Below are 67601 nucleotides of genomic sequence, written 5' to 3' on the forward strand. Positions count from 1 at the left end.
GAGTGGTTCAGCAATTACCTCTGCCAGCTTTCTCAGCACACGTGGGTGCATCCCATTGGGGCCCATGGGTTTGCGTGCAGTGGGGGCTCTCACCAGAGAATGAACAAACAGCTATTTCTGGTCTGGGAAAAGGTGGCTCAACACCAGCAGGGCTGTTCTGTGTTAAATAAAGAGTAGTAAACATTAAGATTCAGTTGGGACCCAACACTCATCCTGAGGTACTGAAAGACACGGCTCTTTCTGGGAGAAGGAACCACATAGCATCACCCAAAACCTTTCTCAGCCTGCTCCTGTAACACATGCACCTCTGCAAACGTTAAACTAGTGGCGTCATCGCTGTTCTTATTGGTGCTTTTAAGCAAAGAAAAAGCCACATTTGTAGCACATCCTATATTAGTTGAAATAGTAATTAGTATTCTAGTTTTTGATGTATATCTGTATATTATAATAGAATTATTCATAGAATTATTTGAGTTTAAAGGGACCCTTAAAGGCCATCTGGTCCCACTCCCTGCACTGAGCAGGGACATTACAGCTCCATCAGCTGCCCAGAGCCCCATCCAACCCGAGAGAAGAATGAAGAACTTGTGTGGCTTTAACGTTTACATCGCTTTATCTGTTGCACACGTAAGTATGCACTAAGGATCTGCCCTCTGGGACTATTTCTTCACCTGCAGGCAGTTTCTGTCAACAGTTCACGTGCCTTGCTCAATTTTCAGCAAGAACAACCTCGGGGGTCTCTGGAAGGAAGGGCCGCATTCTCCAGCAGAGCGATACTCAGCTGATTGAAGCACAGGAACCGGTTTGCACAGGGATGCTGCTGCAGGCTGTCCTCGGGGCACTCCGAAACTCCCACCCGCAGAGCTCCTGCACAATCACGTGAGGATTCTCAGCCCCTTGCCCAGCTGCAAACAGGTTCGTTGCTTTACACCCCTGCATTTTCTCCGTGCACCTGTGCACGGGGCTAAGTGGGGTTCCTGGCCCACCTGGGGCCTCGATGAATTGCACTGTGTGTATGCAGGGACAGCCCCAATCCTCAGCTACACCACAGCTGTAACTAAAAGACAAACCTGCATTTACATCTATACCCCACTGTTGCCCAGGTTATTTTCTGTCTCCCTTCCACTTTTCAGTTGTTATTAAAGCAAGAGAACCAGGACACACAACCACTGAATCCAAATTTATTTCTTCCCATGCCATTAGCTTTCCCAGGGATCAGAATGAGAGGACTCATCTCTGAAATCCTTTCATGTGCAGCCCTCCTTGCTCTGCCTTCTGCACCTAGACGTGTTCTTGGCCTTTGCAGTAACTGCGTGTCCTGTGAGAGGCTTTTTCCAGCACGCCAACCATGTCAAACCAGCTGAATATCGTTACAGGTGTTTCATGGAATCACAGCGCGGCAGAGAAGAGGGACGGAGCCGTGCGTGGGACGGTGCCGCTCAGCGCCCGCACGTTGTTACTGAACTTTGCTGACCGGGCCGAGCTTTTTCCCCCCGTCCTTCTGCTCAAACGCTGCCGAAGCAAAGGGAGCCGCAGAAACCATGCAGCGGGCTCGGAGCTCGGGTGTCCCCGCTCGAATTTCCAAGCAGAAGAATTCGTGCCCGAGGCCGGAGCAGAGGAGGAAGCGGGTCCGCCCCCGGCACCGCCCCGACCGGCGGGCACGGCCCGGGCAAACGCGGCGGCAGCGGTCGGAGCAGCACGGCAGGTGAGTTCGTGCCGCCCGAGCGGCGCTCTGCGTTCCCTCGCGGACACCATCTCCCGTCGCGGCTCGGAGCTGGGACAGCTGCGGCTTGCCGGTGGTGGCACGGTCCCGGTACCCACTGCCTGGTCCTGGTACTGCCCGGCTCTGGTTCTGCCCGGTTCTAGTACTGCTGCCCCAGCCTTGGTACTGATCCATTCTGGTACTGCCTGGTCCTCGTGCTGCCAGGCCCTGGTGCTACTGCCTGGGTCTGGTACTGCTGCCCAGCCCCAGTACTATCTGATTCTGGTGCCGCCTGGCCCTGGTACTACTCAGTCCTGGTACTGCCTGGTTCTGGTTCTCCTGCCCAGCCGTGGTGCTGCTGCCGCCCAGCACTGGGCTCAGGCAGAGCTGGTGCCTCTTGTTTCTGTACATCAAACCTTCTATTTAGAACCAGAGATGCAAATAACTTCACTCCTTCCTATGTAGTCGCTGCTGGCTCAGTAGTTTTCCTTATTACGTGACCCTTTCATGGTTTTTGTGCTATTTTTCGTTTCATTTGACTCTAAAGTGGCATTGTTGAGGTTGGGAGCGCTGCATATGAGAAACTGTGATTGTGGAGGAGAATCAGTCTGTCTGGTCATCAGTCCAAAGGAACGAAGCTCTCCACGGGATTGTGCAGGGAGTTCAGCTCCCTGCTGCTCCTCCAAGGACCGCTGGTCTGGGTATCTCCACTGGCGCAGCAGAGAACTGCTCTTCTTGCTGTGGCCTCCGAAGTCAATGTGGGGCAGTGCATCTCGGGTGGCTGCGACTGAAGGAAGCGCCGTGAGTTAAGCTGGCGAGCTTTTCTTGCCCATTCATCAGCTGAAAAGTATTGCATTATATAGTGCTCTTATTGTGAAAAGTAACTGGACAAAAATGGAACTTCCTTGCATATTGGGTGCTCCCGGTGCCCATTTGGTATTTACTATCTGCGCCGTGTGGTCACAGGAAGGCAGCCTTTGTTTCACTCTCTAACGCGTAGCTGGAAGTTCAAAAAGAGACTGTGGGTCCAGGTCTGCCTGGTATTCTCTCACCAAGGGGAGAGCTCAGGGCTGAGCGTCTCTGCAGTGGAAGTGATGTTAGAGCCTTTGTTAGCAGGATAATGGGAGCGCTGCACTGCTCGGCCTGTCATGAGCTGAGCTGCAGAGCTGGCAGGCAGGAAGAGGATCTTCTTACTTGTAAATTGAGAGACATTTGAAGTCCAAAAGGGACAATAAACAAGGCCCGCACAGTGTCACTGCGTTTGCTGAGAGCAGCTGAACCAAACGCAGCTCCAGAAGGGATGCTGCAAGGAAGCAGCGTGCAGGAGCGTTACCAATCCTGCTTTGAATCCTAGGAACCGGTGCACCCAGAGGTTTGTTAGTGTGCAGGATGCTCGCAGGCCGCAGGCAGATGGTGCTGGGGGCATTTTGCTGATTCACATGGACAGAAAAGAGGTGTTCTTACAACCTCCTGGGGGACAGAAGGATCATTATCGGGCAGGAGGCAGGAGCTGGGCTCCCAGCTGCAGCACAGCCCCCTGAAGCCGAGCCCATGGAGATGGGAGATACCCAGCTCTGCGTGTGCTGGATACAGAAGCTGGAGGTGGGGTAAAGCCAAAGAGCGAAGCACAGGAGATGCTCATGCCACATGAAACACAAAGGCCAGGTCTGCCAGACCCAGCTTGACTGTGTACACAGCATGTGGACGTTCTGTCTTTGCTCGTTAAGCACTTCTCGATCTGGAGTGCCACCAAGCAGCTCTGTTGTTTCTCTGTGTTCTGTCATTAGCTGTCTCCTCTCTTTTGCTCAAGCTCATGGTTTGCTGGTGCAGATGTGATTTGTTCTTTTGTCAGCGGTGATTTGGAACACTGAACTCCAGGCCAGGCTGGATGTGGCTCTGGGCAGCCTGGTCTGGTGGTTGGCAACCCTGCACTTAGCAGGGGGGTTGAAACTCGATGATCTTTGAGGTCCTCTTCAACCCAGGCCATTCTATGATTCTGTGATTCTATGAACTCACCCAGTGAGGCACACTGGAGTTTAATTTTCCCTTTTGTGTGTTCTGCTTCTACAACAAAGTGCCGTAAGTCTTACTGCGGTGATAAACCAGCAGTCCTTCACTCACCCTTGACTAAATGCTCACCACTTCCCGAGGCTGCAGGTGGATTTGCTGCTGAGCTTGTTGTCCCCTCAGGCAAGTCACATACTTCTCATACCATCGTTTCACAAAGGCCATGTCTGGGAGGCACAGCCTTAGACCACGCGGCGGTGTGACAACCTGAGATCCAGAAGATGACAGTGCTCAGTAGCGCTGTGCTGAGGGCCAGGCTACTCTGTGATAGTCCTGGCCTATTGGGGGATAAAGGCAACATGTTTTATTACCTTCTTCAAAAGGTTGGAGCACATAGGCTATTTTTTATAATTGTAGTGTTAGAATAAAACATCCAAATAGAGCAGAGCAGAGAAACACAACACAAAGACTGGACCTTGCCACCTGGGGACATCAGGTTGGATATAGGAAAAATTTCTTCTCCAAAGGAGAGGTCAGGTTCTGGAATGGGCTGCGCAGGGAGTGGTGGAGTCACCATCCCTGGAGGTGTTCAAGAAACGCTTAGATGCTGTACTGAGGGACATGGTTTAGTGGGGATGTGTTGGTGGTAGGTGGATGGTTGGACTGGATGATCTCAGAGGTCTTTTCCAACCTTGGTGGTTCTATGATTCTATGATTGGGGTTTTCTAGCATTTGTTATCTGCTGCAGACTAAATTAAATTGACTACTGAAGACACATTGAGCGCTGTTTCTTCCCTGTGCTTCTTTTCCTGATTCTTTGTCAAGGCCAGAGGCTTGGCTCCCCTCGTGGTGAAGGGGTGCTGCTGCAGGCTGCTCTCTGGTAGACAGCATCAGAGAAAGATGGGGAGCAGGAGGGAGCCTGGGGCAAAGCAGTGTGAGGTACACGAGTGAGCATTCCTGTTCTGAAGGGGAGAGACTAAGTGTAGAGCTGGAGGAGGAAAGACCTGAGGAGGCAGGTGAAAGGCAGCAGGAGCAACCAAAGAGATGTCAGTCCCTGCGGCAGCGATAGCCGTCAGCACAGTGGGAGGTCACCATCACGTTTCTACCTCGGGTGCTTTCATGTTTTGCAAGAGCTGATGTTAGGGAGTTTGACCAATGAGAAGGAATTCTGCCAAACAGCTCACAGTGCATACTCTGACAAAAGTCCATAAATGCGTGCTATCTTATCAACATTCCCACCACACACTCACAATCCTCTGAGAGTTTGCGCTCTTCTGCCCCTCAAAAACAAAATCTTTGCTGATCTGTTTTTATGCAGTGATGCTGTTGAACACACACAGCTCCTTGCTGCTCCTCTCCTTTATGTATTTATAGACGATCCTTATCTTGTGGCAGAAAAAAATGTCCACCCTCTGCTATGCTCTTGCAAGATGGACCTTCTGTTTACAAGTCTTCATCATCTCATCTTTTTATCTCTTCTGGCTTATATTGTTGATGGGGAATGTAGGTTACGAGAACCAAATATACTCTGAGATTCCACCTCATCTTTGTTCGTTAGTGCTTTCCTATTTATTGGAAAAATACTCTACCAAAAGCAGAAGTTAAACCCTGAGGGGGAAAAAAAAGCATGTGATAATTAAAAATAACAAATTCAGATGTCAGAGAAACAATCAGCAACGTTTCCTTCTCTTTGGACAAAGGGAATTTTGGCCTATTGGCTCAATGCCTTTCCTTGTGTGCTGTGCCAGCCCCACTTTCAGATGAGGAATTACCTACAGGAGTACCACTGCTACACTGCTTCCCTCCCTGTAAGCCTTCCGAAGCATCAGGAATGACTGAATCATACAAAGATTCAGGATAGAGATGCAGAATAATTATTGCTGTGTATCAGAGATACATAGAATCAACAAGGACACCATACAAAAGAGAAACATTGGCTTTCTACAGCATGGTCCTTTTAAACCAAGGGTGTTCAAAAGCCCCTGGAGAGCCCTGGGAGCACTGCTGATGCTGATTCCTGCACGTGTCTCCCTTCTGATTCACCAGTAGCTTCTCTTGAAGATTAGTTTCAGCCAAAGGACAAACTGGTAAGCTGAACCTCCTCTGAACATCCCCCTTGCTGGCCAGCACTGGGCTTTTTCTTTATCCTAGAAAACCATGTGAGGGCAAGGGCAAGGGCACAGAGGTGCTGCATTTTGGCATGTCATCTTCAAATACACCACCTCAGCCTTCCTTTGGCTTTCAAACCATCTCTTCCACATCATCAGAGGTGATGGAGGTGCATTGGCATCCTCACACAGCTCTGTGTATACGCTGTTTTCTCAAGGAGGCACAGCAGAGGAGGACACCAACAAGACACGTGGGTAAGCACGGCGCTGGAGGAGCCAGGTAGGAAGGCAGATCCATGGTGTCACACGCCTCATGATAGTCTTTTTCTGAGATTTTGTTCATCCTGCTAAGTTGTACGGCGAGAATTTCTGCCAACAGTTAATTTGGGAAAGCTCAGTAACATCTGGCTTTAATTGTCTGCGGCAATTAATTCTCTTAGGAGTGTGAGTATTAGAACGCCTGCAGCCCTAGCTTGATAGCTATGAGCTGGTCCACAAAAGGCAGAAACACAGCTGGAGAACTCGTGTGCCAAAATGAACCAACCCTTTGATTGTCATTCCCCCAGGCTATATACATGTGGGTTATGCTGCTGTTCCTATGCTAACATCAAGCACTGGCATGGGCTGGGCTGCCCAGGGAGGTGGTGCAGGAGCATATGGACACGTGGACATGGCAGTGAGGGACGTGGGTTAGTGATGAGGCTTGGTAGCTCAGGCTGATGGTTGGAATTAATGATCTTTGAGGTCTTTTCCAACCTAGCTGATTGTGTGGTTCCAAACCACAAGGCCAAAGCGGACATGTGGTCTCACTGGCTGCACACCTAATTCTACTCCAGGGATCATCTGCCCGAGGAGCAGAACATGTCCAGCATAGCACCCTAGGCGAAGTGAGGTGGATTTGGGGAGATTTGTTCTTGCTGAGTTAGTCAGCACACCTGGAGCATCAGCAGGGAGGCTGTGCTGGGAAAAGCTGCAGCCAGGTGGGTCCAGGCTCTCATGAGCTGTCGGCACTCTGCTCACTGTTCTGTGATGTTCAGCTTCCATCCTCCAGGAGCTGCATGGCCGTTCACAGCGCCCGTATGGAATCCAAGGCTGCAGGAAGGAAGGGCATAAAATTCTTTCCATTTTCATTTCACCAGTGGTTCTCTTTTAACTCACACCGCTTGCTGAGAAGAAAAGCGGCTTGCCTTGTGCTAAAAGGGAGAGCAAAGACGACACGTTTTTATTGTTTTGCTAAGCATCTGTGATGCCACTGCCCTACCTCTGAAGGCTGCTGGTGACCTCTCTCGCACTGGTCAGCATATCTGGATTGCATTTTTGAGCTTCCACATTCAGCATAGTGCAAGGCAGGCAGTGACTCCAGAGCCTGTTGAAGGAGTGGAGAAGGGACTGCTCATCTGTATGCATTTAGGTCACAGGGACCACTGGAAAAAATGTCACTTACCTGTTTCCTCTTAGCAAGAGCTGAATTGTCAAATGGAGATATTGTTAACGAAACACAGGGGCCCAAAGCGCCTATCTCTGCCAGGCTCAGTTACAGCTGAAAAAGAATATTTGGAGGTCTGTTAGAAAAAAAAGAGGCATCTTGGATAGGCTCCCTTCCTCTCCCCTTTCTCTGTCTCTTGCCTCACAAAGAAGTGGCCTTTTAAAATCTCTTATCTAGAAGCTTCAGTTTAAAGAGCCGCTGATGCCTCTTGGAAAACACTGAAAAGCCCTTCAGAAACAGTTCTGCTGCTCCCTGTGTCCTGCCTGCCTTTTCCCCCCTTTTTTTCTTTCATTTTGAGACAGATTTACATTAGAAAAGGCTGTTCCTTAGCAGCTTCCCGCTCTCAGCCTGATTTATAGCAGCTTGCTGTTGCAGCATTCGGGCCAGTCTGCACACAGCACCTTCTGGACCAGTAGGGAATGGCTAGAGCCGAGCTGGCTGGGTGAGCCTTCCTTGGCACGCCAGAATGTGGGAGCAGGGAGGGAAAAGTCCTTGAAATTGTCAGGATTTGCCTTACCAAGCCTTTCTGTACATCTGGCATTTCCCGGAAGCCAGAGGTTGTGTCCTTAAAAAAAAAACAAAACAAAAGAGAACAAACCACCACCACCACCAAAAGAACCGCTCCAAAGCCAACAAACATTGGGCGAGAAGACCAGCGTTCCATGTATTTCCAAGACTTCCATGTATTTCGACTGAGCCAACCCAAACTGTCCTGGACTTTGTGTGCCAGTCTGCAAGGAAGGGATGTGTGTCTTCCTCTCTGTGGCAGAAGTTCAGCTGTGGTAAGGGGAGATACCCCAGGCTGATTCACAGTGCTAGCTGGTTGCTGGTGCCCAGCCGTAGGCTGGAGTGCTGACAGAAGGGGTAACTGCCCTCTGCAGCTCTGTCATCACATTTGGAGAACCATACACTGAGCACCTTCAGTGCATGAATGGCATTGACACTGACTGATGTCACTGATGTAAATAAAAGAAACGTGCACTCTGCTGGCTTCAGAGAGCTGCTCGGAGGTTCTTCATCATGAGAAGCAGTTCACCCGAGATGCCCTGGAAGACTATCAAGATACAATCTCTGTCTCCACCAGTTTTGAAACTCTTCCTCCTCTGGTCACTCTGCAAGGACAACAGGAATGGGTAAACAACAGTTATTTACGAGTTAATGCACACTCATAGCTTTCACTATAAGCGTGACCGACCACCATGCTCAGTGCCATGTCCCCCAGTGACAGCCTCTGCTTGCTGGGCAGGTGTGAGATGCAGGACGGTCCCTCCCGCAGGTTAGGCTGCAGTTGGACTTGATGATCTTGAAGGTCATTTCCAACCTGAGCAATTCTGTGATTCTGTGATGTCTCTTTGGAGCAGATGGTTGTTGATACCGCTGTGCTACGTGATGGCCAGCAACCAGCAGATGCTGATAGGTGCAGTGGCAACCCTCAGTGAGTACAAATCTAACAGCAAGCCGCAAAGGGGTGACAGTAACCAGTGTGTGATGGGGTCTAATGAATGGGACGAGATGATAATAGTACCGAGGTGATGGTGGTATTCAGTCAATAGTGAGATGATGAACCGGTTGGGGATGGATATTAGTGTCCAAGCTAGGGATGAAAGAGGAGGGGAATACTGTCCATTCATAGTGGGGTCATGATGGTTGGTAACATATTGGGCATGATTATCAGTTCCTGGCAGGTATCAGCAGTTCCTGACCAGTGGTCAGTGGGTGGAGACAGTCAGAAGAGGTGCAGAGAGAAGTCCAGCAGTGAGGGGAGCACTAGCTGGGGAGAAGTGTGTCCCAGTTGATAGCTGTCATTATCACCCAAGAGACAAGATATGAACTCATGCTAAAAGAATGTGAGGAAGTTGCAATGAATCCAGATGTGAGGAATAAGTAAAGGTAATGGATACGTAATTGGCCCAAAGAGAGGCAGAGAGTGGGATGGAGAAAGCTCTGAGCCATGTCAGGGACCTGGCTTTGCCTCCCCTTCTCCAGAAAGCAGTAAATAATATTCTTGCTTGAGGCTTCTCAAGCTTTTCTTGTAAATGTGTGGGATCCCAGTGCTGGTGGTCACCTCATGGCAGGGCAGCAGCTCCCGGCCTGAGGAAGGTGAGTCTCCACCAGAAACCTCCTATCTCCCACCTCTTCCCTGACAGCCTAGCGGGCTAGCCAACCAACTGCAGGAACAAAATGCAGGCAGACACTTCTCCTTCCCTGCCAATCATTCCTATCCTTGACTATGTTCATTTATGGCAGCAGGTATTTCACTCAATATTTCATCAGGTTTTGGAGCTCTTCTGTTTCCCTTTCCTTCCCAATGCGTCTGTATAGGCAAGACCTCCCATGTCCCACTTCCATTGATTTGCGGAATCAAACTCCGTAAGCCGAGATTGGGTTATAAAGCAGGTATGTTTATTACGGTGCTGCGCCCACACCGGATGCGAGGGGGGTCACCGCCCTACCAAACTCGCATCACCATGGGCAGAAATGTTAGATGTTTAAAAGCCAAGCTTATACATATTCAGCAGGTTTCCCGGTGTCCATCTACATATTCATCATTTCCTGGAAATTCCTTTGCATACGGTCCCTCCCCCTGGTGCTTGTGCTGTAGTTCCTCCTGGTGGTCGTTGGATGAAGGCTCGACGTCTTCCTTACTCTGCCCCTTTCACCCCACTGCTGCTTTGCAGAGTTACTCCGTCTTTGGCCGGCCCCTTGTACTGGTCCCTGCTGATAATGGAGTTTTGCCGAATTCTTTTTCTTATCTTGCCTTACATTCTGCTTACCCCAGCTCCATGCAATAGGAGGAGCGTTTCCCACAGTGGCTGTACATCCCAATCCTGCTGGCAGGACTCAGCTCTCTGGCTGCATTACAAGGCAGGCTGCTGTTCCTGACCTACATCATTGCAGGTCCCAAGTGCAAAAGCTGATGGTGCAGGTACTGGGGCGGTCACACACCTTAGAGATGCTAGAAGAGCAAAGTCAGCCTCCACCTAGGAAAAAACAGCAGCCCCAGGCTTGACCAGACCATCTCCCTTCGCGGCTCCCTTGTGATGCTGTCACTTCGCCCAAGCTCTCCTTGCAGACCTGTAACCCAAGCATTCAATGTATGTTTTTCCCTGCACTCCCGACTGCTTGTTCTTTGGCCAGTGGAGTGGCAAGATTCTGCAGGGCTTTGTCACATTGTTTATGGATTCACTGCAATCTAGGAAATCAGAGCTCAAACCCAGTGCTGAGAATTTGAGACTGTACTTCGAGCAAAAGCACATCATTCAGTAAAGGTTGAGCTTAGCTTCCTTTGCTGTTATGATACTTAGAAGAGTTCTGGGCATTTCAGTGATAATAATAATGCCTCTGCAGATTTAGCAACTATGGGGCTTCAGGACTGGGATACACACACTCTCCAAACTACCTGGGGAGCTAATACCTTCCCCAACAGGACAGGAGAGCAGAGGGGAGGAAACAGCCTTCCTTCCCTGGATCCAGGGTTGTCAATTATCCCTGTATGAATATGGCAGCTGCACTGCGTTCTGGCAGCGTTGTGAGAAATTCGTATGGCTGCTGCTTTCAGGCTCGTCTTGCAAAGGGAGCTCTTGCTATGAGCTGGCATCCCCGTTCACCCTGGCACTGTAGGAGCCAGAACCCTGAATCCCTGCTGCTAAATCAGGGCTGGGGACTGTCTGCTGAGTAAAAATCTGATGGCAGCCTGAGGCGCGGCTGGGACGCAGCGAGTTCAGTCCTTTCACCTCCTGTGCTACTGTACTGGTGGGAGCTCGGGGGGGAACCGCAGCTGCTGTCTCACGTTTCATCCCAAACATGTCATTTTCTTCCTCTTCTCTTTAATCGCGGAGATCATCCTCAGAGCCGTTCAGAAGGCATGGACCAAATAAAGCCAGTGCTGGGCAGAAGGGGACCGAGGGCCATCTGCTGGAAGGTGACCATCACTGCCACTGTAGTGGGCAGCGTGACAGCCCTCTACCTGGGGATCCTGCTGGGTGAGTGAGTGGCCGGGCATGTCCTTTCATCTGCTCCAAAAGAATAACGGTCTGTGCAGCTCACAGCAATGCTTCCCAAACCAGAAAGCCTCGAAAGCATCATTCTGAGGACAAAATATCACCAGCTCTCCCCATATGCTCCCCCAAACTGCAGGGGCTGTAGTCGCCTCCTATTTGGAATGACTTCCTTACTGTTGCACATGATTTCTTCCCCTCTCATCCCTCCCAGAGACTCTCAAATCTCTTGGTGCTTCCCCAGCCACCTCCTGCCTCATCCCCTTGCAGCTGCTGATGCTCCCACTCCAGCACATAACCATCTCCTTGTCTCACCCACTGCTCTGGCCACCTCCAGTGCAGTTTGGCCACATCAGGCCAGCACCCCGGTGTGCCCAGCCTCACCTGCCTGGCAGATCCCACCACTGCATCTCTGCTGCGTGGTGCCACTTTCTGAGCTGGCTTTGGGAACGAGCACACCTTTCCCAGTCTGTTGCTGCAAGGATGGGGCCAGCCAGGGATTGCCCTGCCAGGCTGTGACCATCTGTTTGGGAACTGTTGCCTCAGGCTTGATGAAAATGTACGGTTTTAATGTTCAAATTAGCTGTAAGATCAGATTGCTCCTCTTGTCCATGTGTGGAGCTGCCTAGCATGGCCACGTGGCACCTCCAAGGCACTGCAGGGACAGACAAGCAACTGAAACCAGGGGGGTCTTAAGGACACGAGGAAACCCGTGTTCCAAAGCAGAGGAAAGCTGAGCCCAGCCGCAGCCCAGACTTCCACGAGCCCTTTGTGCCTCTGACAGACACCTTCCCTCTCTGGCAGCCTGTCATCCTGCAGCAGAGACCAGCTTTGAGCACACAGTGGAGCTGCGAGGGATCACGTTCAACAGCAGCTTGCAGGCAGAGAACTCGGACTATTACCGGGTGCTGACGCCTGCCCTGGAGAGGCTGGTGAGTTGAGCTGGGCTTGCTGTGCTTGCTGCAGCTCTGCACCCCATGCTTGGGGCAGGGGACTGCTGGGTGTCCTGGGCCCCGTCCCTGCTGAGCAAAGCCTGCAGTGGTTCCCTGAGGCCCAGCTCAGCTGGCCTCACTCAGCAAAATGTGGAGAAAATGCCAAGAGCGGGAGGAACACGAGCATTTCTTAACCTTAAAAGGGTGGGAGCAGGGTGACACATGCTCAGATGAGCTGGACTCGGGTGCTCCTGCTGCCTGCGGAGACAAGAAGATGCTCCAGTTAGCTCCAGCTCCCTGAAAATCCCGGCACTAACCAGCCCCATCTTCCTGGGGTTTTCTGCCCAGTGAGAGTGTGACCATCCTTCTTTGCTTTGCAGTTTCTGTCCAGTTTCCAGGACTCCCAGCTGGAGCGGAGCTGCACTGGTTGCACCATCCTGGGCTACAGGTGAGTGTTCTCAGGGTGTTCTGACGAGCTCCGCTGTGAAGGTGAACACACACCTGTGCTCTTATACAAAACTAGCAAAAAGAGAAATGGCTTTTAAGTTGAGGCTGGAATTTTTTGGGGTTGGGGCGTGGGGATTGCACCAATGTTTTACCTTCTTTAATTTGGAAATGCAGTCAGAAAAGCAAAGGGAAACGGCTTGTTCAACCAAAGCTGAACTCTGGGGCAAAGAAGAAAATGCGAATGATTGTTTTGATCCAAAGCAAACCTTCAGGGACGCCTGAGCCTTAAATGAAGTTAGTTTTGTTTCCCTCAAGCTCCCTGTAGGCAGGTCGCCTAAGAAGCTGTCCCTTCTACCACTGATGGATCCAACGTGCTCAGTAATTCTCTGTCTTCCAGCAGGAGTGGGAACTCGAGTGTGATCGTCCGTTTCCGCCTCCGCTTCGCTCCGCAGGATTCCCAGCCCCTGAGCTCTGCCACGGAGGAGGAAGCTCTCCGACATGGGCTGGCGGCCGCGCTGCAGGAGCAGGGTCTGTCCCTGGCTGCCTTTGGGACCATATCCTCAGCTTCTCTTACAGGTGAGCCCCTCCTGTAACCACTGGGCAGCCAGAGCAATGTGGCTGGTGCTGCTAGCAGCACAGCTCGCACAAGCAAAACCACCGGGGGGGTCTCAAACAGCCGTTCTGGCTCAGGGCTGGACACCCAGTCGAGGCTTCATGCCCAGCAGCAATGTAAATTATTCACCGGACTAGAAATTCTCTTCTCCTTCACTAACTGCAGTCACGTGTGATCGTGGGCCTTTTAAAAGGCATGTGCCTGGGAAGCATGAAGCTGTGGGCTCCCCTTCAGCTCCCTCTGCGTTCACTGCAATGATGGGAGCAGCCCAAATGGAACTGCTCTTTGCAGCTTCCACCTTGGAAGCCGTTCCTGGGATGCACCTTGCTGCTACAGCTGCTGGGAGCTGGTCCCTACACCTGCAATCAGCCCAAAACCCCGCAGGGCCGTAGATAGCTCCTTCCTCCTCGTGCCCTGTGCCCACTGTGGAGCAAAGTGGAGAAGGGCTGTGGGAAGTGAACGGGGGGAGCTCCCTGCAGGGCTCCTGCAGACCATGGGACAGGGAAAGTGATGGCCATGCAGGCTGGAGGTGAAGCAGAGCCTCTGCCAGCACTGCCTGGGAGCAGCAGTGATGAGAGCACACAGCTCCTGTGCCCCCCACCTGGAACACCATCACTGAGCCCCACTTCTTCCATTCTGTTGTTACAGCTCCCAGCAATGTTTCTCCATACAGACCAGGACTGAAATCAGGTAAGAGCCAGGCAGCAGTGCCTTTGTAAGAGCCAGGCAGCAGTGCCTTTGTAAGTGCTCACTGTGCAGCAATGCACCCCAATTCCCCTCCAGCCTCCTCCTCTCCGGCACTCTGCCTGCAGATACAAAATGTGTTTGCACCCCATTTTATTCACCACCTGGTGATCCAGGGCTGTGCTCCCCTGCTCTCCACTGAAGTTCAACAAGAGCTGCAGCTCAGCTGCTGGCTCCATCCCCTGGGGATGCGGGCACTGCTGGCTGAGCGTGGTGGTTGCCTTTGGGGAGGGTCAGGGGGCACCTGCTGGAGGTCTGCAGAAGACAGAAGTGACTCGAGCCTTGCTTTCCCCAGGGAGCTGCCCTGGTGACATGTTCATGTGCCACAACACGCAGTGTGTGTGGAAAGAAAACCCTGAATGTGACAGCCAGAAGGACTGCGCTGACGGCTCTGATGAAAAGGGCTGCGGTGAGTCCCCTGCAGTAGGACTGCTGGGGCTGGGGGATGGGCCCCAACCCACCACTGCAGCCTCTGACCAGTAGACTTCTGGGCAGTAGGTTGCAGCACAGCTTATCAAATAGTAGATGTCTGCACTGGGATAAGGGGAGTTGCACCCTAGAAACATGCTGGTCCCATTACCAACAGCAAAGGGACATGGCAGCGTTGTGGCAGTGAATCCAACGAGCCCAAGCTGCAGCCATTCAGTGGCAGCACCCCGGGGAGCCTAAGCCACACAGGGATGCCCAGCCCCATCTCCACACAACCAGCAGCGTGGAGCTGAGCTATCTTTGGGCCTTCAGGAGCACACCTGACATCTGGTGCAGTCACACACTTCCTTGCCTCAAAGGACAAGGGTAGTGGCAGTGCACAGGGAGAGCCAGGTGTTCTGCAGCCATCTCCCGCAGCCACTGCTGGAGATGGGGAGCCTCTCCCATTCCCCCTGCAATGCTACTGCTCCCCTGTGCACACCCACAATGACCTATAGGTGTTGCAGGTCCAGCAAACAACCCACACCTTCCTGGTCTACAGCGTGCTAGGCAATAATCTCTGCATAACCGTGGACTGCTGGAAGCAGCTCAGCAGTGGCTGAGCTTGTGAAACTAGGACCCTGTGGTGGGTCAGTGCTTGGCAGTGCCCGTCTGCAGGTGAAATCTGGTCTCTTTTGACATCCCTAGCAATGTTTTGGTTCTTGAGTACATGCAGGGAGCGTGCACAAGCGGATTTTCCATCTGCCCCAGGGAGCGCTTTGCCAGGGCACAGCTGGCAGGACCCTGGTGATCCTGATGCTCTCTCGTCTCTTCCAGACTGTGGGAGCCGCCCTGCCATGCAGACTGCCAGCAGGATAGTCGGAGGCACAGAGGCATCCAGAGGGGAGTTCCCCTGGCAAGTCAGCCTGCGAGAGAACAACGAGCACTTCTGCGGTGCCGCAATCCTCACGGAGAAGTGGCTGGTGTCTGCTGCTCACTGCTTTACTGAGTAAGTCCTAGCCGTGATAGCTTGCCCCGTTCTGAAATGTTGTTGTATCTTCTGGCCCGGGGACCACCACGCTGCTCCATCAAGCATCACGCCGCAGGGAGCTCATGTCCCAGAGCAGACAGCAGGCCGTGCACGAGGTGGCACCGCCTGGGTGCGGGGCGATGCTGCAGGGCTGCACAGTCCCAGCTGTCTCTCTTCCAGGTTTCAGGACCCGGCCATGTGGGCAGCTTACGCAGGGACCACCTCCATCAGCGGTGCAGACAGCAGTGCAGTGAAACTGGGCATCGCCCGCATCATCCCGCACCCCTCCTACAACACCGACACGGCCGACTATGACGTGGCCGTGCTGGAGCTGAAGAGACCCGTGACCTTCACTAAGTACATCCAGCCCGTGTGCCTGCCGCACGCTGGGCATCACTTCCCCACCAACAAGAAGTGCCTGATCTCCGGCTGGGGCTACCTCAAGGAGGATTTCTGTAAGCAAAGAGTGGCAGGTGGCAAGGGAGGCACCGGGGAAGGGCACGTAGACAGGGTGGGCTGTCACACAGGGCCCCTGCCAGGCTCCCTGCAGGGAGCTCATAGCTGTGTCTTTCCCATTTAGTGGTGAAACCCGAGTTCCTGCAGAAAGCAACAGTGAAGCTGCTGGACCAGGCGCTGTGCTCCAGCCTCTACAGCCATGCCCTCACAGACAGGATGCTGTGTGCTGGTTACCTGGAGGGGAAAATTGACTCCTGCCAGGTAAGCATTGCCCCGGGAAGGCAGCACACCTCCCTGCGTGACGCTTCTCCTTGCCAGTAAGCACCAAGCAGCACTTCCAGAAGCAGGATTCAACACCATGCTTGCAGCACCCCACCAAGGTTTGAGGCCATGCCTTGGATCCAGCAGTGGATCGTGGACTGCAAAAGAGAAAAACAGGGATATGTTCTGTAGTGCTCGGAGCAGGGCACTGCTGTTCGAGGGGATCCTTCACTATCTAACTACTTTCCTCTGCTTGCTGACTTGGAGGCACCACAGACCAAGTTAAAAAAAAAAAAAACATGCAAAGATTAGCATGGCCTCCCTGGTTTGTGTATCGTGCAATGTCCACCCATCATCTGGCTCTTTAGGGGGGGGTTGGGCTTAGCCTTTAAGAGCAGTGGTTTAACAGCTCACTGAATCAGTAGCCTTAGATGTTATGGAGGATGTCCTTGTGCTCTTCTGGCATGTCAAGGGCATAAGGCTACAGCTTAAGCTGTACAGCAGAGCATACTAAGGGCAGCATGGGAGATCCTTCACCCACCACCAGGCTGAAGCAAATCAGAGGAGGTGAGCAGGGCTGTGCAGAGGCATGCCTCTGCAGAGGCAGAGGATGCAGACTTGGAGGCATGCTGAGGGAGCTAGGAAGCTCAAAGCAAACCCAGGAAGAGTTCACCACCTGGGCTTCTCTTGCAGGGTGACTCTGGTGGGCCGCTGGTTTGCGAGGAATCTTCTGGCAAGTTCTTCCTGGCAGGAATCGTGAGCTGGGGAATTGGATGTGCTGAAGCCAGGCGGCCGGGGGTTTACACACGTGTTACCAAACTGAGAGACTGGATCTTGGATGCTATTTCTCCCTTTCCCACCTCCATAACACGCACTGTCCCACTAATACAGTCCAGTACTAACAGTAACGTTGTCACTGCTGAAGAGCTCAATGCCACCACCAGCACAGCAATCCCCACCTCTACACCGGCCCCAGCTGCCAGCAAACCAGCAACTTCACCCAGACCACAAGGTATGAACACCCACGGGGTGAGTACAACCTCAGGAAGCGGAATGGCTGGCACAGTGCAAGGTCTGTTCTTCCTCTGAGCTGAAATTCCCATTGGACCCAATGACCCACACATCCGTTGTGTGGCACTCGCTGCCTGCACAGCTGAGTGTCATGGGCTCCTTTACCTGTGCAACCAAATTGACAGTTGTGTGCCCAGCACCGGGTTTCAGCATTGTCTGACACTGCATAATGCCTTGATCACTCGCTTCTCTTTGCCACCCATGTATTTCCCATTAGTTCAAAATTGATAGCTGCAACCTAGCAGCAGCCATGCATCTTGTCACTTCGGTTCCCTTTGGGCAGGAAGCATGACTTGTCAGCTCCAAGATGCTCTGCAGGGAGAAACAGACGTAAGCTGTTTTTCCAAATTTAGCATGAAACTCCTATCTGGAATAGCAGGCACAGAACTGCTGGTCACACTGCCTTCGAAAAAGATGCAGGCCTGAGAACTTGCTAAGAACAAGCCATGTATGTGGTGAAAGCCCGCACAGAGCTGTGCACAGCTACCACCAGGGTCCCTGTGGTCAGCAGGCATGGGCAGCTGTCCCCAGCTTCAGCCTTGACCTGTGTCTGCTCAGACTTACCACTTAGAGAGAGCCAAAGCCTCTGCTCACTTCTCTTCTGCTAGGAGTACTCACAGGTCACGTTTTGGCTTTTGTTCAGAGTGCGGAGGACGACCTGGCCTCTCTAAACCCAACAAGATTGTGGGAGGAACTGATGCTTCCAGAGGGGAGATCCCCTGGCAAGTCAGCCTGCAGGAAGACTCGATGCATTTCTGTGGGGCCACGATCATTGGAGACCGCTGGCTGCTGTCAGCTGCGCACTGCTTCAACGAGTGAGTCTGTGCCTGCTGGTGCAGGTACACATAGGAAAAATTGGCTATAGCATAGGAAATAAACACATAGTGAGAGTGGTCAGGCGCTGGAATGGGCTGCCCAGGGAGGGGGTGGGTCACCATCCCAGGAGCTGTTCAAGAAGCGTTCAGATGTTGTACTGAGGGACGTGGTTCAGTGGGCAGTATTGGTGGGCTGGGTGACCTCAGAGGTCTTTTCCAACCTTGGTGATGCTGAGATTCTATAATCAGCTGTTAGAGCAAAGGTGGGCAGTTCACGACTCCGTTGGCTCCGTCACACACATCTATAGATGACCCAGCACGGGGCACGGGTAGCAAGAGCACAATGTTTGCCAACAGCAAAAATCCTGAAAGCAAAAAAGGTGGGGGATCAGCTGGGAGCTCCAGGAGGACCTCGTGTGTTAAACAGCTGGGCAATAAAACAGAAAGTGGAACCCCAAACAGGCAAGTGGGAAGGAGGGCACGGAGCAAATGAACAGCACTGTCTCTCTGCAGCAAACCACTTCTCACGTCGCATGCAGCACTCAGGTAACACCTTGTAAAAAGAGTAACACAGTGCTCTGGAAGCAGAGCAGCACCCAAACCAAGCGTGACAAAATAGGCCAGAACACAGGTGGGGTAAGAGAGCGTTACATAGGGTCTGTGCAGCTGTGGACAGCAGTTAGGGAATGTCTTCTTACTGGCTTTGTAAGATACCACATTAAATTGTGAAAAACAACCAAAAAGAAGCAGCTCTTCATCATTAAACAGTGGACCTTTTCACCGTATGAAGTGATGGATGTTTCAAGTTCACGTGGGGTTAAAAACTGAGAAAACAACTAGAAAAAATTCTAATAAAAGCCATTCATCCAGAGATTCTGAGTATAAACACCATTAGCATGCTGTTGTACTCCTGAAGTCACACTTTCTGGGGGGTTAGGAGAGGATTACCACGCGTTTTCCTGCTCTTCAGCACACATCCAACAGGTGCCACTGCTGGAAGCAGAATTCATAGAATCATAGAATCATAGAATTCTGGGGACACGCTTGTGGGCTTTGCTTTGGTAAAGCAAGGCTTGGATCACTCATCCTTTAATGCTGCCTGCAATTTAAACGGTCTGCCAGCTCAGAATTCACGATAGGTGTACGTGTCCAAGCATGTGTATTCAGGACTGTGTATTTACAGGACAAATCCAGAAGAGATTGAAGCCTACATGGGAACGACATCACTGAACGGAACAGATGGGAGCGCAGTGAAAGTCAATGTAACGCGAGTGATCCCGCATCCTCTCTTCAACCCTCTCCTTCTGGACTTCGATGTAGCTGTACTCGAGCTGGCAAGACCCCTCGTCTTCAACAAATACATCCAGCCCATCTGCCTCCCACTCGCTGTGCAGAAGTTTCCTGTTGGCAAGAAATGCATAATTTCTGGGTGGGGAAACCTCCAAGAAGGGAATGGTAAGCAGTGATGCGTTATCACTTGATTTGCTCTGGAACAGCGACAGATTCAGCAGCAAAGCCTGCGTAACTGTGAACCCACGTGCATACAGGGTAGGGGAGGTCAGGACCAAACTGAAACACGAGTAAGCAAGGAACAGGGCGCACCTTAAATTGCAGTTATTTGGGAGCCACCAGCAAACAAGGTAATGGAGATAGCAGCTTGGCAGGAATCAGGAGAACCCATGTGGCTCCCTCAGTGGTTCTCCCATATTAAGCAAGAGTGAGGCATTGCCTTGGCATCACTTCATGCGCTAAGTTCAATGTCAGCCTCGCTGACGAGGCTCAGATGAAATGATTTTCCAAGCAGTGAGAAAGAGCAAGGATCCCAATTCAGGGGGAAGGCCTTGGGGGGGATACACGTGCTACCAGAGAAGCTCTGCTGTCTCTCTACCAGTTGGCAAGGAGCCCACCAACTGCCAAGACAGCAGAAAATGGCTGCCTGCACCCAGTGGCCAGTATACAGGCCCAAAACTGCACCCTGGGGTGAGCCAGGAGCTTCAGGGGCTTCCTATAGGAGGGTAGTTCATATGGGATGCAGCTCCTGTGTGGGACTGGAGCTTGTTTTTCTGAAGTGATGGAAGCAGTCATAGCTCTTGCTGCACTAATTAATCCCGTGGTCTTCATGCAGTCTCCATGTCTGAGAGCCTGCAGAAAGCCTCTGTGGGCATCATAGACCAGAACACCTGCAACTTCCTCTACAACTTCTCCCTCACTGAGCGGATGATCTGCGCTGGTTTCCTGGAGGGGAAGATAGACTCGTGCCAGGTAAGAGCCTGGGATTTCTCCACTCCTCTGCAGCTTGCTCCAGAAACCTGTGCTAACCCAACAGCCTCAGCATGGCATTGGGAAATATTTACCGAGCTTCCCACGTGTACCTTAGCTCAAAGCACAGCCTACTCTCCTGCAACTTAAAAAAAGCAAACGAGGGTCCATCAAATTAAGCATGGCTTAAACCAGTTCCATCCTGCTGCCCCATCTGGGCTGCCTGCAACCCTGGATGAAGCAGGTTTCCTGTGGCAGCAAAACAAGGAGTGGTTGTGGGTGACTTCCCTCCTCTTGCAGAAAGGTGCTATCAGACGTTAACATGCCAGACAAATGCCGATGTGCAGCCAGGTTGAGCCATCAATACTTTTCAGCCTCTGGGCAGTCATGTCTTGCACACAGTGTGTGGCAGCAGAGCCCCTCAGGGCCAGAAGGAGAATGGGAGGTTAGCTAACTCCTCCTGGTGTGGCTGAGGAGCAGTTCTGTGCAGATCTGTGCTGGGGACGTGGGCTGAGCAGCCATGGCCTTGCTTCTTCCCCAGGGAGATTCAGGTGGACCCCTGGCCTGCGAGGTCACCCCGGGCGTGTTTTATCTGGCCGGCATCGTGAGCTGGGGAATTGGATGTGCCCAGGCCAAGAAACCCGGCGTGTACTCCAGAATTACCAAACTCAACACCTGGATCCTGGATACCATCTCACAGTTCCCCAGTCCCGGCACAGGCACCCCTTCCAGTTCAGCCACCACCAGAACTTCTACTGCAGACCTCGTCACACTCCAACCCAGTACAACAGCTACAAGTCCCATCAACGGAACCACCCTGAGCATGAAGACTACCACAGCCGTGGAAGAAACCTCCACAGCTCTGAAAAGCACTGAGCCTGCCAAGCCCACCCGAGCCCCAGGTAAAAGTCCACTAATGGCAAATTCATTGAGACCTCCAGCCCTGGCGCAGAGGGCGCTGAGCTGGGTTGTTGTCTTCCAGTGGTGCCTTGTACCAGCCTCACCTTCAGGTGTTCCAGCAACATCTGTATTGGAAAAGAAAATCCCGAATGTGATGGAATTGTTGACTGCGGCAACGGCTTTGATGAGAGCAACTGTGGTAAGTGCTGCTTTGCAGCCTCCTGCCCAGACTGCCCCACGAGCTGGCACGCCAGCTCCACTCAGCAGCACAGCCCAGAAGATGGGCTGCCATCCCTGCACTGTTACTTGGGCTGCACGTCCCTTGGCGTGTGACAGCTCGGGTCACACATCCCCATGAGTGATAATGAGCTCCCAGACGTGTCGCACAGCGGGGGCTGGGGAAGGACTATCCCTTACGCTTAGGGTTATTTAAAACCATAGTGCCTCTTTTTCTGTCCCAGACTGCGGCTTAACCACTGCTCTGGCCTTCAGCAAGATCGTGGGTGGGAGCTCTGCAGCTCGAGGAGAATGGCCCTGGCAAGTCAGTCTCTGGCTTCGGCAGAAGGAGCACAAGTGCGGGGCTGTCCTCATTGCTGACAGGTGGCTGCTCTCTGCAGCTCACTGCTTTGATATGTAAGTCTGAGACGGCCCTCGGCCTCCCCCCCCACCTGCTCTTCCCCTTCCTCGTGGTCCAGCATCGTGGTTGGGACGCTGTGCCTCACTGGAAGCACACGCTGCCTGTTAGAGACGTGCCCCTACAGGTAAGCATGAAGAGGAATGAGTGGAAAAAAGCCTGCGTGCATGGCAGTGTGATGGAGACGGGCTGCGGCTTCGCAGCATGTGGCCATGGTGCATCCCAGCCCCACAGGTGCAGGAGCAGCACTCCTTGCTAGCCATGCTCCTAACAGCCAGCTCTGCTGTCTTTCTGCAGTTACAGTGACCCCAAAATGTGGGTGGCCTTTCTAGGAACACCCTTCCTCAATGGCAACGATGGCAAAATGGAGAAAATATTCCGTATCTACAAGCATCCTTTTTACAACGTCTACAGCCTGGACTACGACGTGGCGCTGCTGGAGCTGAACGCGCCCGTCAAGTTCAGCAGCACCATCAAACCCATCTGTCTCCCAGACAATTCACACGTCTTCCAGGAAGGAGCCAGGTGCTTCATCACAGGCTGGGGCTCCACCAAGGAAGGAGGTACTGGCTGGAAGGGCTCCCTCACACCCATGATGGCCACATTAAGCATCACCCACCCTGCAGGCTCAAGCAGCTACACTTCCCATCCTGCCGCCCCAAATATTCCACATAACCCGTACTCTGTAGGGGACACCTCTCCACCCCCACAGACTGTACCCATCCATCTGGTTACACCTCCCAAGCTTTCTAACACCAGCCGTGGTGCTCCCCATCCCTCCCGCTGCTCCAGCCATGCTCCTGCAGCACAAGGACCACTCCAATCCCATTTCTATCTGGTTGACTGAACAGCCTGACAAACGATAGACCAAAGGGACGTTCCTGTGCGTGCTCTGCTGGGGAGGAACCAGGCCTGGGTCACCTTCCCAGTGTGGGTCTCTCCCTCTGGCACACAAGTAAAGCCGCAGAGACCCCGCTCCCACACGTGCTTGTATTTCTCACGTGCTCTGTGCCAAGCTAACAGTGGTACTTGCCTCCCCAGGTCTCATGACAAAGCATTTGCAAAAAGCAGCAGTGAACGTGATTGGTGACCAGGACTGCAAAAAGTTCTATCCTGTCCAGATCAGCAGCAGGATGGTGTGTGCTGGTTTCCCACACGGTACCGTCGACAGTTGCTCAGTGAGTGTGAGAGCAGCAAATGGCACTGCGGGATGGAGCAAACTCAGGCAAAGTCCCCCAGCCACATCCTCCAGGAGGGCCGTGCCCTGCCCCCCAGCTCAGCTGTCCATCCCACCACCACCTCCCCCTGTCACCCCATCCGCGTCCATCCTGCACTCTGTGCTCTGCGTGTCCCACCAACCTGTGACAGGTCCGGGATACGCACAGAGGTGACACCAAACACGGGGCTATGAGGGTACCACAAAGCCCATTTCACAACCCCACTGCATCCCTGGAAATGTCTCAAAGTCCCAATCTCTGTGCACACAAATGCAACACTGAGCAGCCCTCTGCAACAGGACAGCAAACGCTCCTGCATCCCAGACAGCACGACCCTCTGCAGGCTGCGGGCTGGGTTGGCTTGGTTGTCTTCTTGGCTTGGAACAGGACCCTTTTTCTCTCTCTGCAGGGTGATGCAGGTGGGCCCCTGGCCTGTAAAGAACCCTCAGGACGGTGGTTTCTAGCAGGAATCACGAGCTGGGGCTATGGCTGCGCCAGGCCATACTTCCCTGGGGTCTACACCAAAGTCACAGCAGTCCAGGGCTGGATCGCTCAGAACCTCAAGCTCTGAAGCTGAATTTCACCACTCAGGGAAGGCGACGAATGAGAGGAATAATTGCCAGGGGACGCACCGACCTCACCACTACTGTACATTTTTTGGATGCTGCGAAGGGGTGAAGGACGGTCTGCGAGTATGAAGCAAATGCTCGTGTGGTGTCACCCACTGCAGCCGTGACACCGGGTTATTTGATAACTGCTTTGCTTAGAAAGATGCAATTCTAGACTTTTTTTTTTCTATAAATAAATGAGACCTGTCCCATCTTAAGACCTGACCAACATCCTGTGCATTAACACCTGGAGGGCTGCCACAAAACCTGCCAGAGTCACACCACATAGGTAAGCTCTGCCTGCACACTGCCGTCCCAAAGTCAATCCAAGAGACAAACGGGCTCGGCCGCAGCCCTGAGCTATGCCCCTGCGGAGCCTCAGGACCTCGCTGCCGGGATGGTGCCCCTACATTGAGCAGTGGCTTTCAGAAAGGGCACGCTACCATTTGTGATCCATGCCCGGTGTTAGCATATCCAGTGGCTCCCTGTGTGATCCCAAGAGGAGCTAGGAGTGAGACACCTGGAATTCAGCCTGCCCAGGCCCTCACCTGCATTAGTCAGCACAGGCTTCTCACCCCCACCACAGCTCCCTCTGTGTAAGGGAACGACTGATGAAATTGCCAAGGGCTGTGGCACAGATACACGGACCGCTGTTCTGAGGAAGGCAGAGGGGAAGGGCTCGATGTACGCAGGGACAGTCCGGCCCGGCAGAGAGCTGGGGCTGCAGAGCTCCCGAGTCTGACGCAGACCTGGCCGTGCCCGGGCCTGCCCATAACACAGAACAGCACGGGGCTTCGGGGCGCACACAGCGGGAGGTCTCGGTGCTAATAAAAGCCAGAGGAAGCGCAGGGTTCAGCGAGGGTTTATTGCCACCGCCTCCGCGCTCCGTGCCCGTGTCACATGTTGGCCCTCTCCCGCTGCAGCCGGGAGTTGTAGGCGCGAGAAACCGCGTTCCAGGCGTCCATGTAGCGGTCCATGCACATGGCGATGCATTTCTGCGGCACACGGAGCCCTGAGCGGGGGGAGCCCCGGGGGCGGCCGCCCGCACCGCCTCCCCCCGCCCCGCTCACCTGCTCCGAGTTGTCCAGCGCTCCGCCGGGCTTCCCGATGCACTTCCGAAAGCATTTGTCCGTCATACGCTGCGGAGACAGCCGTCAGCAGCCCGGCCCCCCCTCCCCCCCCCCCCCGCCGCGTGGTACCGCGGCTCCGTCCCCCGCCGCCCCCGGAGCGGACCTGCAGCAGCTCCTGCGCGTTGGCCACGGCGATCTGCACCTTCACCTGCTCCATGATGAGCCCCGGGTCCAGCTTGCCCCCCCCGCCGGCCCCGGAGCCGAAATCGGAACCGAAGTCGGAGCCGAAGCCGCTCTCCATGGCGCAGAGTCCCGGCGGGGCCGGCCCGCACGCCGTCTCCGCAATGGCCGCCGAGGAACTACGGCTCCCGGCGCGCCCCGCGCGGCCCCGCACGGAAGCGCGGCTCCGGCGCGCCCCCGCCCGCCAGACCCACAGCCGTGCGCGTCCCCGCGGCGGGAGCGCAGCGCCGAGCGGCACCGCGGGGCGGGGGGGGGGACGTGAGGGGGGGGTCGGGCACCGCGCGTTGTGCGGCCCCGGGCCCGGCCTCACCGGGTGCTGCGTCAGCGCTGCGCGGGACAGCGCACGGAGCAGGGCAGCACGGCTAAACCGGTTTAGCAACGGGGATCAGTGCGTTAGTATAGGGACCAGAATATTCGTTCAGCAAAAGGAATGAGTGAGTGATGGTTCTAAAGCTTTCAACTTTGCCTGGTGCACGAGCAGCCTTGTTTTCTCTTACTTCTGCTTCAGAAGAAGCACTGGAGTCACAGTAACGACCTTTATCTTTGCACCCACCAGGTGCAAGGGCTTCGTGCTCGGACTTCACATCTATTGCTCTGGAAGTTGCTCGCTGTGGCCTAGCAAGCCATGGAAGCTTGCTCGAGTTCGGCCAGAAGTCACTGTGATGGAGCTGATGGTGGAAATGGGGGGAGAAAGGAAGTGGGCATACGACCCCCAAGGGATATTAGCTTATATTAATGAGTACTTGAAAAAGAATGAATATGTATGCCCATGCACTGCATATGGATGTCTTAATGGTTTAAACTTAGAACTTTGAACTCTCAGAGCTCAGGATTGATTTGTCACGTTGCCCGGTGCGCATCGTGAGGAATAAAGGCACGCTGCATTCTAATGGCACACTGGGCTTAGAGTCTTCTTCCTGGATTTTGGATGATGCTGCACGTCGCAGCTCTCAGCAGCTGATGCTGAGGAGGTGGTGGTTGCCCACGGTACAGCCCCGATACAAGAAATGGGTTGTGAAACTGGCAGAGCACACCACTGCTTATCCCAAGTCCAGGCAGTGCCTCCTCAGCTGCCAGAATACAGAGCCCAGCACAGCCAGGAATGCACAGCGCTTCCGTGGGGTGATGATGAACACAGCCCAGCAATGGGTCAGCCCGTGCTGTAACTCTAACAGGTCTGGCAGCGCTCAGTATTTGCTGTTATTCTCAAGCTGAAGTTGGCTGAATGGAAACAGAGGCTTCAGGGCAATGATGAGGAGGGAAGGGGCAGTTCATTTGCCCCTGCTACGCAGGCTCTTGGCAAGCACCTCAGCTGGAAGCAGCACTGCTCACCGCTGAGGACAGAATGTAAAGCAGAGGGTTCATTTCTGTAAAGCAAAACGTAAAGCAGAGGGTTCATTTCTGGAGCCCTCCATGTGATCCCACTGACCCCATCCAGGAGCATGGGCAGCCAGTGATCCTGTCTCAGACAGCACAAGGTCCTGCCCGGGACACAGCAACTCGACAGCCCTCCGTGTCGGTTCAAGGAAAGAAAGAAACAAATAAAATGCAAAACATTTATTTGAGTGTGTTGTACAAAAAGTTTCCAGTCTTAAAATGTATATTACAAATCATTGAAAAAGACAAGACATTTGGCATGCATATTCTAAAAAGAAAAAAAAAAATAAAAATAAAACCACAACATTTTGAAATGGTAAAGTCTAGATCATTGCGCAGTTTTCATGAGCTCCATGGAACACTCCCATCCTTTTGTGTTTGCATTCCAATTTGTGCCTTTTCTCACAATTCCTTCTTTTAAAATAAAACCCGAGCCTTCTGAAAACGGGCTGGCTGCAGGCAGTGACACTGCCCAGCGAGCAGAGCGAGCTGCGATGCAAAACTAAATCCACAATTCAAGGCATCACCATCATCGTTACGAAAAGAGAGTTTAACGAAGAAGGTATCGCTGTGCCCAAATGTAAAGCATTTTGGCCTGACCTTGCTTAAAATAGCTTATTGCTCATGATTTTAGTGTGATGAAGACCTGGGCAGCTGAGATACACAGCAGCATTTACCTTACAAAGGATCATCACTTCGGTAACAGCCAACAGGAAAATTTGTAAGTCCAATAAGAACTTTATTCCTGAACTCCGCGTCCATTTGCTGCTCGTGTGGTTTTGAACGGAGTCTTTTGACATTAAGAGTCCTATTCACTCTCTAGACCTTAGCATTTCAAGAAAGGCATTATGCTTACAAATGATAATTGCATGTAAATATGATTTTGTATAAAAAAAAAACAAACACTTAAATTATTTTAAAGTGGTTTAAAGCTAAGCACATTGAAGGGCAATTAAAAATTCTGTTTCCCAGGCCATTTTAGACATCAGACAAATGACAATCTCTCATTTGTCCTGCCGTTCATCTAAAACAATGATTCAAAAATGCAATCACTATCTCACCTTCCACTCACTGGTTGACAACAAAGCTTTGTCCCCTGCTTGCACAGGGCTCGGGGTTTGGACCCAGCAGTGGCAATGAAAACCCAATGGAATACGGATAAGCCTTTGTTTAGAGATAAGAAATTAAGAAGAAGACAGAGAATGAATGGCTTAAGGAAGGGAGAGAAGTGGCTACAAGGCATGCAAAACAGAGCGCTGGCATACAGCATCAAAATCTTACAGATCAAAATCGTACACACAAAAGATTCTCAAACATTCCAGGGTGTAAAGAGGATTTCTACGAGCCTCTTCCAACCAACCCCTGCTCAGGCTGCAGCTAAAAGGCCTTCACACAGGATTACAAGAAGGAAAAGGGTGTATAAAAAACATGACGATCCCTAAACTGAACATGAGGTGTCCTGTTGCTCGAGGATAAACGTGCACATGAAGGGAATCTCCTTTCACAGTATGGTCTGCTTCGCACTGCAATATGGTTTTTGTGACTAACGTGAGCTGCAGACCAGCTCGTCTGGCTTTTACATTACAGTCCATGGGAAGCAGATGTTTGTTTTCTTCCTGAGGCTATTGGTTCCTGCTACAAACACAAACGATGCCAGCTGGCACCCATCGAACAGCAGAAGGGTGCTGAGGACAAGTGAGCAACGCGTCAACTGCTGGTTTTGTCAGGGCAAACGTGTGGGCCTGAAGCAGCCCACGTGCACAGAGCGCGAGCTAAAGGTGTGCAGCAACAAAGGAATCACAGCCACTCCACTGCTTGGAATAAGTCACTGCAACACAACAGCTAAAGCAACAAAGACAGAAGCGTGGGGGAAGCATAAAGCCCAGAAGCCCCGCAGAGCCCCACCGTGCTCTGCAGGATGCCTTTGTTCCAGCAGGAGCATCTGCAAACTTAGGAGCAGTATTGTATAGAATACGCTCACCATCTACACAATTAAAAGATCGGCTTAACTATTTTTCTGTAGTTATGCCGTTATTCCTTCTCCCTGACCCCCCAGTGTAAGTTATTCAGGACTCATTTGCACTGTTTCACCCAGAATAAAGCTGCTTGTACTTCTGAAGTAAGAACATTCCTATGGGTGGTTACGCTCAAACACTTACTCTGACATGAGCTGCACTGATCAACTTCTCCCACCAGAGAAGCCTTAAAAGCATTCTTCCTGACAAGTCCAATGTACGTCACCTTCAAGCTCCACACCTGGTATCAGACAACGGAGCAGAAATGCTGACTATCCTCCAAATTCCTGAGAGGTGGCTCACCTGCAGGACTACACAGGAAAGGAGAGCAAGGTGACGCTGGATTTTATGTGAACAGAACATTTCAATTGTCCTGAAAATGAAAAGAGGAAATCCTTGATGAAGAGAACAAGCAGCACCAATGCTTTTTGGTTCAGTACAGCAAAAAAGAAAAAAAAAAACACAACTCCCAGTGCAGAGCACCAACTTAAAGTTATGCTGAAGCTCAGCATCAAAAGCAAGAGGAAGGAACTTTGTCTGAAGAAGACAGACACACACAAAGAAAACAAGTGGAATACAGTAGTTTTTCTGTGTCTTGTAGTTTACAGCGAGGAATTCTTTCTCCAACTGTAAGTAGCCTTTTAGAAAGCGCTGTGAATCACCAACACTTAGGCTGCTGAATTCAGCTTCTCCCACATCACTGCTTTCTGTGAGCACCTCCACATGCTGAATAAAGAAAAGCAAGTGTTTCCAAAGCTACGGGAAACGGTTCTAAACCCAAGGAGAAATTCTGCATGCTGTCACTGAGGGGTGTAAGATAAAACACCGGCAAACACCGCTCCTTAAGGCTACGAGGCGACACATTTCCCATACAGTAGGTATTAAGAAATCAGTGGCTCAGGTAGCAAGAGGTTCCCCCTCATTCAAGCTGCCTTTCTGCCAATTCTTTACAGAAAAAAAAGCACATTCATTTCTTTAGTATTTAAGATCACAGAGCAATCATATTTACAGGAAAATCTTCAAGGAGAATAAGGAATCTGAAAACTGGCCAATGTGGAAAAAAAAAAAATAAATAGAGGTCTTAAGGAAAAACTGCAAAAAGCTCTCAAACATGATGTGAGTGTGTGATAGAAGCTGTGGGTCAGAAAGGGAAATGCTGCCCAGTGGTTGGAAGGTGCACTGCGAAAATACTTTTAAACTGATTGCATCCATTTGTATAACAACAAATTTAGAAAAGGCAATTGGTTAACGGTATGTCTGAGAAACATAATTTCATTAGATACACTTTACAGAGAGAGAGAGACATGATTTACTACATATTTCACCTTCTACTCAAGCAGAGTGGGAAAATTACAGTTGAAAAATGGCCAATGATACCCATGGAATGACCCCTTCAGCCCAAACAGCCAAATCTTCCAGCTGCTTTTTGCAACGCAGTGCCTGGCAAACTAATACAAGATTAGAACTACGCTCATTAACTTCAGTAATTAAACCATCCCACCCAAACAGAGAAAAGTAGCATCTTGAATTTATTTTCAGATGGCAAAATACACGCCTAAGCTTCAAAATCTCACTTCTGTTCCCACCCTGCTTGCACTGCAAAGCCATCAGTCAAAGCCACTAAACTGACCTCCTAGGTTATATCTGTCAGTCATAATATTGTTCAGAGAACATAATGTCCAAAAGCCACCGAAAACATCCAAACCTCGCCGCTTGTTTGATGAGTCTAAACTACTCGAATGACAGGATCAGAGCTCAAGAGTGCAGGTAACAACAGCATTCTGTGCTGCCATCAAACAGTATCTAAGAACTAGTGGAAAAAACTATCAGCTTGACAGTAGCCAATACATTCTTTGGAGCAGTCAAGTATTCTTCCTGGCGCTTGACGATGCACTATCTGAATGCTGACCTTCAGAGAGTCACAGCTACCTCCACAGAAGTGCAGCAGAGGAAACCTTAAGCCAAAGGGACGCTGTCAGATACAGAAGTCATCATCCTGAAACAAAAACCATCTGCTACTGATACAAAGCGCTGTTTATATAAAAAAAGATGGTTCACGTCACTCACTGTTACTTCGAGGATCTGAACACTGCCAAGTAATGCTTCTGTCCACATCAACAGCAGCTCCTTGTAACTCTCAAAAATGTCACTCAACTATTTCTGTACTATTCTGCAAACGCTGCTTAATGTATCTGACAATGTCCCTCCGAATATAAGACAAGTATGAACAAGCTGCATTTAGGTCTGATTTAAAAAAAAAAAAATCAACATTTACACAGGATAACCTTTAAAACCCCAAATATTTATCATTGTCAGAAGTAAAAATATTTTCAACATTAAAATCTTAGTCATTCTGTTCAATGCTGAATATGTCAAAATCATTAAATCATGATGCTTAACATCATAAATACTATACATCACAACTTGCATTCACAATTTAACGAGATCTCATTTGTTACAATGTCAAAATCCTTTGAAAACACAATTAGAAGTCTGTTTTTGACACTCCCATACATTAAGATGGTGTCTTCAGACAGCAGAAGCCATCGCTCTCCGTCTTCTGAAATAATGACATGGAGCTGGAGCACTGACAGGATTCAGATGTTCATACACCAGGCTGTCAAATCCTGGAGTAGGACAAAAATCCATGGTCCTGAGCCAAGACCTGTCTAAAATGCAGCTACCTTTAATTACTTCCATTGGTGGAGAAGTATTTCTAATGAATTTGGGGCCTAATTTTTCCAAGCTGGGCGCTCACAAGATACTATCATTTCTTAAAGGATAGAGAAAACACTATCACCAATCTCTCCTGAGGCCCTGCAGATAAACATCCCTTCTTAAACTTGGTTTTGTTTTGTTTTTTTTTTTAATGTTATCCTGCTTATATACGCACAAAGTACAGATTTACCATACACTCAAGGAGTCTTGTCCCATTTTAGCTAAAAATTTCTTTTCTGCTGCAGGTTTGTGCATAAGACTTTAAACTCTGTATAGGGAAAAAAATTATTCCAATACAGTGTTTCAACAAAGAGAGAGAAATTAAGAAATCTATTAAAAATTCTGGCAGTTTTGTTCAGTAAAGGTTTTTTTTTTTAGATTTTTTTTTATATAAAAATGTACCAAGGAGTAATCATCAAAGAAATCAGATGATACGTATAAAAATAGTTTTCAGTGGCTCTGGAGGAAAAAAAAAAATAGCAAAAATAAAAGGAAATAAATGGAAAAAATAGCAAGTAATAGTTTCTTTCTTTTTTTTTTTCTCTTCTTTCTTCACATCACTGAGCATCCTCGAGAAGTTGTTCTGGGATCTCCCTAAAATCAGAAAGACATAGTGTTAACTACTTTATTACTAGCTCTTGGTATTGTTAGACTAGACTGTGGTCATCTCCGTTGTTAAAAGCACCTTCCTCCTAGTTCAGCTGCATTCAGAGGGCACTGCAACTGCAGATGAAGCATATTACACATCAGTCTGTGCACAGGAGTAAGATGCTGCTACTCTGGCTCATGTCCACACTTTCAACACCGACAGAGATGGAAAATGAAAATTTTAACATCACCTGCTTCTTCACAGGAATTCCCTTCCTTATTTCAAGTCTTTCCTTTCAAGATAGATCTATGCTGCAAAGTTGCTTCTTGAGGTGCAAAAATTATTTGTTTCAGTTGCTTTACACCATGAAAATGCTGATAAAAGCAAAAGAAGTTTGCACAACTCAACTTCAAACCTGCACAAAAATAGTTCTTGCAAAGAGCTACTCGTGGCCACTGATCCAAAGAACCAAATGGTCACATTTACAATAAACGATTTCCTAATATCACCTGTATAAAGCATATTTCTCCTTTTCACTCTGCCAACAGCTGGCTAGTTTAGTTACTGTTCAATACTTAAATGAGAGCTATGAGACCACATAGCTCTCATTTAGTGAGACCACAGAGGGGTGGTGTTATAAAGGAAAAACAAGTTTATTTCAAATATGTATACACTACCAGAAAATAAACTGAAACTTGCAACAACATTTCCTGGTTTTTCGTGGTCCTGTTTCCCAATGGTTATGTTCTGTTCACAGCAGAAATGCCACAGACACCTTTCTTTTTCTTTTTTTTCAGAGAAGGCAACGCTGGAATGGGGAATAGCAGTCCAGCAATTACTGACTGCTAAAACTAGTCTTACCAACTCCAAATACAGTTCAAGTCATTGTAGTGCTGTAAATCTGATCTGAAGGATGCTGCCATAGATCCCCTACCATCCCAATCTGATGTGCAGCACTGCTTGAGCTGAACAGTTACTGATTCAAGCAGCAATTCCTGGAACATTCTTTCTGCATGCCGGAGCGATGCTGCATGGCTGCAAGCTGTTCTGACATCATCTTCTGCAAGCACCCAGTGGAAAAAGGACTGAGGAAAAACTCAGAACTGGCAAAAATTGAAGGGAAACCCACTATACCTGGGCTGATAATTCAAACCGACTAAAAACAAATTAAAAATGTGGCCTACACCTTATTACCTGTTGGTTGAAAAGGTCCTCCTCTCCAAAGTCTGCTTCATCCTCTTCCTCTTCGTTCTCCCGCACGACGACTGATTTAGTAACAGTTCTCACCGCAACTTCCTACACAAAAGGAAAGAGAAGATGACCAGTGGTCTACATGCATCTCTTGAGTTTTTGCTGTATCATCAGCATAGCACTCCCATTAATGTTCGGAGGGTTTAAATCAATTTGCCTCACAATCACAGTCAGCTGTATAAGGAAATACTCTTATGGTCCTGCAAACCACAAAAACGTTCCTCGTTCCAGCTATCAAAAGGCATCATTGTGTAACTTAGCTTCAGCTTTCTTTCTTTACTAGGTGTTTGATGAGAAGCAGGTGCTCGATAATTTGATACAAACTCACAGCAGACTGATCCAGGAGCTCTCCAAGCAGTATTATAATGTCAGAATCTGAAGTTTCTCCGTACGATCACACTGTATTAAGAACCCTCATTCTTTCTGCTCAACATTTTACATCTATTGCTTATGTCAATTATCAGGATGATCTTGCAAATCAGGCACTAAAAAGAATTTTAAAACATCAGGAAGCTTTCTTTATTACTAAGCTATTTTTGAACACTTCTTATTAACAAGAAATTCTTCTGTGCACTCGCAGCCTTGAAATCATAGATGCAAATTTCTCCTTGTGGAAGAAGTCTCCTTAAGCAAGGAAACAACAGGTAGCCACAGCAGGAAGGGACATGGATTTGAAATATGCTCAGACAGTATTTTAACTGTTTCTTCTATTTGAATTCTAAGCGTTCTGTTGGTACAAATGACCCTCCTACCTTGTCCTGTGCTGCTGCTCCTGCACAAAGTGCTTCCGCAGAATTGCCAGCAAGAAAGGCAGCATGAAAACGGATACAACTGCAGTCTGGTTCACCTTCCTATTTCTACCGTGCCGCTGGGATAATGGCACATTTATAAGTAACAGCCAAAGCAGGATCCTCCCCTGCATGAGCAGGGATAGTTCTAAAAGAATCAGCTTTGGGCAGATGTAGGACAATGTGGAACACATAGGAACCAAATGGAAACTTCTGCTGTACTTCCAACATTGAAAAGACAATTATCTTCCTACCTCTCCATCAGAGTTCACGAGGTATGTGCGAATATTTCCTCCAGTGCCCCAGCTGCCTTGATTCTTCCACACGAGAACAGAAGGGGGGCTATGAGATACACCTGCATCTGCACCCCAGATCTAGTGAGAAAGACATTCTGTAATCAGCTATTTGTGCATGTTTTATTTTTAAATATCCCGAACCTTCTAAGTCTCCCACTTTCCTCTCCTTATTAGTTTTGTTTCCAAATCCCAGTGGCAGATTTACCCTACATTTACTTACGTCAGTACTTGTGGGAAGACATTCTCAGTCTGCAACAAAAGTTACCGCTAGCCATGGCAAGAGAAGGGAAATAAATCTAGCATTACAGTCATCAATCTGAACGCAATTACTCCTACCACAGCCTCAGTGACTAGAGCAGGGACATAAAACACAGTTTGGAACATATCAATTTCAGCTCTGACACGTATCTGAGCAATTGATTCTAAGGTAGAAATAACTGCAACGGATTAAAAGGAAAGCCATTTTTAAATTCTGCTGCAGACTAAATGTCAAACAATATTGCAAAAAGCAGTTGTTCTACTATAGGTAAGGCTGAGAATGTCAAGTATTAAACTCAGCACAAGTCTACCAGACTAAAGAAATGTTCCTATTTCATGAAGGGGTAGAGCAGGATTAAGTCTTCCAAACCTCAACAAAGGTTGTTTGAATAAATAAACAACAATCTTTGCCTCCTCCCCCCACTCAAAGCTCTTTTTTCAGCTAAATGGCCTTAAACACTGAAGTGCTAATACTCAAGTTCAACTTTTTTTTTTTTTTGGCCTTTCTACAACTGAAATCCTACTTCTCTAAAACAAGATCCACGAGTCCAGAAGTTACACACCTGATCAGGCCTCAGCAAACGTCAGATTTACAGCTGCCACACATCAAATAAAGAACACTGCTGACACACGAAATATGACTTACTGTTACAGTCTGCCCAGCCCTGAGGACATACTTCGGAGTAAATTTGTAAGCAATTTCTTCTCCATCTCCGATTTGTCTTTTCAGTCTCCAGTTGCCCAAAGACTGATCCTAATGAGGAGAGTTGTAAGGTTATTTATTTAGGGTGAGCAAACAGGCATCAAAACTTTTGTGAGGTCTCTTTCTTACATTTATTTATGTGGTTGTTAGACATCTGCAATCTAACTTCAGAATACCTTTCTATACCCAATACTTCTGTTAAGGTCATTCAGCAAAAACTTAAAAAGAGACATCTCACACGAAAAGTTCTGCTAGAGCCAGTGCCTCATTCCCAGAAGCACGGTACCAGTATATGTGATTAGACATTCAGGACTATGTTCTCATCCTGCAACAAACACTGCCCTTGTAGCTAGCACTCTGCAATATTCACCTTTCAAATTCCACTTAATTTTTGCAGGATGACACACCTTGAAATATGCTATTTCTCTCAAGTGACTTGTGTTCAACAGACTGCGCAACATTTCAGTTTAGCTCCTCCTTCTTTTGCAGGAGCTCTGCTGACACTCACCTTCTCTGAGTTGTTCTTCAGTTGAACATATTTGCCCTCCAGGTCTATCTCTTCAATGCTGATACTTCCTGTAGCTGAAGCCTGCTGGGACATTTGGAAGCTACTGCTGCTACTGCTGCCACTGATACTTCCAGTGCCAATTCCACTCGTTCCGCTGCCTGAAAGCTCCTCTGCTTCAATCCGTCGTCTCTTGCCTCGTGAAGAGCGCACAAGTGAAGTACTGCTACTGCTGCTGCTGGAGGTAGCTCGAGAGACAGTAACACGGGACGAGGGGCTTGGAGAGAGCTTCAACCTTAAAACAACCAAGTAAGTATTTTAATCAAATGGAAGAAAATAAAATTTTTTCTAGTTCATCCAGGGAACAACACACAAAGCAATAACAGTACGATATACTCGGTAACTAGACTGTAACATGCCTCACTGTGTTTGTCAACAGGACTGCATGTAAAGGAAGAGGTCAGTCCGGGATGACTGTGTGACATGAAATGCAGTGCTAATGAGAACAGCACAGACCGCTCAATCCTCCGCCCAAGTACTTCTACTACTAAACACACTATTCTTGTGCCTGATCACTTAAAAGCAGGAAAAGACGTACGTGTAAGCACTTAAATAAAAAGAGATGAATGTCAAGCTCAGAATGATACATTCCACTGCACTTTGACACCATTATGAAAAGCAAAACAATATTAGGCAGATGTTCAGATGAGAAGAGTTGCAAGCATTCCATGCGAGTGTTACATGCAGCACATCACTGTGTGAAGACAATGGGACTTCAGTGAAACAAGATCTGGACATTTCTGTTAAAATGGCACAAAAAATAAACATAAGAAATGAAAATAACATTAGTCCTAAGAAACCATGTGGAACTCATACTTACCTTTCCTCTTCTCCTTCCAGGAGTTTTCGGTAAGCACTGATTTCCATGTCCAGTGCTAATTTCACATCAAGCAGTTCCTGGTATTCTGTAAGCTGCAGCTGCATCTGGTCCCTCATTTCTGTCATCTCCCTCTCCTTGGCATCAAGCATCTTCCTAAATTTATCCCGTTCACCAGCCATCATTTCCTCCAACTCACGAATGCGATCTTCTGCTGCACTAGCCTAGGGACAACACAAAACCCAGCTGGTATCCATGTGGATGCAATAAAGAAATCACCTCCCTCCCACCAGAATCACGGAGTGGCTTGGGTTGGAAGGGACTCTAAAGATCACCCAGTTCCAACCCCCTGCCATAGGTTGGTTGACCCCCACCAGACCATCCAGCCTGGCCTTAAGCACCTCCAGGAATGGAACATTCACATCTTCTCTGGGCAGCCTGTGCCAGGGCCTCACTGCCCTCTGAGTGAAAAATTTCCCCCTAACATCTAACCTAAATCTCCCTGCCTTTAGCTTGAAACTGTTTCCCCTTAGTCCTATCACTACCTGCCCATATAAAAAGTCTGTCTTTCACCTTGTTTAGAAGTTCCCTTTAAAAACTGGAAGGCCACAATGTGGTCTCCCCTACGTCTTCTCTTCTCCAGCCTGAACAGGCCCAACTCCCCCGCCTGTCTTTGCATGCCCTTTGTCCAGGTCCCTTTGGATGGCATCCCTTCCTTCTGTCATATCAACTGCACCACTCAGCTTGGTGTCACCAGCAAACTTAGTGAAGTTACACTCAATCCCATTGTCTAGGTCACTGATAAAGATGCTGAAGACCAAGACAGACCTCCTGTGGGACATCACTCATCAGCAGCCCCCATGTGGGCAGAGAGCCACTGACCACAATGCTCTGCCTGCGACCACCTTTATCCATTGAATAGTCAGTCCAACCTTCAAATCCATAGTTCTCCAACTAAGAGATAAGGATGTGGTGCAGGACTGCGTCAAAGGCCTAACACAATTCCAGGCAGTTGACATTTGTTTGTCTTCCCTTATCAACTGATGTCATCACTCCATCATAGAAGGCCACCAGGTTGGTCAGGCACAATCTATCCTTGGTGGAGCCCTGCATACTGTTTCAGTATCAACTCATCTTGCTTGTGTCTTAACATAGCTTCCAGAAGGATTTAATTCCATGATCTTCCCTGGCAGACGTGAGGCTTTTTTAGCCTTCTTAAAAATGAGAGCGATTTCCCTTTTTCCAGTCACCAGGGACTTCACTGAAGAGCCATGATTTTTTGGATACGATAGACAGTGGCTCGGCAACCACATCAGGCAGTTTCTTCAGGATTTGGACTGGATGATCTTGTAGGTCTTTTCCAACCTAGTTAATTCTATGATTCTGAGATACATGTCATTGGGCCCCATAGACTTGTACATGCTCAATTTCATCAGGTGCTCCTGAACTTGTTCTCTGCTTATGGGAGGTGGGATTTTGCTCCCAACTCCCTCCTAAAGGTTCAGGGACACAAGATGTGGGAAGCCTGACTGACAGTGAAGACTGAGGCAAAGAACTGAATATCTCAGTCTGTGGAAGCCAGTTCTCCCTTCTCATTTTTCAGAGAGGGTTCCGCTCTCTTTGGCCTTTCTCTTCTAACCGATGTACCCACAGAACTTCTCGTTACTCTTTGTATCCCTTGCCAAGTCCAGTTTCACCTTGGCTTTCCTGATCCCATCCCTGCATGTCTGGACAGCATCTCTGCACTCTTCCCAGGCCATCCATCCTGAGTACTTCCTTCTTACCCCTCAGTTTGATGAGCATGTCCTAGCTCAGCCATGCCGGTTTCCTGCCTCCCCTGATTTCTTACATGTGCAGATGGAGAACTCTTGCACTCTAACAAATTGGCCTTAAAGATTTACCAGCTCTGTTCTGTTCCTTTTGTCTCTAGGGACAGATTCCAAGGGATCTCTTCCACTAATTCTTTAAACAACTGGAATTTTGCTCTTCTAAAATTCAGGGTCCTGACTTTGCTCTTTGCCAGGCCCATATTCCTCAAGATGGAGGAGTCACTGACCCTGGAGGTGTTCAGGAAGCATTTAGATATTGTACTGAGGATCATGGTTTAGTGGGAAATGCTGGTGACAGGTAGACTGGATTATCTCAGAGGTCTTTTCCAACCGTGGTGATTCTATGATTCTAAGATCAAAAAGACAACAACCACTTCTCTCCATAAAATTCACAAAATATGAGAAGACAGAAATTTGAATACATCCAAACATTACAGTGCTTTATATTAGAAATGAGACGAAATTTAGTGCCTTTTACCTGTTTCTGAAGGCCAGAAAGTTGGTAGCTGAGAGATTCTATTCTCATGCGAGCCTCCTTCAGCTCCTCCCGAGCAGCACCAGCAGCTTTGTCGTTTTGGTCAGAGGCCAGAATGGCATTGTCCAACTGGAAAACAAGTTACATCCATGTCACTTGCACTGAGTTAGACATCTTGTAACTATACTTTCAGTAAGGAATATAAGCTTTCTAATCTTAAATAATTTAAAATGGAAATCCAGTAAGTTTATGAACATCAAGGACATACTCTAAGGAACAAGAAAACATATTTCAGTTCTAAAGCGGTGGGACTGATGGAAATGGTTCTATCTCCCTGACTGGACTTCTGGTCCAACAGAAGGGGAGAGCAGTAGTTACCTTAGCCTGATAGGTCTGCTCTAGCTCCATTTTGTACAGCTTGACTTGCTCATCATGCTGATTTCGCAGATCCTCCAGGGCCTGAGCCATTTTGTTTTCATACTCCTGTTGGCGACTAGTGTCCACTTCGACCAAACGATGCTCATGTCGTTTTCTTGTCTCTCTTATCTCCTACACAAAAAAGGGGACAAAGTCCTACATTGGGGTAAACAGTACAAGCAACTTAGAAAGTATTAATTACTTCAGTACTAATTATTTAGTATTTAGGAACTACAATACTGCAGCCTAAAAGTTACTGCATATATTAAAGATGCGAGTTACCTGTCTCATTCTGCAAGAATGAATTCTAAAAGGTGAGCAAACTTGAAAAGAGGCTTAAAAATATTCATATAGACTTTAAGTAAGGAGCTATTTTGTGCTACAATAACCAAGGCAGGAGTGAGTTTTCTACATAGAAAAGAGATTTTCCATATGCTGCACCACAAACCTTTTCCTTCTCAATATACATGCCTCCAACTGCAAGCAGTCTATAAGGAGTCAGATAAAAATCAACCATTATGTACACTGAAGACAAACATAATGCAGAGAAACTGCATCTTCAAAGTTCACTCTACTAATTAGATTTTGATAACATTAGTAATAAAGAAGCAACCCAAACAAATCCTCTATGCTATTGCCCTGAAAACAATTTTTTTTTCTGGTCAGAATTTGTACAGATAAAATACTCTTTTTTGGTGAATTATGAGATCTCTGTGCCTGTAACACTGGCCCTAAACTACTGAAGTGAGATTTACTCGTGTACTTATTCATGTTGAGCACTGCAGAGACCCACCCAGGCCGAAACTCTCAGTATGAGAAAGAATTCATTTCTGCCTTCAGGGTAAGGCAAACAATATGGGAGCAGCTGTAAACACTGCGAGGAGGCCTGAAAGTAGCAGTGTGGTCATGAGATGGAACAGTGGGCAAGAGAAGTAAGGCTTACTTCCCATGCCTAAACTGAAGTCATAGCAGGCTAAAAAAAAATTCAGGGCCACTTTATATGAGTTGCTTTGCAGAAAGTTGGCAGGGAGCAAGAAATTACTTTAATGCCCTACAACCAAGGAAGGGTTTGTTGCTTACAGTGGCACATAGCAATCCAACTGCTTCATGGCATGAAAGTGACACAATGGTCACAGCTCAGGGTGTCTTGCTTCTCTGCCCTATTCCAGTACCTGTCCTTAGCCACACAGCCTTGCCTAACCCCTTCATCCAGTTTGCACACTCATTTTATTCCACGGTAAAAGATAACTCAGCCATTAAACTGGCAAATATTAAACTCAACTAAGCCAACAAAACATTTTCTCTTTAATCATGCTGAAATGGTTTGGTGCATGGTCAGCCAAACATCACATGGGTGAGACAAAGGGCAGGAGTCTGTGGCAGCTGCTCAGCAGCCACTACTGGAATGTGCTTGTGCTGCTGAAGAATCAAAGGTCAGAGTTGGTTTTCAAGAGATGGAATAAGCTGACCTCACATTTAGTACAGTACAAAAAAGTACACACATTTAGCTAGTACAAAAAATGGCCATGCTTCCCTTTCCCATTCCTCCCATCCCCACTGTTTCCAAAAACTCTGGTCCTTCTGTACCCCCAGCAAAAAGCAGGGCAATGGTACACTGTTCTCACCAATGGAAACAGGTTACAGTCAGGTCTAACAATCATCAAAGCTGGTGCAAACAAGGGGCAGGGCCATGCAGCCTGTGTAAAGAAGGGGAATAAGACTTTCCCTGCATACAGAAAACATTCACAGCAAGGATAGGATAATACTGATTTTCACTACCTGGCCTCGTTAGTAACTGTTTATGGTCAGTCTGAATAAGAACTAGAAGAACTTCAGAATATAATGAGATTACTAGGCTGGTAATACCTCCTCAAACACATTCTTCCTGAAATCCAGATCCTCTTGCAAGCTCTGGCACCGATTCTCCAGGTCCACACGCATGAGTGTCTCCTTCTCCAACTGCTTCTTAGCCACAGCATGACCATCTTCAGCCTGGTAGAGAATTGTAAAGATAGAGATTTAATTTTGACTGGATCCCTTTTTTCCATCCACAAGCTCTTCACAACCTTCAACTGACATCTTTGGACCAATAATACACAACAATAAATCACATCTCAAGCTATTACAAAAGAAAAGAAAAATATAAAAAAGAAAAAGCATGTGTTTGCATGTATAAACGCTTAGAAAAGCTTTCAATATTCTATCCCACCTATAAAAAACAGAGGATTATTTCAATGTAGTTTGATAATGAATCCAAGGATTATTAACTTCTCAAGGACATATTGCATGTTCTTCTTTTTCTTGATCCAGAGGAGCTGTGCTGTCATCATAAATTTAAAATTAAGCAGGATGTTACAAAGGAGAACTTTTAGTAACTAGGAACACAAATCTTTATACTATCAATATTTCTAACACACCTTAATACTTTGGTTGTTTTACAGATTTCATAATTTATTTTCACATCCAAGAGGGGCAGGTAAAGGTTAAGCATATGTGATCTGAAGCAATGATGTTCAGACAAACTAACAGCAAAAAAATCCTAAAAAAATTCACAAAGAATAACCTTGCTAAAGCAAGGAAGCACTCACGGCAATACCTTAGCAAGCTGGGCACGCAGATCAGCCACCTCTGCTTCCAGACTGCGTTTCTCATTCAGGACAGTATTGAGTTCTGCTTCACTTCTATGGAAGAGTACTTCAAGATCCTTAATGCGACCTTGAGCAACAGACAAATCCGCATCTTTCTTTTTGTAGCTGAAACAAACAAAAGTTACCTATATTTACTCATCAGTGCACACACATCTGGAGAATACCTTGGTCACAATTACAGATGTTTGGGTACTGTACAATTACTGCACCAGTAGGTGGCTCCACAGTAATCTGCAACTGCAGCTAATTAAAATAATTATAAACCTGGTACAAGCTGAGCTTTAGAACAATGTGCTATATATCTATTGCCTAATTAGGAGGAACATACATTACTGGATGGCAAGGGAAAAAACAATTCTGCCTGCTGTTCGAGGCATAAAGACCATTTTTTCATTTCATAGAAGAAACATTTGGACTACAGCCCCCAAGGAGCAGAGCACACACATCTCTGACAGGGGCCCATGAGCAAGCGCTTCCTGGCTGGGCCCAGACCAGTGTGCCCCCTTCAGATCCCTCCAAGAACTATGAATCCCTTCATATAGAGGAGAGTCTAACCCAGGAAAGTGCTTTCCTGTGAAAGAGGACAATGACAACAAACCACTTCTCTTCCACAATGGAGAGACGTAGCATTCTGAGTCTAGAGCCATTCCATTACTCGGCTCCCTTTAGGCATCTCGTCTTTGCCACATGCTGACAAAGGGTAGCTCCTGAGTACTAAAATACTCAACGAGTTGTCTTGTGTTCCAGAACCTCCCAAGGCCTGGGAGCTCCCAATTCATCCCACTGGCCTTCCTTTTTCTTCCCAGGCTTTCCTAGCTCCTAAGGTAGATGATCAACAATCACGACATAACTCTAAGCATGTAAAAAGTACCACCCTATCTCGAACTCGGCTGTAAAACAGCAAGGACATTTCATTTCATATTCCAAAGCTTTTTGGAGCTAATTTTTTTTTTGTCTAATGTCTATTTGACAATTGTCTATTGTCTAAACAAAAGCTTGGGATGCTTCTTGTTGTCCAATTATTTGAAGTACTGAAAAAAATCAAGAAAATGTTAGATCAGAATCACACATGGTAGATAAGCAAAAAAAAAAAAAAAACCAACAAAAAAAAACCAACAAAACTATCTGCCAGGGCATCCAAAATCCCAAAAGAATAATCTGTACTCATGGAGAACACTGGGTGACAGTAGCTGTCATCATCTGACCAAGCTGAGCACACATGGCAGAAAGATGTCAGCATCAACACTTGCTCTGAAGCCCTGCACACTGACAGGCAAACCATGATCTCTCCTGCACCATAACCTGTCACAGGCCCCTGAGCACCAGCCAAGGTCTTGCTGCTTCCCAACTCTATAGGAGTTGGGTCTAAGCTGGTGGTGAGCTTGAAAGAGACACTGAAGTAACTGTAGCAAACACAACGTTACATATTGCCCTCCTTTTCCTTTATGCAGGAAGCACTGAACTAGGCTTGGCAGGTGAGCAGGAGACTGGGCAGGGAGGACTTCATCATCAGCTGCATGTCAAGGCACCCTGTGCAAATAGTCTTGTCAAAGTTCTGTTTCCAAGAACTGCACCTAAAATTAGGCCACACGTCCCAGGAATGACTTTCCATACGTACTAGACTAGCCACAGCAAGAGTACTCCAAGTACATCTCAAGAGACTGGAAGCAATCTAGTAAAAGAAACATCCAAGTCAAGAAAGAACTCAATTCTACTATTATGAACTAAGAAGACAGAAAACCTGGCATACTCTTCTCATATTTAGTGCATCTCAGAACACCAAGAACATTTGAAATGGTAATTCTGCTAGCCTTATTCAATTTCCTGAAGTGACTGATAAGGGACACCTCAACCACCCAAAGGCAAGGGAGATGACCCAAGGGAAACAGCAGCAGCAGCACTTCAAGTGCACAACGTTCTATAACAAGGTATTTGTAAAATCTCTCACTATTAGCAAAGGCCTGAAAAACAGAGATCAACTTGCAGTGATTCTCATTAGCTGCAAAGTGAGGATAACTTTTGGCAAGAACACCTTAACCAAAACAGAATCATGCAACTGCAGAACAGGGTACATGAGCCAAATTCCCAGTTACTGCTGCTGATCACTTTTGGAGATTGCTTTAAAACCCAAGCAAGCAGAGTATTTGCTGTCTCCAGGACAACACAGACAACCCTGATGGCTGCCTAACTTCAAGTGCCACACAATACAACCCATTTAATCACACAGCTCTGTGTGCCTATGAGCAGGACAGAAGCAGGCACAACTGACTGTTTTAGCATCTACATGTGTGAACTGCCCATCAACTTACAGTTTATTCATCTTCTATCAACACACAGATCTGTGTATATACTAGCTGTACAGTCTGAGGATTCCCCTCTGACAAGCCTGCATCACTTCCACGAGACATCCCCTAAGGCATTTCAAGAGGCATCAGCAGTGTCATTCACACTGCAGATTAGCAATTTATCACTTAAAGAAGAAAAAATGTAATATACCGTGTAAGATCTTCCTTACCTTTTATTGAACTCCTCGAGTTCAGCCCTCAGTTTTCCTATTTCAATCTGTAACCTTGCCCTCTCTTTGGCGGTTTCATCCAGAACTCTTCGAGCATCAGCCAGTTCAGACTCATAGAGGTTCTTGATGCCACTGACCTAACGGGGAAAAAAAAAGCATTCAGACACAAAAACATTCTCAAGTCTAAACACCAGCAAACTGAGTTTGATGACTTTTGTTGTTTAAGTACATTAAATATTGACCATTTTCAATTACTAGGCACCTATGTGCATATATGCTGTGATCTAGTGTGAGCTAGTCCCAAAGACAACACTGAAGATTTATTCCCAGCAGAACATAACAAAACGTACTACGTTTGAAGCGTGCAAGTCTCCCAAAGAGATAAACTGAAGCAGAGCAGCACACCCTGCCAGCAGACCTTGAACTATTCACTCTCATTTCCAAGACTGGTGCTTTGGGCGGTTTTCTGAAGCAGCAATGTCATTTAAAAACAAACTAGGACAAATATTTTCTGGAATACAAATGGAAGGCCCATTCCATTCTGCTGCTCCTGTACTATAAAGAAAAAAAAAAGAATCTGAAATGAGATGAACTACAGAGATGTTCAGAGACGAGCTTCTACTCCTGTTCTCTACCTCAGACGACAAGGATCTACAGACCTCTCCCTGTCCCAGCTCAGAAAAAAAGATAAGATGATCAACCATTCAAACTGCAACAAGGCACCTCAAAGTCTTCAACACTGCTATTTTTCTTCAGAACACAAGATCATTTGAAAGGTATATTAAGATAGCTAAAATTTGAAGATAAGACGGATGGTACTGCTTCTATCAAATGATATCAGAACAGCTATCATTGATGTAAATTCAGAAACAGAGCAATCACGGTGTGGGAAGAGCAAAAAGCAGAATATACCAAGTTTAGTAAAAGAAATTTCATAACAAAGCATCAACTGTAGACACCAGACAACTGTGCTGTTCCTAGGAGTGCCTACTCCAGCAGTACCAACAACAGACTCGACCATCTGGTCTTCAGAAAGACTGATTAAAGGCAGTCAGAAAATAAATTAAGTTCCTGATAGAGTTTATTTTCATAAAACTTCTGACATGAACTTAGATATGACAGTCTGAGAGCTGACTGCAACTTAAGCCTGCAAGCTCACTACATGCCAAATACTCGGTTGTCAATTCATGCAATCTTACTTCTTTTACTATAGAATTATTCTTTCAAGACTTATTCAATTTTTTTGTTTTGTTTTTTTCCCCTGTTCTTTTTCAACAGCTGATAGCCAGAAGTTCGCTATGGTACAAGCCAGTACAACTCTGCATTACCAGTTACAGCACTCTGAAAGTTCCACACAGATGTGCTGTGACTGCGCTAAGATCCTCCTTACACCACTCCCCCATGCCAAGAAAATAATAGAGATTTTAAGGCTGTAAAGCCTTTCACTAAGTGTAAGCCTTCATGAAAATGCAGTATTTACAAATTACAATACAAAATCACACAAGTGGAATACTATGTTTGAGGGCTACATGCTTTTTAGATGGGACACCCAGGGCAGGAGCAGGGGGGAAAGCAGCATGGTGGGCTGCAAGCAGGGACAGCTTCTTGGTCCAGGTACTGGACAGACCAACCAGAGCTGGAGCATCACTGGAGCTGGTGCTCACTAACGTGGAGGAGATCATTAAAGAGGTGAAGACCAGAGGTGCTGTAGCAGCCATGGCCTGGTTAAGTGAGGACTGCGGGTCTGGCAAAGAGCAGAGTCAGGGACTCGAACTTCAGGAGAACAAAATTCCAGTTGTTTTAAGGAATTATTGGATGGGATTCCCTAGGAAACTGTCCTTAGGGACACAGGAATGGAACAGGGCTGGCGGCTCGTTAAGGATGCCTTCCTGAGAGCACAAGAGCTCAGAGGAGGCAGGAAACAGGCACAACTGGGCAAGGACCTGCTGGTCAGACTGAGGGTAAGAGGACATGCACAGGCTGTGGAAGCAAGGATGGGCGGCCTGGGAAGAATACGGGAATGCTGTCCAAACACGTACAGGTGGGTCAGGAAAGCCAAGGTGCTGATGGAACTGAACATGGCAAGGAATGTGAAAAACAACAAGGGGTTCTACAGGCACACTGCTCAGAAGAGACAGGCCATGGAGAGCAAACCTCCTCTGCTAAATGAGAAGGCAGAAGTGGCTTCAGCAGACATGGAGAAGACTGAGGTACTCAAGTTCCTTGCTTCGTTCTTCACTGCCAGTCAGGCTTCCCACATCTCTCATGTCTTGAACCTCTAGGTGGAAACTGGGGGAGCAAAATCCGACTCCCCGTGAGAGCAGAGCATGTTTGAGACCACATCACAAGACTGAGTGCATACAGTACATGGGGCCAGACGACATGCATTCCAGGGAACTGGAAGGAGCTGGCTGATGTGGTTGCCGAGCCACTCTCCATCATATTCAAAAAAACACAGCTGACTTGTGAAGTCCCCAATGAGTGGAAAAAGGGAACCATCACTCCCATTTTTAAGAAAGGGAGAAAGGAAGATCTCGAATCTACAATCCAGTGAGCCTCACCACTGTGCCTGGGAAGATCATGGAGCAGATCCTCCTGGAAAAGATGTTAAGGCACATGCAAGACAAGGAGCTGATCTGAGACAACCAGTAGATATGCACTGGCTTCACCAAGGGCTGGTTGTGCCCGACCAATCTGGTGGCCCTCTATGAAGGAGTGATGGCATCAGTTGATAGGGGAAGACCAACAAATGCCATCTACCTGGACTTCTGTTAAGCCTTTGACGCAATGCTGCACCACATCCTTATCTCTAAGCTGGAGAGATACAGATTTGAAGGCTGGACTATTCAGAGGTTAAAGAATTGGTTGGAAGGTTGCAGCTAAAGGGCTGTGGTCAATGGCTCTATGTCCAGGAGGAGGTGGCGAGAAGTGGTATCCCCCAGGGGTTCATCCTGGGACCGCTGTTCTTCAATATCTTTATTGATGATCTAAACAGGGGCATCAAGTGCATCCTCAGCAAGTTTGCTGATGACGCCAAGCTGAGTGGTGTAGTTGATACAACAAAAGGACAAATCAATTCTGAGTCCTCCAAGGCATGAACTGGAATTCCATGTATGAAGCAAGAGAGCCTTTTTCCCCTCTATTTTTGTAAACATCACTACAAAAAGGTAATACAAGTATCAACCAACAACAGGTAGTGAATAACTTATGCTTGATATTTAAAGCACTCCGAACAACACACAGCTTAACAACATCAAAAGGACAATATTCTGAACTGCAAACATTTAATGTAATCCCTGTCTTGATAGAAGATAGCTAGGATGAACTAAGCATTGAATGATGAAAGCCATCTCAGAACCTTTTGGTAAAAAGAAAACCAGAGACAATGCTCCTTAATTAAAGAGGTCTGACACACACTCACTGCATAACCTGTTGTGGTAGCTTAGCATGTTTTTTTTTTCCTCCTGTAGCATGTTAAACTTCTGCTCTGGTCCTGTTCCAGAAACATAAACAAGTAAACACAGCTCCAATTCACAGTTTGTTAGCAAGAAAGCCACTTATGGCAGCATTTTAAGCTAACGCACTGAACAGACAGAAGTAACTGAGACACAGGGGCACATCACAGCAACCAGCACTGGGAGGCAGCAGGCAGCTGGGAGCAGTAACACTCTCAAACACTGCAGAAAGACAATATGGGCTCTTGGTAAAGTTGATAAAAGTTTTCAGATGATTGAACTGGTGGACAAAATGCTCCTTCCAGATCATAGAGAACAATATCCTGCTTATTCCCAGCTCTGGCTAACTAGGGATGAGAGAAACCAACACAGCAGCAGGCTCAGAAGAAAGCAAACAGTTCCAGTACAGGTAAACTAGCCTGGTATTATGAGCTTGACAACACTTCTAGTCTGAACTAGCTACTCACTGAAAGCGCCAGGAAAAAACCACAACAGTATTTCCTTCTGCTCTAGCATTGAGAGAAACGCCGGCAAGTATTTCTGTTCCCTGAAACTGCCACCCCTCAAGCTTTGCTCTGGTGGAAGGAACTTAAAACCAAGAGTCTACTGACTTTAAAAACTGCCAGACTACCACAGTCCCAATAGTGCCTCTGTTTAGTGTACACCTCTGGTTTTGCTTTCTTTCAGAACTACAATCCCTCCTTAGCCTCCTCCCTTTTAAAATTACTTTGCAACTGCTGCTCAGTTTGCTCTCCAGTAGTGACACTTCAAGCCCACATTCTTAAAAAGCTGTTATTAATCCAAAAGCAGGGCCTTTTAGGATATACCTCACATATAATTTATGGACAAAAAAAAGAAAAAGAAAAATGGCAGCGGGACCAGCAGTCAGCATCCACAGCAGCAAGGGAAGGGAAATCACTAAGCACCAGAAATGAAGCCCATTTCTGGTGCTTTGCCTCATCACACTTCTCAGCACTGCGCCACCAGACAGCGTCTAAATGTCCCCGAGTGTCCCAGGAATACTGGGAGCACACTTTTCTCAGATTCTACACATTTTTACAAAGGTTTAGAGAATTGCATGCAGCATTCAGAGTATGGAAACAACACTGGTATACGCAGCGCTGATCCATCACTAGCTACAAAGGAAAACAGGAACAACACAGGAGATGAGAGAGGCAGAAAACGCAGTCATTCCAGCAGGTGTCAGTTAGTTCAAGCTGTATTCCAAGAGATGATACCAGAGCTATGTTTGGTCATGTGTCATGGAGTGGTCAATCTGGTAAGCCATGACAGGAAGCAACTCCTCACCCAGCTCTCCGCAGCACGTGGGACCAGATTTGCCATAAAGAACCTTACTAGATTTGCTTTCAGTAGCCTTGCAGAAGCAAGAGAACCAAGAAGTAATTACAACTGTTGCGATTATTACAATATGCCAACTACAGAAAACAGAGGTATTTGTTGGAACAACTCAAAACAAAGACGAAAAGCGGGATATCGTGTAAGGCACACTAAAAACACGGATCACATAAAATATTTTAAGATGATCAAAATGAAACTGGCATGATTACCCACTGGGCAACACAGTATAGCAGGAGGATATGGGACGTGGTGCAGCATTTGTCAAAAAGCTAAGCTCATGCATCAACACCAAATAAAAACTGACAGTGACTTCTGATAAACACATGGCAAGCCAAAAAATTAAGGTCTGAAGAACAACTCATAAATGGCATAGAAAGTAACCACTCCTGCCCCACTTATGAAAAGGTATACATGATAGATCAGTGTAAGCAGAAGTACCATCTCAAAAAGATGAAGTATAAACATAACTTTATTTTTTTTAATTTAACTTACATTCATACTAGAGAAATCTTAAAGAGGTTCCTGCACTTAAGCATGAGTTGAAAGTATCATAGAACAGACCAAGAAATCAAGCAGTAACAAGCCATCAAACTTATAAAGTATTAATAGCTTTCTAAGCCCACTTCTTCAACTTGGTGAATTGCCAACTACAATATTTAATGTTCCAGGAGTTGACTTTGAACTTGACAATTAGAAACGAGTTTGTAAAGAGGAATGACTTGTCACGAAGCTGAAGTCTACAGTGAGACAGCAGACATTAGTGTGAAGAACAGTATTACTGGGCAAGCGTGTCAGAGTCATACAGAGGAAGAATCGGTACCTTCTGCAAAACACAAGATTCACAGCCAAAGGGACTTGTCATGTACATCAGGAAGCAGGTTTTCATGACAGATCCAACAAAAAGAAGTGGGGATTTAGCAGGTACATGAAGAAGGATGTTAGATTGGGAAAAAAAAGTCAACATGCCTTCGTCCATCTCAGAGGAAGCAGTCAGCAAGGACATAGACAAGGATTTGAAAAGTCCACAATGACACAAATCTTATTCTAGGGTCTGAAGGGAGGGTGACTGGCATGTAGTTCCCTGGACTTCCCTTTTTCCCCGTCCTAACTAGGTGTGACATGTGCTTTGTTCCAGCCATCAGACGTGACCTTTCAAAGATCATTTGCAGTGGTCTCACGATGAAACCCACCGGCCCCTCCACCACTCATGGATGCAGTTTGATTAGATGTTCATCGCAGCACTCACTGTGTGAGCGATCCCACTTCATGCCCATGATCCCACTGAGGTTGTAGCACCCACGGTGGCCAATTCCTCCCGGCTGTTATCCACGTTGCTTCATTTGCGCTGCAGGCACTTCAGAAAGGCACCACAACGATTTGTCAGGAAGAGGAGAGCTTTCCCCACCAGGCTGTCCCGTAGGCACTTCTTTGATGATCCCATTTCACTCTTGCTTTGTTGACTGCTGTCTCCTCTGCTCACACAGCCCCCAGCGCTTTGCCTGTCTGACTCCAGCCACCACCTCCTCACCTGGTATTAGATTAACCTTGCTCTCCCCCATCATTTCCAGTCTGAAGTTCTTACTGGGGTGACCAGTCTGTTGGCAAAGATACCTTTGTCCTGTCTAGTCAAGTAGATCCTGTCTCTTCCAAGCGGTCACCAGCCCTGAAAGACAACTCCACAGTTGCCAGCAGCAGTTCTGCAGTCAGCTGGTGCTCTGCAGGATCCGTCCAGCCAACCCCCACCTGAGCACCCCCCACCCAGAAGACAGGTCAGGTCTACAGAAGGAGACCTCCCACGGCAACCACTACGAAGAAGCTGCATGACATCACTCAGCAGACAGAGGGGACATGCTGGACTCTGAGGCTGGACAAATTAGGTGACAAAGCCTTAATTATCTTAATACGCATCAGCGTGCAAAACAAATGCGTTCCCAGCAGGCATGGCTCAATGTGTTCTTGTTCACCCAGTTATGGATTGATGAAGGCTCACGGCCTCTCCAGGAGCATCTGCCAAGGCATATAGCTATTCTTTCTTCTGATGTGGTCCCACGCATCAAGGCTATGGAAATGCCTGCTCAGAACCAGGTAGTCATCAGTATCAACATCAAAGGCAGTTTATCCAAAAATTGTTAACAGTATCACATTCTTTCAAGGAATCTGGTCATCTGCTCATATAGTTAAGAACCAGTTTCTCCACAGAGATACAATTTAAGTGCCACAGCACAACCTTACCGAAACTCCATCCATGAGGTCATGGATCTAAGTTGACCAGGGCTGCCCTTGCCCAAAGACTTCAGCAGGATAGCTAAAATACACTTGCTCCCTCCTTTTTCAGCCAGGCATGGCAGTTTGGCAGGTGTCAAGTCAAGGGGTAGTACAAAGCTATGTCCCCAGCAATTAACAGGGAAACATTTCCCTACAGAGCAGACAGTTGTTTACTACAGCGTTAACTCACTGACAAAGACCACAAGCAGATACTGGAGTTGCTACAGGCCAGGAAGAAGACTGGAGGACTGACCATCTCCTCAAGGAGGAAAAAACAAAAACACTAAGAGGGCAGCATGGAGATAGGAAATAAGCAACCTTCAAAGGACCCAGGTTCTCAAGAGCAACGAAGATATGTGCTGCATATCAGCACCATTACCATCCAGCTGATCTCTCTAGTGCCAGAACACCATTTAACCCTGTGTCTTGCAAGGGTCACTTGACTCAAGTGATGTGCCATCCACAGAAGCACCTGAACATGTTTCACAGATGGCAACTAGGTAGCACCAAGGCCACATATCCTAGTTCAGCCCTAGCTCTGGTTGCTACACATGGGGCAGCAAAGGGCACAGCCGCTGCAGCACCAGCAGGTAAGAAGAGTCCAGGTGAGGCTGCAGTAAAGTTTGAATGGCCCTGACATACAAGACTGCAGCCACCTGCAACAACACCCACGGAGCTTGAGAAGACACAGACAAAGAGGGAAGCCTGTACATACTGCTTCTGTGCAAGTGCAATTGCTGTCAGTGGCTGAGATTTCCCCGTGGATCTTTATTTCCTTTCTCCATCCCACTTTTTTTTTTTCCTCTTGTGGGTGAAGACAATAGGACAGCATAGTAAACTCTCCCTTAAAAATGTCTGTTCTGGAGGACTGCAATCATAAGCACTGCTGGGAATGAAGGTATTATTAGAAAGGAGTCTTCCCACCTTCATCCTTCCAACCACTCCCCCTCCCAACCTCACAGACCAGGTAACAGCAACCCCAGCACAGTGAGAATATCAACCATACACTAGGGAGTAGAAAAACAAAGGGATAAGCTCAATTTCTCTTCTCTCATAGGCTAAGCTACACAAGTGGATTCACACGAGAGCAAACTGAGAATGAGAACAGTTATTGGCTTCCCCAGCTGAAAAGGCAACTTTTATTTCTATTTACCCAAGTGCTTACTGTATATTTTTATTTCTCTAGAGGCCTACTGCATACAAGTAAAGGCAGAACAGCATTGGATAGGTTTGCAAAAGCTTGAGAAAGGAATGTAATTAGCAGAGGGCTGAAGATGCATCTCAACTTCTGTTGAGTTCTTCTTCTCTCACGTTAAGAGGTGGCAGCCCTGCACTCCTCATGAACACCAACAGGAGCTATTTTGTTCCAAGGCCACGATGCAGCTGTAAGCCTGCAGAACTGAGGAGGTGACCCAGCAGCAGTCGAAAGTAGCTGCTTTCTTTCTTTCGCAACCTGACAGTTTAAACAATTAGGAAAAAAAAAAACGCCACGATCAGCTAATGATTGAAGAGCCTGGTGAAACGGTGGCTGCAGACCTTGCCTGAACAGCACCAGTAACAATTCATTCATGTCAAAGTGATTCCACAGAACCAAAGTTCTCAGAACCAGATCAGAAATGCCACCCCTTTGCTCCCATGCATGTAGCAGTCAGATGTCAGTAACGGTCTCACCCCAGCCCCTTACTGAGACATGGACATGTGGGGACACCAGAGTGACAAGCAGCAGCCAAATTCCGCTGTAACACCACCGTGCTCTTGTCTATGTTTTGAGGCAAACGGGACTTGTTAAAGGCTGTTATGGAAAAAGCAGAAGATGTGTCAACTGCTCTCAAGGCAGAAGTTTCAGGTGTTAACACAGAGCCCAGTGAGTGAGCAGTGCTTGTTAACCCACAACGTGTATCGCTGCATCCACTGCATGTTCCTGGCATTAGTCACTGAGGTCCTTCTGAATATCCTCAGCCAATTTAACCTACAACGATCCCCAACAGTTCAGTACCAGCAGCAAGCACTGTCTCCTACTGGCAAGGCAGAAGTTGTTAACAAACCTTCTGGAGCAGAAACAAAAAATTAACCAGGCCTGCTCCCTGGTGGGAAGAAAAAATATTGCTTTTAGATTCAATGCATATTTAAGTGGACAATTAAAATATGGGAATCCCTCCATTTCTACAAGCTGTTGAACTTTTATTCATATCAAAATGCCATCTTTTTTTTTGTGGAAAGGGAACAATCACTTTACTCAAGAGTTACTTGAGATTAATCAGTCTGCCACATGTCACAGTTTAACAAAAATCAGAAGACCCCTTTTAAGCAATGTATTTATCAGGAAGAAGAAAGAGTAGCAGCCCTAATACGTACTGAAATTAAGCAGTCGTAGAATGAAAAAAAAGGCTCCCTCATCTGTGAAAAGGTCAAGATGGTTATTAAAGGCAGAGTAATGAGAGTATCAGCAGAGAGAAAGCACATAACCATGGATAAGACAACGCTACTAGGAATATTAAGCTAAAAAAATAAAAAACCAAAGAAGCTAGAATTTGAACATGGTTGAGGATAATCACCAAGGGGAATTTTCATCATGCAAATGCTGGATAATTAAATAGTCCACTTCAAACACGCAGAGCTAATATAAAGAGATAATGACGCATCCCAAACAGAATGACAATAGACTACACTTAATAGTGCCTCTGCATTGAAGCTACTGTTGTTTTCTTGTATTCTTAATACCTCATTTCATTCTAAGTTTGATTATTTTAGGAATACAAATTCAACAGGGAAACTGAAGCATCAGCAGAAAAACCAGTTTACCAGATTAGTGCCAGAAGGACAGAATTCTCCCATTTCAGTGCACCCAGAACTTGACAGCCATGTGAAGTTTCACTGCTCACACAGCCCTAACTCACCTGCCCACAATCCTGAACTGAAACTTGGTAAGACTGCAAAATCCCGTTCTGGACACACATATAGAAAAAATAAGCTGTTCTAGACACAGCAGGGAAGCGTTTAACACAGAGACCAGGTGAAGGACTCTATGAGCACTGGCTCTAACACAACACAAAAGAATCCCAGAACATCCTGAGTTGGAAGGAATTTACAGCAGAATCTTAGAATTAAGACTTAATAAAAGCAAAGAAAGGAAAACTGAAAGGGAAAAGTAAGTAAAATATTTGTATCAAAACCCTCAAGCTTACCTTCCCCATGTACGGCATCAGAGTATTTTCCAGACTCAGCAACACACAGAACAACTACAATAAGTTGGTTTACATTCACACTACATGTAAGACTAAATGTGTTGTGCCCATCCTGTACTTACTCTCGTTACACGTGTTCTTGTTAATTATATTCTGCTTTACATGTTTAGAGCATTTATTCCCTGTTTTTACGTTCCAGCCTCCAGCAATCTACAACTTCCTAGTGCCCCGAGCCAGCCACAGTTATTCTGTTTATAGCAATCTCATATAGGACAAGAGACATAAGCGTTCCTTAAGATTAGAAACATCTAGTTACTTTGAAAACACATGTTACATTACACCATTAAGAGATACAAATGCATTTCAAGGTACTTTGGTGAACACTGATTGCAGGCAGGCTGACCTCTCCCCAACAAGACATTACCATATTTGGTCTACTTAAACTAAATTGCATGAATTCAAACTTTTCTCCCACTACCATCATCACACCGGACCCTTAAAAGAAGAGGGGGAAAAAAAAAAAAGCCAACACGAGTGGCAGAGCAATCCCTCACATCGCACACCTCACAGCGCGGTTAGCTGCCAGCTTCAGCTCAACCTTGCTTTGGAAGTGGAATACCTTGCCTTGCAGGCTGCCTCCAAGGGATGGAGGTTGGATATGAGGAATAACTTCCTCTTAGAAAGTGTGGTGGAAGCCCAGGGGGTGGTGGGGTCACTGTTCCTGAAGGGGTTGCAGAACAGCAGAGCTGTGGCACATGGGGACACAGCCAGTGGGCACGGTGGGAGTGGGCTGACAGCTGGTGATCTCAGAAGCCTTCTCCAGCATCAGTGATCCATTGAGGAGGGCTCTGAGCTGGCACGGACCAGGTGGGACCAGCATCCATCCTCCACACGGGAAGGAGGGTCCTGGGGGCAGCAGGTACGGGACAAGAGGGAAAAGCAAAAGGTGGCTTCCAAAAAAAAAGGGGGAGGCGAGCTTGCCTGCCAGGTCACAGGAAACAGAACAGGTTACCCATCACGACGGGGACGCGCCACACTCAAGGATTTGGTCCACAGCATTTGTAGGGGTTAAGAAAGATTTTCCCCGGCGAGAAACAAAGTTACCACAACCCTTTCAAATCCTACAGCGCTAGCAGCCGCGCGGTGGGGACCAAAAACCCTCTCCCAGGCTTACATGTGACAGCGGGATGACCCAGAGCCCGCAGCGCCGAGACCCGCAGCGCCCAGACCCGCAGCGCGGCTCGAAGCGCGCTCCTTCCCGCCGGCCCCACCCGGCGCGGCACAGGCCCGACCCGCCACCCCCCCCCGCAGCGCTCCTTCCCGCCTTTCGCTCTCGCTCGGTGACGAGAGCAGCCCGAGCCGCGCTCAGCGTGCCGCCAGCAGCCGCTTCTCCCCGCAGTCCCGCTCACAGCCCCCGGGCCCCTACTCGTACCCCCCCCTTTTCCCCCCACCGAGCTCCCCCCTCCGAGCCCCGCCGCCGCGGGGGAGGGATGGGCCGAGCGCAGGGCCGCCAGCCGCCCTCTCTGGGACGGAGCGGCCCCACCGGCCGCCACCGCCTCGGAAGCCCCGGGTGAAGGCAGCAGGCCATACCTCGCGGGTGGTGACCTCCTCTTTCTCGGAGATCTTCACCAGCAGCCGGTCGTTCTCCAGCTCCAGCGCCCGCACGCGGTCGATGTAGACGGCCAGGCGGTCATTGAGCTGCCGCAGCTCCTCCTTCTCCTGCAGGCGGGAGATGCGGGTCGGCGACAGCGGGGTCCCGCCGGGGGTGCCGCGGATCGGGGTGCCTGACATGGCGCTCAGCTCGCGGGCAGCAAGCTCATTCAATCCGGCCGCACCGGGGGAGGAGGGAGCGGTAAGATGGCGGACATCGCCTGCCCCGCCGCCGCGCCGCATGGGAAATGAAGTCTCGGCGCCAAGATGGCCGCGCGGGGCGCGCCGGGAGGGGCAGTCCGCCCCGCCGCCATTTTGTGGGCTGCCCGCGGGCGCCCGTCTGAGCCCTGCGCTCTGTGCGGTCTCTCGTAAGGCGCGTTACGTAGAGTTAACCCATCGAGACTGTGAATAAAGCACGGGGAGAAAGGTTATTTAATAGCCTTGTATATAACAGCCTTGACTCTGAAGAAAGCCGGTTCTGAAAGCAGAGACCGCTTGCTGGGTTCTGTTTGTTTTTCCCCTCCAAGCGTGGAGGATCGGGGTTCCTTCTCATCATCATGGGTCACAACGGGTGCGCCCCCCCCCCCCCCCGTGCTCCCCAAAAACGGCCTCCTACAAACAAACCCCGTTCCACGCCCTGGGAGGAGGCACGGGTCAGCAGCAAGGCCTGCTGAGGAATTTGCTGTGCTTCCCCGTTAGCATCTATAGGTCAAGGACTGCCGTTTGCTTTTTGGGGTTTCAGTCAACTGCTTCCTAGCAGGGATTTTTAGGACAACTGCTTTGCGAGCGTTATAAATGTCTATGGTGATGCTCAGAAGGTGTGATGCTCCCCAGTCTGGTCAGGCTGCTCAGAAAGTGCCTGAAGTGCTTTTGTTGTCCCAGGGGATACTGCCAGTTCATAATGAAGCCTCCTGGAAGTTATCATTTCCTAAATATTTGGAGTATTATCTTCCGCAAAGCATGTTTTTGCTGAATATACTCCGACTTCTTTAAGTTCTTACACATTTAACCAATATAAAGTGCGTTACCAGTGAATTCCTTATGTCTCCAGACTTGAGACTGAGAAGCACTTAGTGCAGTTTTGCATTTTGACTAGCAGGGAAGGCTGACAAAAGAAAGATTTTCTAGGAAAAATAAGTTTGAAGTTGGTGCTACGACAGCAAAGGAAAAAGGATTATGAGTGTACTGCAAGCCAGTAATAGAAGACATCTAAATAGGAAAACAAGAGAAAGCAAGAAAATCACACAATAGATGGAAAGAAACTCAGGGAGCCAGGCTGAACAAATAGGTGTTTATGATCAAAACAGAAGCGATCTGTTCTCATGTTAAAGGATTTAGGAACCTAAGATCAAGTACTTGTTAAACTGGAAAACCTCAGTACATCACCACTCTGCTGTGGGTAAGCAGTTATAAATCCCTCTTGCAATTGCTGCATATCTTTAGCAGCTGGCCTGTGTAAGCAGTACATTTTCAGGTAAGTATTCATTGCTCCTTCATTTGTGGAGAGCCGAGGGCAGGAGTTTCCACATCGAGACTGTGAAGCTGTGGGTTTCAGTGGGTTACTCAGAGGGAGTTAGCGAGAGATGAAAATAATCATCCTGATCACCACATGTATCATTTCTATAGGCGCGTAGGCATGTCAATATGTAAAGAGCACTGCTGTCAGATCTTAGTCAGTGAGATCTGATGATATGATGTACAACTCAGTGTGAAACGGCTCTCTGAAGGCATTCGTCTTTGCCTTGAAATACATCTGCAAAAGGAAGCAGAAAGGGCAGACTACAAATCCCAGAGCTCTGTGCCTTGTTTTTCAGCACGGAGGTCTGACCCCGCGCTCAGGGCTGGGAGCCACACCAAGGACAGCCCAGGAGCCGGCAGAGCCACCTCCTTCCTCATTGTTTCCAGCCGCCACTCTGGATTTGAAGTACAGTGCGTTTTTTGAATTTCGGCGCCAGTTGCAAACTGTAAACCAACTGCTGCTGGATCTGCTCCAGACCCCAGCCGCGTGCCTCTAGCCGGAGCTGCTGTGAGTCTGCAGCGTATCAGACATTGCTGCCTTCCCCCGCGCAAAGCAAAAAAGATAATAATTAAAAAATAACGCTTCTGAGTGGTGAGTGTCAAGCTGTGCGCTTAGAGTGAACTTGTTCTCACCCAACATGCAGTTTCCAGCACTAAGAAATATGTGGAAAACCAGTAATTAAATTTGGTTATATGAAGCCGAAAAAAAAAAAAAAAGTATTTTAGGAATGCTGAAAGCCTCTGCGTAAACATTTTTTGGGTTAGCTCATTTTTTCTCATGTGATTTGACATGACACTCTGCACATCCATCATAGTTTGGAGATTCTTTTAAAACTTTTGCCTCTTTTTGATTGATAATATAATCCAGATGTAAGTCTGCTTTGTTCATGGACTTTAGTCCAAACTCTTCTGTTATTCTGTCAGATTTTTTTTATCTTATAAACTTTGTATGATTCAAGATAATTTTTTGCCTTTTAATATTACAATTTTTTTTTTCACAGAGATGGTAACACCTCACAGTAAAATCCTTTTATATTTATACTTCCTGAAATATCCTTCACACTTGAGATATAACATCTCCTACAATATTTAGCATGTGCCTTTCTTAAGCGGTAACCAGAACACTTGCAGACTTTCATCCTTGTTATTGGTCTCGCCTCCTTGTTTGCTAAACGTGTTTGTTCACTTTTCCTCACTGTGAACAGAACAGTTTGGGGAGTGGGATGGGAAGATGCCAAGGCTCCTGCCTCACCCGCTCCCCCACACTGACTTTTTGTGGGAAGCGTAGCACAGGTGAAAGCTATGCATGGACAGCTTTCACTCTGATTACAAGTCAGGAGGTTGGAAGCGCTCTGGGCTCTGATGTGGAGTTCCAGCTCGGAGGTACTTGCAACATATTTGGCTATCTGGATAGGTTAAGCATAAATTCTTGAGATGTCAGATAATGCAGACAGCAGTGGCAGGTTCTACCTTGCACCGGGCTGCTTCTTCCCATCCAAGAAATGAAGAGAGTGCTTACAGCAGGGAATCAAGACAAAGGAAAACCTTGCACATCCTTTGATGCCAAGTATCTTTTCAGTTGTTGGCCACTTTCCTGTACAGATCGGTGTGACAAGTTTTCTGATGCTATCTTGGATTTCGTAATGACGCTGGTATTGTCACAAATCTGGGAACACGGCATCTCTGTTGCTGTTTCTTACCTCAGCTGCCTTACTTTCTCAGCAGCTGCTGCCATGTCCTCCATTTTCTCATTCTGCCCTATATTACTTGTACGTCTTTAATAATGAGATTATTTCTGTCTTTCCTGTAGTCATCAAACTTCCCCTCTGCCCCGTGTTCCTTATCTTACTCTGAACCGCCTGTCTGTTTAGTTCATTGTCTCAGACATTTTCATTAATTTCAGGATGGGACATGGATCAAACATACAGCCCAGAACATTTTCCTAGATGTCCAAATTCAGCCCAGCTCAACAGTAATTTAAAAACTGTTAGCAACGACATCAAGTCTGGAAGAAGTGCTCGTACCTTACCACAGATTTTCATCTTTCACTGAATGAAATTGCGTCCGGCAGTGTCAGGACAGAAAGCACCAAAGCAAGTAGAGAAAATTAGTAGTATGCCATGGATGAGATCTTCCTCACCTGCTTATGGAAAGTTTGTTAAGAGACGTGTTAAAAAGAACAAAGAGGAACACAGCGCACAGTTGTGGAATTAAAGCAAACACAGCAGACTTCATATAGAGGAAGGGTTTTTTTCAGGACAAGACACCCCGTCATGAATAGAGGACGTATTTATGTCTAATTCCAGGCAAATAATGTTTGGCAAGAGTGTTGGACAATTATATCCTTCTGCTACAGCATCTGCCTCCCCACTGAGGCAGAATTCAGCCTGGATCGCAGCGGGGGAGGCATTAACCAAAGCTGGGGGAGAGAACTCAGGTCTGTGCTTCTCAGTGTTCACTCCTCTGTGGCAGAAATAGGAGCGACTGTCGTTGTTAAGAGGACCTGGGCAGCCCTGTGGCCTCTTGTGCTGCAACTGGTCTCATGTGACCAGAAATAAGAATTTCTTAAAAAAAATAAATAAATAGAAAAAAATCCTCAATTTTTCCCCATCTCAACAAACAAGAAACAGAGGAATAAGGTGGGGGCTCAGGGTTCCACACCTTAAAACAATCCTGCTTTGTTACTTCTCCTGGTAGTGATTTATCTTACCAGAGCCAAAAAGAGCCACTTCTGTCACACGAGAGCGATAGTGGAGCGTTCCCCAGTCAAACTCAGTCAGAGCCTTTATCAGGGAAAGGAGCATTAGGTACTGAGCTTTCCCTTCACTGGCTCCCCACAGCTCAGGGGTTCTTCCAAAGTAGTAAGAAGACAGATTTCTTGGCAAGAAAAGACTGTGAAAATACAGCTGAAATGAAATGAGGTGGCCAGGTGGGAACAAAATGATCGTTTCTGTCTAGCCTGGCTGCAGGCAGTCCTGGAGCCCGTGGAGACAGAGCCTTCATGGGTTTACCTATTGATGTAGGTGAATAACAACTTAACCAAATGTCAAGATTATCCTTATCACCTTTACTGAAATATCAGGCCAGTAATCAGACGTGGTGAGTTTGGACTTTCACACGCAGCGCTGAGTTTCGTTCCAGTTGACAAATACTCGCCAGCAGGCTGCGAGAGCGGCATCACGCTCTTGGTGCTCCGCGCAGTTCGGATTTCCTCAGGACACAAGCAAGTCCCCGGCCTGCTGGCCGCTGGCAGCTGGGAAGAGCAGTGCAGGAGGGTGGGGGCTGCCGCTGGGCCGCAGTTCCTCTGAGCTCACAAAGCTGGCTTTATCACAAGCAATCCCAGCGCTGCGGGCGCCGAGAATCACTCCGATCATTGCAGCTCTGCTGGAGCCGTGGGAGGGGAGCACGCACTGCTCACACCCGGTGCTGCTGTTATATAAACGCCTGGCACCGTTCTCAAATGTCGATGAAAACAAACCCAGTGTTTGTTTGTTTTGGTCTTTTTTTTTTTTTTTTTTTTTCAAAATAACTATTTGGTGCCTTATTTTGAAATCCGCCGACCAACTGCTGCTGGCTCGCTGCCCATCAGCACAGGGCTATTCCATATTTCCCTGCAGCAGCTCTAGCAACCTGCTGCATAACTCGTGTCTGGCCCCGTGGGCTCAACTTCTGCTGGGGTCTCTTTGGGTCTGAGCTAAGGTTGTGCTCTGTTTAGCAAAGCAAGGTGAAAGCAGAAATCTTTGGCTTCCCCGTGAAATAGAACTGGTACGCATCTGTGCATGGCAGCATGAGAAATGCTCTGCCCATCCAGGTGTGCTGTGGCTCTTTCAGACCTCCTCTGTCAAAGGTGCAGCTCACAGAATAAGGAGGGGGGAGGAAGAAGACACGACTGTGGAGATAAAGAGGTGTGTGCTCAGGGGCACTCTGTTGTGCATGTTAGATGATGAATAAAGGGGATGAAAGGAACGCATTCTGCGCTGCCAAAGCACGCTCTGCCCCAGGACCTCACTGTTTTTTTACAAAGGATAATTTAATGAATGTTATAATGGTCTTGCAACAAAATTAAGATCAGTGTGAAGATTACCTGGTTAACATTTGTAAAATGTCTTGAGCTTCATGGTGGGCCTGGCTGCCAGACTCTACCCGTGCATGGGCTTCACTGGAAATCATTTTTCCAGTCCATGACTGGTGACAACACCAAGGTGCTCAGGCTCAGTCATCACTTCTGTTGGAGCCGCATGTCCTTAATGTGCAGGACAGCTCAGATTAACCACAGCACTACAACAGGAAGCCCTTCACTGCCTTGAGCTTTGCACATGACCATCCAGACCAGGTGAGACTTTCCCTCCCCTGTTCTCTTGCTCTGTACTGAATTTTGAAGGGCAGCATCACCACGTTGCTTGTTTCTCTACCACCCCCTGACTGTGGGTGGTTGTGGATGGATAGGTGCAAGAACCAGATATTTGGAGCAGCCACAAATGGCATGTGCTTTGATGGAGTAAATGAGTGGGAGCTGCAGCAAATGAGGAGAAGCTTTGAATTGACAGAGATGCTTGCAGGCTGCCTCAACTTCTGGATAGCAGAATTTCATAGCTTTGTGGGATTTCGTATGTTTCACAGTGTCTGCAGAAATCTTGTATGTGAAAGGTATCTCAGTGGATGGGGGGGAAGGTGCTGTAGTTTGCTTTTATCTCACTGCTCTATGCTGTTAGTAATAGGCAATAAGTTACATTAACCTCCCTGCGCTGTCCGGTTTGCCCATGACGAGCATTGGTGAGCAATCTCCTTGTCCTTATCTCAGTCCCTGAGCCTTTTTTCATCGTATTTTCTTTTGAGGAGTGGGAGAGAGTGCTGTGCTGGAGCTTAGCTTCCCGTCAGTGTGAAACCCCACACAGTGTAGCCATAGAGTGCTCGTTTTGCCCATCGGAAGGATGGGAGACATCACTCAGAGGGAACTGGAGTCATGGATGTCGCTGCTCAGTGGGTAATAAGGCCAGCAGTGGGCAATTTCACAGCTGGGCCTGCTCTAATTGAAGCCATGAGCTCCCTCGAGTGCAAAAGATTATCACTCTGTGGAATCCCGAGAAACAGCTGGTGAGCTTGAAGTACCAAGCTTCCCAGCCTGCCAACAGCTAATAAATGACACACATTTCCTAGCTGACAGTTCTTCCCATGCCTCAAGCCAGTTCTCCCTCAGTATATCTGGAAGTGCATCTGGAAAGATTGCCAACGGTGCTCACCAGCACAGTGACCACAACCTGAGGCACTCACCTCAGGCATAATGCCCCCGTGGCACACATTGCTCTTGATGCCTGCTCAGGCCTGAGCAGCTGGTCTGCAAGAGTGGTCTACCTGAAAGCCCCCACTCAGCACATGCAACCTCTGCCTGGCTTTTAACTGCAGGATTCATCTGGGGTGCGCTGAACAGTAGAGAAACAGTCGATAGACTTCATCATGCAACTGTTAAAAAAAAAATCACTGTCTACTTACTATACCCTTCCTACTAAGCAAATACACTTTGAGTGATGCAGCACCCGGTGGTTCTGGTTCAGCGGCCACCACACCCAGTTTCCCAGCAATGGGGTCTGCAGAGCTGGAGAGCACCTCTACCTGCCTCTGGCAAGGAGCTGGGACTTCTTCCAGTGCAGTAGATGGGCACCTGCAGAGGTGCTCAGCGAACCTCTGGGCATAGTGGCTGCACAACCAGAAAGCAGAACTTCTAAAAGGAGAAAATCCTGTCTGAAAAGCCTACATTTGTACAGGCCATCTGTGGGCACTGTGACCGCTTACCTGTTTGGTCTGTCCTCGCACAAATCTCTTGAATTCAGTTTGCTTTTTCATTCAGTTTTCTGTACCCTGCACACCTCTCCTTTGATGTTGATGGCTAGCAGCACCCTGCCCATACCAACCACTTCACAACCAACTTTCCTGTTCATTCTTGTCGAAATGCCTTCTTATGTAAAATCAACAGCAAGATTTGCTTTCTGTGGGACTCTCCCATCGGTGTACATACAAGGAAGGACCAAGACCTCCTTGGTGGTTGAATAACCCCATTACTCTTCTCCCTTCTCCTTAAGGCAGGTACAGCCCCAAGTACCACCTTGCAATCCTTAGCTTGTCAGGTGGATCTTCTCCTGTAAGAATTCCCCTTGGGAGTGTATTGCTCTTTGCAGTCTCCTCATTTTACCCATCTCTTGCATCATTATTCCTGCTTTTCTGGCTTCCCTTGACCTGAGGACAAGTGGGAAGCAGTGTTGCACAATCACTGCTGCCTCTGAGGTGGCACAGCACCTCTCCCCCTCTCCACTCCCTTCTCCTTGTCCTCTCACCTCTAAGCCAGCACTTGGTGCTGCTTCCCTGCATTTATCCATCTTTTCCTCACTCCATCTTCCCTGCCTCCTCCATGATGGGTGCCTGCTCCCTGCCCAACACTAGGTCAGAAAGTATGCCTTGGACTCTCAGCTGTCCACAGCCTCCAGGGATACAGTGTGGGCATTCTTCCAAGCAAGGAGTGGGAAATGTTAGAGCTTATAGCTGCCTGGTGGGTACAATGCAAGAAGACAGCACAGCTTTATGCTCCTCTGCAGCAGGGTCGCCAGTGAAATGAAGGGGCACCCTGTGCTGGAGCCCTTCTCACCCTGCCAGAGCTTGCAGGTGGGCAGGAGGCAGCCTGAGGTGTTAGCACACTCTGAGCATTGGGCTGAGCTCAGCTGGCATCCTGAGCTGCCCGAAGGTCAGTGCACCCCTGCTGCCCCACTCTTCTTTGTGCCTGCAGCAATACTTGACCAGCCCTGCACGGAAGGGGTCGTGGGCTCATCCCTGTGCAAGTTATTCATATTTATATGGCATTCAGCCACTACAGAACATTGGACATCTTGTAAAAGTCAACAATGACACAAATGGTTGTTGCATTCTGACCAAAATGGCTAATCCTGAGGGAAATCCCAGGGGCTGGAAATGGCCTTTCCTACCTGATAAGGGTGAAACCTTTCCATCCCCAGCAGCAGAGGTAAAGAGGAAGGTAAGTCACTGTGGCCCCACTGAAAGCTGTGCTGGCTATAGGGGAGAAGCAGCATGTGATCTGCCACTATAGCAGCTGCAGGGGAACTGAGGTCCTCCTCTATGTGATTTCCTACAAGAAGAGAGGATATGTGTTCCACTGAGCAATATTCTTTTACCTAAGCTTAACCTTTTCACTTGGAAGTGAGGAACAGCTTGCAAGGAAAACCAAAACTCAGGCATCTATAATTGCAGAAATGCATCAAAAACAAAGGCATCCCATTCCATGGCAGCAGATTTAACGTGTATTAGCTCAGATTGCAAAAGCCAGTCTCGAAAAGCTCCCGTGCAGCCCTGGAAGGGTTAAGTCATTGCCTCCAGTAGAAACAGCCGCCCGAAATGGCAGCTGCAGATAGCTCCTTTGCTTGGATGGGGCAGCAGTTGTGCTGGCCAGGTGGACAGCAACCATCCCTCAGCAGAAGCTCCAAGGAACAGATAGGGGTTGTTCTGCAGTTTTTCCTGGAGCAGGTGGGCTCAGGAACAGATGCTGGTCTGGGTCAGTTTGGGCAACAGTTCTAGCGCTGTGCTTGTGCTCTGGAAGGCTCTCATGGAAAGAAGCCTTTGTATGAGGCGCAGCACTAGAAATACGCCTAGCCTTCTCCATTCCCTGGTGTTACATGCAGCAACAGGGGAACTGCTACAGGGTCATCTGCCCTTCCTCCCCTTTGGGGGATATTGTCTAGATCTCAGTTTATTTACCAAAACCAGAGTTTTCTTTAATGTCTGTTCAAACCGCTTCAGCTGCAAGAGCCAAAAACCAACATAAAAATTGCCCTATGATATGCAAAGCAGTGTTTTGTATAAAATGTGCTTAAATCTAACTAATAATGCACCACTAAAGAAAGTGTTCAGAGTTACTAATTGGCCCACAGTAGGACAGAGCCTTGCGAGAGGAATAGTGGACAGCTCGGTAACTGCCTGGCAGGAGCCAGCCAGAGGTCAGGCTGGGCTGGGACTGATGCAGCACGTTCCTGTGTGCTGAGGCATGCATAGAAAACACTACGGAGGAGATAGACAAAGTGTCTGAAGACTCTGGAGTTGTTCCAGAACAGGAGGGCTGTTTTTATTAAAGCATGGAGCAGCGCAGCCTCCCAGTGGCCTTCACTCCCAAAGTGCTCAGTGTAGCTGTGATCAGCCCCCCAGCACATCAGGATCCTCTCCACCTTCAGCATCTCACCAAGAGAAGCTGCCCTGACCCCTTCCCCAGCTCTCTCAGAAGAGCACAGCAGAAAACTGGTGGCAGCTGTACAATGTGTTCCAGCAGCGCCAGCACAGTGCGTGCGTGCAGCGGGGGCACAGGCAGAAGTTTCTGTGTCTGACAGCACTGTCACTTGTTAGGGGGCACAGAGAGATGTTATCACTGCTGCTGTCCCCACATCCTCTTTTCAGAGCTTGCTGCGTAGGTGCATCCCTAACTGTGATGATAAATCCTGTGCAGGGATTTTTGCTGGTTACAGCTGTGAGTAATTGTTTCCTGGAAACACTGCAGTTCTGTCACTGGGGGGAACACCCTATGTGAGCATATGAGGTTGAGCTGATGCAACATACCAGCACAGGGCAGACCTCAGTGCAGATCCGAGCCTTGCAGAAGTGAGTGGGGCTCTCAGGCATTTGAGGTCCAGAAGGGATTGCCAGGAGTGCATGGGGGAAGAAGTACTTCCCAAAGAGACCACGGCATTGAGACGACAACAAGGTCTCAGCTCATAGGGGAGGCATCAGGCTGCCTATAGGGATGGTGCTGAAGCTGGCAAACATTCCAGTTTAAGGAGGACATGAAAGAAGACCCTGGTAATTACAGGTCCAACAGTCTCACTTCTTTTCCTGGTAAGATTATGGAGAAAATTTTGCTGGAAGCTACTGAAAAGCACCTGAAGAGCAATGTGGTCATTGGTCCCAGCCAACACAGGTTCATAAGGGGAAGGTCCTGTTTAACTAGCTGAATTTCCTTTTATGACAAGGTCACCCAACTGGTTGACCAAGGGAAGCCAGCTGATGTTAGCTTTTTGGATTTCAGTAAAGCTTTCAATACTGTTTCTCACAGTATCGTTCTGGACAAAATGTCCAGCATACAGCTATACAAAACCACAATGCACGGGTGAGCAATTGGCTGATGGGTCAGGCCCAAAGGGTTATAGTAAAAGTACATCAGGCTGGCATTAGCAGGGTTCCCCAGGGCTCTGTTTTAGGGCTCGTTCTCTTTAAAGTTTTCCCAAACAATTCAGATGTAGGACTCAATGGTGTTTTGATGTTTGCTGATGATACTAAATTGGGAGGAGCTGTTGACTCTGTTGAGGGTAGAGAGGCCTTGCAGAGAGATCCAGAGAAATTAGAGAGGTGGGTGATCACCAACAGCGTGAAGTTAAACAAGAGCAAGGGCCCCTGAGGTGGGGAAGCCCTGGATATACTTACAGACTGGGGGACGAGAGGCTGGAAAGCAGCCCCACTGAAAGGGATTTGGGGTTCCTGGTGGACAGCAAGTTGAAAATGAGTCAACAGTGTGCCCTGGCAGCCAGGAAGGCCAAGCGTACCCTGGGGTGCATCAAACACAGCACTGCCAGGCGAGGGAAGGCTCCAGTCGTCAATGATTTCCATGAGCTTCCAATGACTGGACAGCAGCCTTGCACTGACAGCAGCCATGTATCCTTGCACCACTGGCTGTATCTCATTTGGTCCCATGGAGCTGTCGATGTTTTCTCAAGAACTTCCTGTCTATAGGCACAAAAGCCTGGGAGAACCTATTGGTGTAGACCAAGGCAAGAAAGGCACTGAGTCAGCCTCATCCATATTAGCCCTATTCAGCAGGGAGCCCACATTTTCCTTCCTTATTCTCTGAAATGCCTGAG

At 48.1% G+C, this 67601-nt stretch overlaps 3 protein-coding genes across 6 annotated transcripts; 1 reads left to right on the forward strand and 2 right to left on the reverse strand.

The window, feature by feature from the left end:
* TMPRSS9 (transmembrane protease, serine 9) lies at nt 1200–24418 on the forward strand. Of its 4 annotated transcripts, none has more exons than XM_021378426.1 (19): nt 1200–1705; nt 11143–11286; nt 12106–12233; nt 12614–12681; nt 13078–13256; nt 13942–13983; nt 14333–14446; nt 15283–15454; nt 15656–15930; nt 16056–16192; nt 16886–17204; nt 17907–18078; nt 19262–19533; nt 20204–20340; nt 20879–21239; nt 21320–21436; nt 21699–21870; nt 22169–22434; nt 22913–23483. In XM_021378426.1, the coding sequence occupies exons 2-19, from the start codon at nt 11169–11171 to the stop codon at nt 23260–23262; spliced, it is 3399 nt and encodes a 1132-aa protein (XP_021234101.1). In that variant the 5' UTR covers nt 1200–1705; nt 11143–11168; the 3' UTR covers nt 23263–23483. The 4 variants fall into 4 exon arrangements, 3 of the variants coding, with proteins under 3 accessions (XP_021234101.1, XP_021234102.1, XP_021234103.1); XM_021378428.1 differs by lacking the exon at nt 1200–1705 and adding an exon at nt 23498–24418 and having other exon boundaries at nt 9792–11286; nt 22913–23049; XM_021378427.1 differs by lacking the exon at nt 1200–1705 and having other exon boundaries at nt 9789–11286; nt 13081–13256.
* Nucleotides 24543–25146, reverse strand: TIMM13 (translocase of inner mitochondrial membrane 13). Its single transcript, XM_021378431.1, has 3 exons — nt 24930–25146; nt 24767–24835; nt 24543–24691 (listed from the first exon to the last, which is right to left on the reverse strand). Exons 1-3 carry the CDS (start codon nt 25065–25067, stop codon nt 24593–24595), a joined length of 306 nt encoding a protein of 101 aa, XP_021234106.1. The 5' UTR covers nt 25068–25146; the 3' UTR covers nt 24543–24592.
* On the reverse strand, nt 26549–56439 carry LMNB2 (lamin B2). The gene is made up of 12 exons (XM_021378430.1): nt 56122–56439; nt 44268–44404; nt 41701–41857; nt 40971–41096; nt 39066–39236; nt 38691–38816; nt 36387–36607; nt 35510–35801; nt 34945–35052; nt 33999–34118; nt 32900–33001; nt 26549–31710 (listed from the first exon to the last, which is right to left on the reverse strand). Exons 1-12 carry the CDS (start codon nt 56422–56424, stop codon nt 31669–31671), a joined length of 1905 nt encoding a protein of 634 aa, XP_021234105.1. The 5' UTR covers nt 56425–56439; the 3' UTR covers nt 26549–31668.

Source organism: Numida meleagris, chromosome 27 (genome assembly GCF_002078875.1).
Source record: "Numida meleagris isolate 19003 breed g44 Domestic line chromosome 27, NumMel1.0, whole genome shotgun sequence".
Lineage (NCBI taxonomy): Eukaryota > Metazoa > Chordata > Aves > Galliformes > Numididae > Numida > Numida meleagris.

Coding starts and splice junctions, on each gene's coding strand:
- TMPRSS9 (XM_021378426.1), top strand. CDS start 11,169: ATGGACCAAATAAAGCCAGTGCTGGGCAGAAGGGGACCGAGGGCCATC. Junction 11,287..12,105: donor CTACCTGGGGATCCTGCTGG/GTGAGTGAGTGG, acceptor CCTCTCTGGCAG/CCTGTCATCCTGCAGCAGAG. Junction 13,984..14,332: donor CAGACCAGGACTGAAATCAG/GTAAGAGCCAGG, acceptor TGCTTTCCCCAG/GGAGCTGCCCTGGTGACATG.
- TIMM13 (XM_021378431.1), bottom strand. CDS start 25,067: ATGGAGAGCGGCTTCGGCTCCGACTTCGGTTCCGATTTCGGCTCCGGG. Junction 24,836..24,929: donor ACGCGCAGGAGCTGCTGCAG/GTCCGCTCCGGG, acceptor CTGTCTCCGCAG/CGTATGACGGACAAATGCTT. Junction 24,692..24,766: donor CGCTGGACAACTCGGAGCAG/GTGAGCGGGGCG, acceptor CGTGTGCCGCAG/AAATGCATCGCCATGTGCAT.
- LMNB2 (XM_021378430.1), bottom strand. CDS start 56,424: ATGCGGCGCGGCGGCGGGGCAGGCGATGTCCGCCATCTTACCGCTCCC. Junction 35,802..36,386: donor CTGGAAGGAGAAGAGGAAAG/GTAAGTATGAGT, acceptor GGTTGTTTTAAG/GTTGAAGCTCTCTCCAAGCC. Junction 33,002..33,998: donor TCGTGAACTCTGATGGAGAG/GTAGGAAGATAA, acceptor CCTTTTGTGTAG/GAAGTTGCGGTGAGAACTGT.